This window comes from Eucalyptus grandis, chromosome 11 (genome assembly GCF_016545825.1).
Source record: "Eucalyptus grandis isolate ANBG69807.140 chromosome 11, ASM1654582v1, whole genome shotgun sequence".
Lineage (NCBI taxonomy): Eukaryota > Viridiplantae > Streptophyta > Magnoliopsida > Myrtales > Myrtaceae > Eucalyptus > Eucalyptus grandis.
Genome location: NC_052622.1, coordinates 42,896,051 through 42,963,043, shown reverse-complemented (window position 1 = coordinate 42,963,043; position 66,993 = coordinate 42,896,051). Strand labels below are relative to the sequence as shown.

At 40.8% G+C, this 66,993-nt stretch overlaps 11 protein-coding genes across 12 annotated transcripts in view; 7 read left to right on the top strand and 4 right to left on the bottom strand.

Annotated features, from left to right (window-relative positions):
• The window catches only part of LOC104425906 (flavonol 7-O-beta-glucosyltransferase UGT74F1-like), a 2,707-nt gene extending 23 nt beyond the window's left edge, over window positions 1–2,684 (top strand). Inside the window, exons 1-2 of the mRNA XM_010038777.3 lie at window positions 1–722; window positions 1,718–2,684. The exon at window positions 1–722 is cut by the window's left edge and continues 23 nt beyond it. Coding sequence (XP_010037079.2) covers window positions 72–722; window positions 1,718–2,455 — 1,389 coding nt within the window. The 5' untranslated portion in view covers window positions 1–71 and the 3' untranslated portion in view covers window positions 2,456–2,684. The remainder of the gene's footprint in view (window positions 723–1,717) is intronic.
• Window positions 2,685–7,754: 5,070 nt separating this feature from the next.
• On the top strand, window positions 7,755–9,796 carry LOC104425907 (flavonol 7-O-beta-glucosyltransferase UGT74F1). The gene is made up of 2 exons (XM_010038778.3): window positions 7,755–8,566; window positions 8,939–9,796. The coding sequence occupies exons 1-2, from the start codon at window positions 7,916–7,918 to the stop codon at window positions 9,671–9,673; spliced, it is 1,386 nt and encodes a 461-aa protein (XP_010037080.2). The 5' UTR covers window positions 7,755–7,915; the 3' UTR covers window positions 9,674–9,796.
• A 6,822-nt stretch (window positions 9,797–16,618) lies between these two features.
• On the top strand, window positions 16,619–19,725 carry LOC104425908 (UDP-glycosyltransferase 74F2). The gene is made up of 4 exons (XM_039304827.1): window positions 16,619–16,884; window positions 17,163–17,599; window positions 17,845–17,924; window positions 19,013–19,725. The coding sequence occupies exons 1-4, from the start codon at window positions 16,644–16,646 to the stop codon at window positions 19,659–19,661; spliced, it is 1,407 nt and encodes a 468-aa protein (XP_039160761.1). The 5' UTR covers window positions 16,619–16,643; the 3' UTR covers window positions 19,662–19,725.
• Window positions 19,726–19,946: 221 nt separating this feature from the next.
• Window positions 19,947–23,262, bottom strand: LOC104425909 (probably inactive leucine-rich repeat receptor-like protein kinase At5g48380). Its single transcript, XM_010038780.3, has 3 exons — window positions 22,812–23,262; window positions 21,577–22,525; window positions 19,947–21,387 (listed from the first exon to the last, which is right to left on the bottom strand). The coding sequence occupies exons 2-3, from the start codon at window positions 22,417–22,419 to the stop codon at window positions 20,368–20,370; spliced, it is 1,863 nt and encodes a 620-aa protein (XP_010037082.2). The 5' UTR covers window positions 22,420–22,525; window positions 22,812–23,262; the 3' UTR covers window positions 19,947–20,367.
• Window positions 23,263–27,719: 4,457 nt separating this feature from the next.
• LOC104425910 (FRIGIDA-like protein 3) lies at window positions 27,720–32,330 on the top strand. 2 transcript variants are annotated; one of them, XM_010038782.3, is made up of 4 exons: window positions 27,720–27,881; window positions 29,167–30,220; window positions 30,664–30,836; window positions 31,696–32,330. In XM_010038782.3, the coding sequence occupies exons 2-4, from the start codon at window positions 29,173–29,175 to the stop codon at window positions 32,113–32,115; spliced, it is 1,641 nt and encodes a 546-aa protein (XP_010037084.1). In that variant the 5' UTR covers window positions 27,720–27,881; window positions 29,167–29,172; the 3' UTR covers window positions 32,116–32,330. The 2 variants fall into 2 exon arrangements, with proteins under 2 accessions (XP_010037084.1, XP_010037086.1); XM_010038784.3 differs by having other exon boundaries at window positions 27,721–27,881; window positions 29,170–30,220.
• A 511-nt stretch (window positions 32,331–32,841) lies between these two features.
• Window positions 32,842–35,275, bottom strand: LOC104425913 (rhodanese-like domain-containing protein 4A, chloroplastic). The gene is made up of 4 exons (XM_010038786.3): window positions 34,592–35,275; window positions 34,308–34,410; window positions 33,512–33,751; window positions 32,842–33,197 (listed from the first exon to the last, which is right to left on the bottom strand). Exons 1-4 carry the CDS (start codon window positions 35,257–35,259, stop codon window positions 33,144–33,146), a joined length of 1,065 nt encoding a protein of 354 aa, XP_010037088.3. The 5' UTR covers window positions 35,260–35,275; the 3' UTR covers window positions 32,842–33,143.
• A 66-nt stretch (window positions 35,276–35,341) lies between these two features.
• Window positions 35,342–38,048, top strand: LOC104425912 (ubiquitin-like-conjugating enzyme ATG10). The gene is made up of 6 exons (XM_010038785.3): window positions 35,342–35,554; window positions 35,640–35,690; window positions 35,777–35,857; window positions 36,012–36,111; window positions 37,241–37,338; window positions 37,478–38,048. Exons 1-6 carry the CDS (start codon window positions 35,405–35,407, stop codon window positions 37,682–37,684), a joined length of 687 nt encoding a protein of 228 aa, XP_010037087.2. The 5' UTR covers window positions 35,342–35,404; the 3' UTR covers window positions 37,685–38,048.
• Window positions 38,049–38,163: 115 nt separating this feature from the next.
• LOC104425914 (hemolysin A) lies at window positions 38,164–41,683 on the bottom strand. Its single transcript, XM_010038789.3, has 9 exons — window positions 41,549–41,683; window positions 40,720–40,801; window positions 40,492–40,571; window positions 39,923–40,025; window positions 39,643–39,799; window positions 39,320–39,448; window positions 39,111–39,197; window positions 38,896–38,940; window positions 38,164–38,753 (listed from the first exon to the last, which is right to left on the bottom strand). Exons 1-9 carry the CDS (start codon window positions 41,622–41,624, stop codon window positions 38,604–38,606), a joined length of 909 nt encoding a protein of 302 aa, XP_010037091.2. The 5' UTR covers window positions 41,625–41,683; the 3' UTR covers window positions 38,164–38,603.
• An 814-nt stretch (window positions 41,684–42,497) lies between these two features.
• On the top strand, window positions 42,498–44,156 carry LOC104425915 (photosystem I reaction center subunit XI, chloroplastic). Its single transcript, XM_010038791.2, has 2 exons — window positions 42,498–42,778; window positions 43,495–44,156. Exons 1-2 carry the CDS (start codon window positions 42,611–42,613, stop codon window positions 43,984–43,986), a joined length of 660 nt encoding a protein of 219 aa, XP_010037093.2. The 5' UTR covers window positions 42,498–42,610; the 3' UTR covers window positions 43,987–44,156.
• Window positions 44,157–45,271: 1,115 nt separating this feature from the next.
• LOC104425916 (cis-3-alkyl-4-alkyloxetan-2-one decarboxylase) lies at window positions 45,272–51,209 on the top strand. The gene is made up of 13 exons (XM_010038792.3): window positions 45,272–45,527; window positions 45,636–45,690; window positions 45,829–45,884; window positions 46,218–46,318; window positions 46,491–46,560; window positions 46,875–46,944; window positions 47,739–47,795; window positions 47,916–47,983; window positions 48,064–48,144; window positions 49,287–49,364; window positions 49,451–49,606; window positions 50,662–50,814; window positions 50,903–51,209. Exons 1-13 carry the CDS (start codon window positions 45,339–45,341, stop codon window positions 50,984–50,986), a joined length of 1,218 nt encoding a protein of 405 aa, XP_010037094.1. The 5' UTR covers window positions 45,272–45,338; the 3' UTR covers window positions 50,987–51,209.
• Window positions 51,210–51,910: 701 nt separating this feature from the next.
• Window positions 51,911–55,417, bottom strand: LOC104427672. Its single transcript, XM_039305356.1, has 14 exons — window positions 55,346–55,417; window positions 55,026–55,154; window positions 54,849–54,905; window positions 54,634–54,735; window positions 54,472–54,549; window positions 54,277–54,395; window positions 54,073–54,174; window positions 53,864–53,980; window positions 53,582–53,650; window positions 53,347–53,413; window positions 53,068–53,121; window positions 52,904–52,981; window positions 52,221–52,301; window positions 51,911–52,003 (listed from the first exon to the last, which is right to left on the bottom strand). Exons 1-14 carry the CDS (start codon window positions 55,415–55,417, stop codon window positions 51,911–51,913), a joined length of 1,218 nt encoding a protein of 405 aa, XP_039161290.1.
• Window positions 55,418–66,993: the final 11,576 nt, after the last annotated feature.

Here is a 66,993-nt window from a genome sequence, read left to right as displayed (position 1 = left end):
AGCACGTGGTGACATTATATATGATACTATAAAGAGACACTTCTCTCGAATTGCAAGAGAAACACGAGAGGATGGAGAATTCGAGTGAGCCCCTGCAACCACATTGCCTGGTTCTATCATACCCCGCCCAGGGCCACATGAACCCCATGCTCCAATTCTGCAAGCGTCTGCTCCGCAAAGGAGTCAAAGTCACTCTTGTCACCGCTAAATCCATGTCCAAGACCCTGCATGGATCCTCCTCATGCACCTCAATCGCGCTCGAGGCGATCTCCGATGGCTTCGACGATGGTGGCATCGGGGCTGCAGGTAGCCCCGAAGCCTACATCGAGCGCTTCTGGAAGGTCGGCCCTGAGACCCTCAGCGAGCTGGTCAAGAGGCTAATCTCCAGCGGTCCACCACCAACTTGCATCGTCTACGACTCGTTCTTGCCTTGGGCTCTTGATGTGGCCCGAAATTTTGGACTTGTAGCGGCTGCTTTCTTCACCATGTCTTGTGCTGTGAACAGCGTGTTTTACCACTGCCAAAAGGGATGGCTTGAAGTTCCTGTTAGGAAGCAGGTTTTGCTCCCCGGAGTGCCTCCTCTTGAGCCTCAAGATATGCCATCTCTTGTGTGTGATGTGGGGACATATCCAGCTTTCACTGGCATGCTTGTGAACCAGTTCTCCAATCTTGACAAAGTGGACTGGGTGCTTTGCAACACAGTGTATGAACTTGATCCGGAAGTAAGTACTGTAGAACCTTTGAAACTGAACATTTCTGAGTACACTATTACTATTGTCTCGATTACTTCTTCGTTTTTTTACCTTTTGGGAGGGGCCGCGGGGGTGAGGAGTTGTGAATTGGGTTATAATTGGATGTACAAGGGTACTGACTGTATATAACTCTTGACTGATGTACTATACCATATATGATTCGATCGTCAAGTACTCATCAAATTGTTTGTCGATGGGATTGTCAATGTCGAAGACACAAGGACATGGCTTGGCAGGTTGTCGTATAAAAGTTAGGTTACTCGAAACATCACAATGAAATGAAAGATGCTAGCCTATTGATCACAAACTTGTGATACTTGATTATCTTCCAATCTAATCAGAGATATAGAATGAGATTGTAACCCCATTTCTCTCTTTTAGCTGTCAGTGTCGCCTTTTTGATCCATGAGTTGTCCAACTTGATCTATCAAGCATTTAACAAGTACAGTAGAACCTTTGGAACCGAACCATTTGTGAGAACACTAATACTCGTCTCAATTACCTCTTCTTCGCTTTTTTTTTTCTTTTTTTTTTCTTGGGAGGGGGGAGTGGGGGAGGGGTTGTGAATCGAATTCTAATTGGATGTACAAGGGTACTCACTATATAGAACTCTCTTTTTTGGACTATATATATACTCTTTTGATATCCACTATACCCTATATCATTAGTATGTTAACTGCTCATTAAATTGTTTGACGATGGGATCGTCGATGTCAACGCCACGAGGACATGACTTGGGAAGTTGTTATATTAAATTTAGGTCATTCAAAACGTCATAATGAAATGAAAGATGCTAGTCTATTGATCACAAACATGTGATGCTCAATTATCTTCCAATCTTCAGTCAATTGCATAGAATGAGATTGTATCCCCAAATCTCGCTTTCAGTTCTCATGTCGCCTATTTGATCCATGGGTCGTCCAACTTCATCTATCAAGCTTTTAATAAGAAGTTCTTCTTTGCAGGTTGCGGACTGGTTCATGAAGATCTTGCCATTCAGGACCATAGGACCGACAGTACCATCAGCCTATTTAGACAACAGGCTCGAACAAGATCAAGAATATGGCTTCAGCATCTTCCAACCAGAGCACGACACCACCATGAGATGGCTCGGCACAAAGCCAAAAGGGTCAGTCGTCTATGTCTCCTTTGGGAGCATGGCCGAGCTAAAGATTGACCAAATGCACGAACTGGCAATGGGACTAAAGAGAAGCAACTGCTATTTTCTGTGGGTGGTCAGATCATCAGAAGCAGAGAAACTCCCACAAGACTTTGCAAATGGTAGTGAGACATCCCAAAATGGTCTAATTGTGACATGGTGTCCCCAGCTCAAAGTCCTTGCACACGAGGCACTAGGGCTTTTTGTGACGCACTGCGGTTGGAACTCAACTTTGGAAGCGCTCAGTTTGGGCGTGCCAATGCTGGCAATACCGCAGTGGACCGACCAGGCCACGAACGCCAAGTACATCATGGATGTGTGGAAGATGGGGCTGAGGCCACAAGTTGATGAGGAGAGGGGTGTTGTGACGAGTGATGAGATAGAGCATTGCATTAGGAAGGTAATGGAAGGGGAAACATGGAAGAAAATGAAGGAACATGCAGGAAAATGGAGGAAAATCACCAAAGACGCAGTTGGTGAGGGTGGGAGTTCCGATAGGAACATTGAGGAGTTTGCTGCTAAAATGGGTGTTAAGAAGGGATAAAGGAAAAGAGCAATGATGGATATATGATTAACGATTATAGTAGCAATCCATCTACTTATGCACAGTAATATGCGTGGCATGCATATTTGTTGGGAAAGTATGTACTCAACCGTGTGTCGTGTGGGTCTCATTTGTTAGGAATGTGAATTTTAGACTCGATCGCATCATTTTCTGAACAATTCTCAATTCCGTGCTTCCGTTCTAAATGAAATGTTTGATATATGTTGAATTTTGTCTCAATTAATTGGCTGTTGAAGAATTTCATCAGGTGTACCAAAAGAACGTGATTGCACAAAAAAAAGCTTAAAAAATGATGAAATCACACCAAAAAGAAAAATGCTAGGAGATTAAAGTTTAACTTAATTCAGCGTTCTTTTAACATATTAATTTTTATTTCCATGTAAATATTGACAATGATCACCATAAACTGTGTAATGATAAGACTTTCACCGGGCTGGCCTTTTAACGATTAGAACCGTTCACTTTGTAGCTCTTGATCTATAAACAACGTACCAAAATGTCAGCCAATTCCAACAAATTTTAATCGTCAAATCTTCGCCGGAAGTTGCTGCCTCTTCTACATCGGAGAACCCACACATATCTCTCTCTTTTTCTTTTTCTTGTTCTGCCTTACTCTCCCTTGCCCGTTCAGCTCTCTCCCTCTCTCTCCTCTCTTTTTCTTCTTTCCTTTTTATGATGATGGTGAGCTGGGACCACGAGGCAACCCAGTCCAACGGGTTTTCCTTTTCAAGTACTCCGCTCAGACGAGCCTAATAAGAGGTCGTGATCAACAGGTGTTGTCCTTGACGAATGATGCTTCACGTGAGAGGGTCTGCACGTCCGACACTGAAAAGGCTCTGTTCGACCTAAGTCGCAGCCCAGTCCAACAGGTTCCCTGTTTCATTTACTCCGTTCAGACGAGCCGACGAGAGGTCGTGATCAATAGGTGTTGTCATTGACGAATGATGTTTCACGTGAAAGGGTCAGCTCGTCCGACCTAGTCACGACATCCCACGCTTTTTCGTATCATTCTCATTTAGCCTCGGACACCTGATTCATAGAGCCGTGTTTTAACGAATCTGGAGCTCAAATTGGCATTTTTATATCTTTCATTCTAACGAGTTCTTCTATTTTTTTTTTTTTTTTTATTTTCATGTTTTCCTTTCTTATGTTGAGGTTCGAGGAAATATTCAACTCACGAAATGACCCCTCTAGCACTATCATAGTTTTTTTTTTTCTTGTTGATTTTCCACCAAAAAATTAGCAGACGGGCCTTCATTTTCCCGCCGGTATCATTAATTTGTAAATTAATGAATCCTAGTGATGTAAAATTGCATCATATAGAAATTCTAATTAACATGATGGATCGGCCACTTTTTGCACAATACGCCCCATGTCCTTCGACAATCTTTGCATGTAATCTAAAACATGGAATTATTCGTAGCTGGCCATTGATATTGTACACAGTAAACCATTGCCAGAACAAGAAATACTCGAAAAAACACTTTTTTGCCCTTGTGCTAACAAGGTCAATCAAGCACTTCCTAATGTTGTTACATTACATAAAAGACCATAAGGAGATGCTTCGCTTGAATTGCAAGAGAAACGCGAGATATGGAGGATTTAAGAAAACCCCTGAAGCCACTTAGTTCTATCTTACCCAGCCGAAGGCCACATCAACCCTCTTCTCCAATCCTCCAAGCCTTTGCTTCACAAAGGACTTAAAGTCACTCTTGTCATTACCAAATCCATGGACTAGACCCTGCATGGATCCTCTTCATGCACTTCAATTGCGCTTGACGTGATATCCTACGGCTTTGGCAATGGCAGCACTAGGGCGCCGGTAGACCCAAGCCTAAGTGGAGCAATTCCGGAATGTTGGCCTGGAGACTCTCAGGAGAAAATTGTCCAAAAAGTCTTAAACCTATTGCATTTTTGTCAATTCATTTATAAACCTTTTAACTTTATTAATTTAGTCATAAACATTTTCACTTCTTGCCAATTGAGTCTATTAGGCTAATTTTGGCAAGAAAATGCTAACGTGGACATCAACAGTGCTACATAAGATCTCTCGGCATTGATGTAGACAATTTTCAATAATATTTTATTTTTAAAATTTTATTATTATTTTTTCTGTTTTTTTTTCCCTTTTATTCTTTCTTTTATTTTTTTTTTTGGCTTTCTTCTCTGCCTTTTCTAGTGGTCAATCGGCCACAGCCAGCCCAACTGGCCTCACTTGCCATAGGTGAGGCCTAGCTAGGCGAAGGCGAGCCTCAACGAGGGAAGCCCTTGCCCAAATGCGGCCCAGCAAGGGTTGCCTAGGCGAGGCCGACGTGCACCTAGGCTAGGGTAGCCTTGTCGGGCATCAGCCAAGTGAAGGTGATGTGGACGCCGGGCAAGGCTGCCCTAGCTTGGGCAAGGCCAACACTCACCTGCGCAAGGGCAAGTCTCGGTGAGGGCTCCCCTCACTAGATCTAGCGAGGCCAACCGTCTCCTTAGCCTGGGCGTAGGTTGACCTTGCCTAGGCAACCCTTCCCGGGCTGCACCTAGGCAAGGGCTCCCCTCGCCCAGTTAGGCCTCGCCTATGGCGAGCAAGGCTAGTCGGCTGGCTATGACTAGTGGCTGGTCGTCGCCTGTGACCAGTCGGAAACCAAAGAATGCAACAAAGAGAGCCAAAAAGAAAATAAAGAAAAAAAAAGGAAAAAAAGGGAAAAAATATTAAAAATTCAGAAAAAAAATATTAAAATATTATTAAAAATTATCAATGTCAGTACCGATGGTCCTACATGGCACCATCGGCGTTCACATCAGCATTTTCCAACCAAAATTGGCCGGATGAATTCAATTGACAAAAAATAAAAATGTTTAAAACTGAATTAACAAAGTTAAAAGGTTTATAACTGAATTGGTAAAAAAGTAATATGTTTAGGACTTTTTAGACAATTTTCCCAACTCTTAGCAAGCTGGTCGAGAGGCTAATCTCTAGGGGCCACCACCAACTTGCATCGTCTTTGACTCGTTCTTTCCTTGGGCTCTTAGCAAATTTGATTTATTTATCTTGGGTTTAGGGTTACAGAAATTAAAATAATTACCTTAGAGACTTAGGTTGTTTTTAGCCGGTAATTCAAGAGATTTTCTTTACTGGATTAATCATTTCCAATCAAGTCTGGTGTACGATCTCTTTAGGATTTTTTTGTTAAATTTATGCTGCTTATTATGTCCTTTTGTAAAACAATCTATGAGAGACTCCTCTCAACTTACATTTCTGAGCGTGTTTGCGCTTGTGTGCATGGATGGTGAGCTTTGCTTGGGCTTATCTATCGTTTACGTCGTATCAGTTTATTTATGAAATCACGTGATAAATGTTATGGTGGGAAGGTTAAATGTAGTTATAACTAAAGATGAAAATTGGGAATCGAGTGTAGAAACACGGTATGTCAAATGGGAATTGTTGCATTTTATATTTTCCTTGAGGTGAAATCCTATGGGTTAAACGGGTTCGAAAATTGATTTATTATAAATTCGGGTATACTTGTTACTCAGCAAAATAATATAGATTGTGCAGAAACTTTTTCATCATCATGAGGCTTACACTGCTGGATGAAGATATGTTAACTAGAAATCCACGAGTTATGACGTATTAATAGCTGGTAACAATTACACGACCGTTCCTTTAGCATTTCATAATACTACTTCAATGTAAATGTTGACAGTGACCATCCTAGACCCACACAACGATAAGATCTGAGACGTGATCTTCAGTGGCGAACATAATAATCAGGTAGGGATATGATCTCTCATGGCCATTTAAAGAAGCTCTTTCTCTCTCCACAACGTGTGACACATTTCATTTTGTTTTTCTTTGAGAAACTGACACAAAATCTTAGACTTTCGCCCAATATGCAAATTGATTCTAAATTTTCATTTTTCAAATACGATTCGTAAACTTTACCCTAATGTGTAATGTCATTCTTAAACTATTGCATTATAAAATGTGATTCATGAACTTTCAATACATGTACAATTTAGTCCTTAGATTATATACAATGTCTAATATTATCATTGAACTTGAAAATAATGGAATGACAGCATTAAATATTATCATATAATTTAGGCTTCATTCGTTTCACGGAAAATGTGACATTTCTGGAAAATATTTTCCAGGAAGTCATTTTCCAAGAAAATATAATTATTTTCCGATGTTAAGATGAAACTTGAAAATGAAGTGGAAAATGTTTTTTGTTGTTCGGTAAAATATATATATATATTCCTTCATATACTCTTTTTCATTTATTTTTTAAATGGATTTTTCATTTTTTTAAATTGATTTTTTTTATTTTTTAATTTTAAAATCTATTTTTAATTTTTAATTTTTTTTTCCCATCTCCTTCTTTCTTGGCCGGTCGCCGGCCACGGCGATGGCCTACAATTGGCCACCGGTGAGCCTCGAGCTCACCGTCGAGCACGAGGCTTGCCGCTCCTAGATTGGCGGCGTGAGTGTCAACCTCGAGGCTCGCCGAGATCGACGAGTGCGATCTTAAGATTAACGAGCTCGAGGTTCACTTAGCAACGGCCGACAACTAGCCAAGAAAGAAGAAGATATGAAACAAAGAAAAAAAAAAAAAAAGGAAATTAAAAATAATTCGAATTAAAAAAAAAAAGAAAATAAAAATTAAAAAATAATTCGAATAAAAAAAGAAAAGAAAAATAATAAAGGAGAGGAGGAAGTGAGGATTTGTAAGGGTGTGAGATAAGAAAAATCAAGTAAGGAAAATGTTTTTCACTTTTCAAAAGTGGAAAATATTTTCTCCTAATTTAAAAGACTTTTTTCCTTTCATGAAAAATATTTTTCTCAAAATTCATTTTTCGTTAAACGAACACCGGAAAATCTAGAAAATATTTTTCCAAAAATTATTTTTCACGAAACGAACGCGCCTTTAATACCACATTGAGCAGATTAAAAATTCATGAACAAATTTGAGAGTCACATTGAATAAATTGAAAGTTCATGACCATATTACATATTAAGCTAGAGTTTACGAATTATACATGTCATGTCATCATCTATTTTTCTTTTGGGTTGAATGGTTGGTTTAATCACCTTGTCCTGATTGATTGGAAAGGATCGGACCGCACTTTTAGCCCCATGATCCCATTGTCGGGCTTTTTTTCGTTCTTTCATTTTATTCTCTCCAGAACATGATCCATCGGTCAACTTTTACATGATAAGACCCTGTTCTTCAACAACTTTCACAAAAAGAAATTGTAAAGATGGGACTTTTCCCGGCCACTCATCGAAATGGGAACACAGCAAAACCTTTTGCCTGAACTAAGTGCCGACCGACCGCTTTTTCGTTTATGCCGACGAGGGCCAATCGAGCCACTGCATAGGGTTGGAGACATCCAATATAAGACCATAAGGAGACGCTTCCACTTGAATTGCAAGAGAAACACGAGAGGATGGAGGAATCGAGTATGCCCCTGAAACCACATTGCTTGATTCTATCATACCCATCCCAAGGCCACATCAACCCCATGCTCCAATTCGCCAAGCGTCTCCTCCACAAGGGAGTCAAAGTCACCCTTGTCACCACCAAATCCATCTCCAAGACCCTGCATGGATCCTCCACATGCACCTCGATCCCGCTTGAGGTGATCTCCGATGGCTTCGACAGCGGTGGCATTGGGGCCGCGGGTAGCCCCGAAGCCTACCTCGAGCGCTTCTGGAAGGTCGGACCTGAGACTTTGAGCGAGCTGGTCGAGAGGCTAATCTTCAGAGGCCCACCACCGACTTGCATCGTCTACGACTCTTTCTTGCCTTGGGCTCTTGACGTGGCCCGAAAATTTAAACTTGTAGGGGCCGCTTTCTTCACCATGTCTTGTGCTGTGAACAGTGTGTTTTACCACTGCCAAAAGGGATGGCTTGAAGTTCCAGTTAAGAAGCAGGTTTTGCTGCCTGGAATGTCTCCTCTTGAGCCTCGGGACATGCCATCTTTGGTGTGTGATTTGGGGACATATCCAGGTTTCACCGGCATGCTTGTGAACCAGTTCTCCAATCTTGACAAAGTGGATTGGGTGCTTTGCAATACAGTGTATGAACTTGATCCAGAAGTAAGTACCGACTATGTTTAACCTTTTGTGGTATTTGCTGTATCGTATGTCACGCATAAGTCAAGCACTCATTAAATTATTTGACGATGGGATTGTCAATGTCGACACCTCGACGACATAACTTGGTAGGTTCTGATATTAATTAAAGTCAGGTCACTCAAATGTCTAAATGAAATGAAAAATACCAGTGCATTAATCGCAAACGTGTGATGAAAAGTTATCCTCCAATCCTCAATCAAATAATTAAAATGAGACTTGTATCCTCATTTCTCTCTTCCGGTTGTCATGTCACCTTTTTTATTAAGGAGTCATCCAACTAGATCTTTCAAGCATTCAACGAGAACTTCTTCTTCTGCTTCTTCTTCGTTGTAGGTTGCGGACTGGTTCATGAAGATCTTGCCATTCAGGACCATAGGACCAACAGTACCATCAACCTATTTAGACAGCAGGCTTGAACAAGACAAAGAATATGGCTTCAGCATCTTTGAACCAGACCACGACACCACCATGAGATGGCTCAGCACAAAGCCAAAAGGCTCGGTCGTGTATGTCTCGTTTGGGAGCATGGCCGAGCTAAAGACCGACCAAATGCACGAGCTAGCAATGGGACTGAAGAGAAGCAACTGCTATTTCCTCTGGGTGGTCAGATCATCAGAAGCAGAGAAACTCCCACAGGGCTTTGCAAATTGTACCGAGACATCCCAAAAGGGTCTAATCGTGACATGGTGTCCCCAGCTCGAAGTTCTTGCTCACGAGGCACTAGGGCTTTTCGTGACGCACTGCGGTTGGAACTCGACCCTGGAAGCGCTCAGCTTGGGCGTGCCAATGCTGGCGATCCCGCAATGGACTGACCAGGCCACGAATGCCAAGTACATCATGGATGTCTGGAAGATGGGGCTAAGGCCACTAGTTGATGAGGAGAGAGGTGTTGTGACGAGTGAAGAGATAGAGCATTGCTTAAGGAAGGTAATGGAAGAAGAAACAAGGAAGAAAATGAAGGAAAATGCAGGAAAGTGGAGGAAAATTACCAAAGACGCGGTTGGCGAGGGCGGGAAATCCGATAGGAACATTGAGGAGTTTGTTGCTAAATTGGGTGCTAGGACTTAAAGAAGGGGAAAAGAGGAATGTTCGATATTCGAAGAACGATTGGGGCAGTGATGGATCTACTTATGCTACTCCTCGTGTGATAGGAATGAAATATCTATTTACGTAAAGCGTCATTTTCGTTTATACTTGCGTCACTTAAGTTGTGCAAGATTTATGTTGTGACATTTGAAATTTCCGTATTTATAATTATGTAACATTCGAAAATAATGATACTTAGATTTTGAGCTAAATATTATCAACCTTAGTATTTGGACAAGCATACTAAGACTTTAATTGAATTTGTAAATTTTGTGAGATGCGACCGATAATTTTTGGAACTTAAATCGTCTCGGATTTGACCTGTGAATCAAATTATGTGTGTTAATAATGTGACGGTATTAATTGAATTATTATAGTCTTACTAATAATGGTTGTTATTAATCGCGTCATTTTTAGTTAATTGATAATAATATTGTTGAATAATTTATGTTAATAGCGCTAGAAGAATGAGAGTACGTTCTGCTTACTAAATTTTCCATTACAAAATTGATTAGTTAAAATGACAAGTGCCACATGTCATTGAACAAAGGTTTGTATGGCCATGTGTTCTTAGAACATAATATTCTATGGTTAAATTCTTTTACACTTAAACTAAGTATGGATTATTGCACGATGGCTCATATTCTTCATGCATTTTCTTTGGCCATGTGCAATGGCCTTGATTTGTATTATTACCACATCAAGCTGAAGATTAACATACAATTTTACACTTAGCATTTCAAGAAATTAATTTATCTTAATTAATTTTAACAAAACTCATTTTATCTTGGCAAAGACCCATTTTTGTTCATTCCAAAAGCCTAAACAAAAGCTACATGTGTTATTTTCCACTTTCAATCCAAAAATTTGGAGAGCAAAGCTTCATATTCAAGTGCAATTAAGGTGGTAAAGACAATCGGTAGTTCGTGATTTGCATTCATTCAAGGTAAGTGAAATACTGTACTTCCATCTTGGTTAGTTGGGTGAGAGGTGAAGTCTTGATATGGGCATGGTGATTGTTAAGGTAGCGCATGCAAACGTTTCTTTCTCATGGTTTACGTTCTTTTGTTCCTCGGAACAAAAAAAAAGCAAACTTTGCTAACGCCACATTGTTTTTTTGTTCCGGGAATAAAAACTTAGCCCGGAATGGTTTGGGAACAAAAACAAGAAGCAAAAAAAGTTGCTTCTTGTTCCTAGGAACAACTTCTAGAAATAAGCTGATTTTCTTTTTTTAATTTTCTTTTATTTCCTTTTCTTGCCGCAACCATCGTCAACCGCCCGAGCCGCCCACCGCCGCCGCCACCGCCGCCGGTCGCCGGTCGCCGTCGCCGCCGCCCGGTCGCCGGTCGCCGCCGCCGCCGTCGCCTCCGCCGGCCACCGCCGGTCGCCGCCGCCTCCGCCGGCCGCCGCCCGGTCGCCGCCGCCGCCTCCGCCGGCCGCCGCCGCCGGTCGCCGATCGTCGCCGCCGCCGCCGGTCGCCGGTCGCCGATGGGCTTCTGCGGCGGCCGGCGGTCATGCGGCAACGGCGGCGGCGGGCGGAGCGACGGCGGCCGGCGGCAGGAGGCGGCGGCAATCTGTCGGCAAGATTAAAAAATGAATAAATACAAAAAAGAAATTGTTGCGTTATCAAACGCATTTCTATTCTTTTTCTATTCCAAGAGTAGAAATTTTGTGCCGTTATCAAACGGGTTCTTTTACTCGAAATTGTTCCCGAGCAAAAATAGAAAAGAACCATTTCTGAAAAAAAACTCTTCCCCGGAACGAAGCGTTTGCATGCGCTACCTAAGTGGCTTGATAATTTCTTGCAAGTTTGTTCTACTTTGCTTTAGTTTGTTCTAGTTCATTCTGTATGATTTTGGGTAATCGAATGTGCTCACTTTGCTATATTTGTCTTGATAACTCATTGTATATTTGTTCTACTTTTTTCTGCTTCATTATGGGTAGTTATAATCTGATCATTACGCTGTATTTGCCTTGATAATTCATTACATGTTCGTCATGCCTTTTTCTACCTCATTCCAAATAGTTAGAATTTAACTGTTTTGCCATCCTTGCCTTGATAACTCATTGTAGGTTCGTTCTATTTATTTCTACCTTATTCTGGGTAATTAGAATCTAGTCACTCTGCCATTTTTGTCTTGATGACTTATTACATGTTCGTTATACTTCTTTTTGCCTTAATCTCGGTAGTTAGAACATGGTCATTTTGCTATATTTGTCTTGGTAACTTATTGCATATTTATTTCGCTTCTTTTTATTTCATTCGGGGTAGTTAGAATCTGGCAATCCTGTCATTTTTGTCTTAATAACTTATTACATGTTCATTCTACTTCTTTTTGCCTTAATTTGGATAGTTAGAACCTCGTCATTTTGCTATTTTTGTCTTGGTAACTTATTGCATATTTGTTTTGCTTCTTTGTATCTCATTTTGAGTAGTTAGAATTTGGCAATCATGCCATTTTTGTCTTGATGACTTATTACATGTTTGTTCTGCATTTTTTTTTACCTCATTCTCGGTATTTAGAATCTGGTCATTCTGTCATCTTTATCTTGATAACCCATTGCATGTTCGTTCTCGCTTCTTTACGCTTCATTTTGGGTAATTAGAACCTGATCATTTTGTCATTTTTGTCTTGATGACTTATTGCATGATTCATTCTGCTTCTTTCTACCTCATTTTGGGTAGTTAGAATCTGGCCATTTTGCCATTTTTGTCTTGATAACCCATTGTATGTCCGTTCTACTTCTTTCTGTCTCATCCTAGGTAGTTAGAATCTAGCCATTCTGCCATCTTTGTCTTGATAACTCATTGCATATTTGTTATGCTTCTTTCTGTCTCATTCTGGGTAGTTATAATCTGGCTATTCTGCCATATTTGTCTTAATGACTTATTGCATGTTCGTTCTACTTCTTTCTACTTTATTCTGAGTAGTTGAAATATGGTCGTTCTGCCATCTTTATCTCGATGACCCATTGCATGTTTGTTCTGCTGGAATTCTACCAATTAGAATCTTTTTTTTTTTTCACTTGTTTCTATTGAAATTTCCTAAGATAGAATCTATCCATTTGTAAGTCTGCTCGAAATTGTTTATTTGTGAGTTTGGTCACTTGTTGAATCTACCAATTTGTGAATCTGTTCGTTTAATAGTCTGTTTATTGGTTCATGCAGAGTTTACTGAATATGAATCTACTTTTCATTGAATCCGTTCATCCGTTGATTTTGTCCATTGCTAAATCTGTCCATTTATAAGTCTGTTCATTGTTTGATTCGTTCTTTTGTTCTATAAGCTTTTATCAAGCTGGAATCTGCCCGTTTTGATTATTCAGACCTTTTTCTCCATGATATACCTTTTCATTCAAATTCAAAATATACCCATTTGATTTACCAAATTTTGATGTCCAGAACATACTCGATATCCAAACTCAGAATGTACTCATTTGACTATCCAAACTTTAACAATCAAAATATGTCGTGTTATTTCACATGTGGTTATTTAACAAATATATTAAATTGAGTTGAGATATATGTGTTATACTTGAGAGTATACATATATCATGACTTGAATGAGATTAATGTGATTCTATCACTCGTATAGCGGTTAGTGATGATACCCCATGTGTCGGGATGATGAAGTATTAATGAATAAAATGCATTATTTAAAGTAGAACCAAATCATTGTGTGAAATATGGTGTGCACATGCATAAGTCTAAATGGACGATCTGTTAGTTAATAATTTATGTGGTAGATGAACATGAAAGGTGAAATCTGTTTATATTTGTATCATACTTATCGGAGGAAAAGTACTAAAAAGTCATAAATAAAAAAGTCATAAATCTATTACATTAGTACCAATTTAGTCAAACTTTTCAATTGGACCATTTTAGTCCTAAACTTTTTACATCGGTACCAATTCAGTCCATTCGGCCAATTTTAGTCGACCGGCGCCGATGTGAACACCGATCGGTGACCAAACACGACGTGACAAATTTTTTTATTATTTATTTTTTTGAATTTTTTTCTTTCTTTTTCCTTTCTTTTTCCTTTTCTTTTCTCCCTTCTTCCTCCTTGGACTATTCCAGTGGTGGCCGACGAGCCTTCGGTGAGGTTCGTTGGCCACCGGGCGAGGCCCGCGAGGCCCTCGCCCTACCGCCAACGAGGGTCGCGACCCTCACCCGACCTCTCCCGGGGCCGGCTGGCAAGGTGGCTTCGCCCAGATTTAGGCAAGGCCAGCCTCACCCTAGCCTTGCCACGGGTGAAGGTGGCCTCGCCCGCAGCCCAGCAAGGCCATAGCAGCCATCGCCAGGGTAGAGGCAAGGACTTTCAGGTCGGAGGCTTGTCGGCCATTGGGTGAGGGCCACTAAGCTCTTGCCATCAGCCGGCAAGGGTCACGGCCCTCGTTCGGCCTCACCCGGGGTGGAGGCGAGGACTTTGAGCCGGAGGCTTGCCGGCCATTGGGTGAGGGCCACTAAGCCCTCGCCATCCGTCGGCAAGGGTCGCGGCCCTCGTTCGACCTCACCTAGGGCTGCGGGTGAAGGCAGCTGGCGATGGCCACCTTCACCCATAGCAAGGCCTAGCAAGAGCTGTGTTGGCCTCGCTGGCAACCTTAGAAGAGGCCGGGTGAAGACCGCGACCCTTGTTGGCCACCACCAAAACAGTCAAAGGAGGAAGAAGGGAGAAAGAAAAAGGAAAAAATAAAAAAATATAAAATATAAAAATATATATGTTTAAAATTGCCACGTCGAAGATCCACCACTGGTCAAAGGCATCCACGTCAACGCCGGCCAGCCAAAATTGGCCGGATGAACTGAATCGATACCAATATAAAAATGTTTAGGACTGAATTGATACCAATGCAATAAGTTTATAACTTTTTGTACTTTTCCCACTTATCGGATGATTATGCCTTCATTTTATGTATACCAAGTGAAGTGGTAAAATGAATTTTCTAACTTAAAATTAGAGATTTCATTTATTGGGCTTCGGCTCATCCCTTTTATTTTTCAGATGTGTACAATGGATACCCCTCAACCCTTGCACTATGGTGTCCTTGCGTATGAGAAAACTTTTTATGAAAGTGTGCTTGAACTAGAGTCTAGAATAATATATACCAAGTATAATTCTAAGATATGGGTTGATGTATGAGGCTTCACAAAGTAGGTTCTTTTCCGGTTCGTTGCTTGGTACTTGGATTTTGATGGAGAGTTTGTCGGTCCATTGAGTAGCTTCGATCTAAACGTTGGAGACACAGTCGAATGAGAGGTTTTCAATCTGTGACTCAGTGATCGTTTGTATAGTCAAACTTTTGAAAGCATAGTATAGTCTGGAGATAGGTCTCCTTACCTCTACTCAGACTTTTGTCTTTTGCTTGAAATGCAATGAAATTGTGAACTCACATGTGGTATAAATAAAAAAAGTAGAAGTATGTTCGTTATAATTATGAGACTTTAATCATTCAAAGAATATTCATAATTGCTTGTTTTCGCTTTCGCATGTTAAAAGATAGTAATAATATGAGATACGCTGTGGAGTGCCGTCCTAGGAAGTCACATATGTGAATCCGTGAATTTTTGTATTTGCTATTTTGTTATGGAAGAACTTCATGAACCGTGCCAAGCAAAACGAATTTGGAAAAAGCTTGAAATCGCCCAAAAGAGAAGTGTAAAATTGATTTGATGAGGAGAATCGGATGCACCTTCCAACTTAGGACGAAATCATTGTTTGAGAGTGTTGTCCACTCTATCGGCGAACCATCTCACGTGCATTTGATTTGATGTCCATGGTTTTCTTTTTCTTTCAAATGTTATTTCAGCTGATCCGAACTAACAAAAGGCTGGTGAATAATTAAATAGGGAAAAAGTACAACATTCTATTAAAATCTAATGATTATTATGTTTCAGGTCGATGATGGCGTTCTCCCGTGACTAAAATTCTAAATTTTGTTTTGTTAATCCGAACTAACAGAAGGCCAGTGAATAATTAAATAGGGAAAAAGTACAATATTCTATCAAATACTAGTAATTATTAAGTTTCAAGTCAATGTTGGCGTTCTCCCATAATTAAAATTTTAAATTTTTGTTTTGTTAATCCGAACTAAAAGAAGGCCATTGAATAATTAAATAGGGAAAAAGTACAATATTCTATCAAATACTAGTAATTATTATGTTTCAAGTTAATGTTGGCGTTCTCCCGTAATTAAAATTTTAAATTTTGTTTTGTTAATCTAAATTAAGTTGAGTTATATCCCAATTTCAAAAATTCGGGAAATTATCTAATCAGTCTTAAATCTATTATATGTACGTCAGTTCAATTCTAAACTTTTCAATATTGTTAATTTAATACTAAGCTTTTGCACGAAATTCTAATATAGTCTTTTTGGTCAATTTTTATTAGATATCACTAACAGGACGATGTGACATGTAAAATTGTTGACAATGATTGAATAACTATGTTAGCGATTTATGATAAAAATTAACAGAAGTTGCTACATTGGAATTTCACACAAAATTTAGGGCCAAATGGTTAAAATTGAAAAGTTGCCTAAACTACATTAATGTAATAAAGTCAGAACTTGAGTGGGGTTATTTTTTCTTAGTAGTCATCGATTGACACAATTCCTATTTCCCTTGTCACGAAAGCAACACCCACTGACCAGAAAATACAAAGACGCGGAGTAATTTTGGCCAAATATCGCCTCCGCCAGTACATGTCAAAATAAGCATAATTATCCATCCATTCCCTCTTTTCGAGAAAAATCTTTTCTGGTGCGACACGAAAAATGCATTACAATTGGACCCTTTTCCGACATGTTTTTTGTTTTTCTGGTGGTGCTTGTAAAAAAATGCAACAATTGTATATAACTATATTTCACCATGAAATAGCAGCTATTTGGAAGATAAGTACCGACCGATATTGGTATTAGAGATTAGCAACTTCCACCGAATCGTCTTACCATGCACAGTCTAGAGTCAGTCATGGAGGAGGAGAAGATGAAGAGACCCTGCAAAGCTCATGTTCTGGTCCTCCCTTATCCTGCACAAGGACACATCAGCCCGATGCTCCAGTTCGCCAAGCGCTTAGTCTCCAAGGGTGTCCGAGTGACTCTCGCCACCACCGTCTTCGTCGCCAAATCCATGCACGCCGCCCTGAACGACTCCATCGGCATCGAGACTATCTCAGACGGATTCGACGAAGGTGAGAGAGTATTAGCCAGTTGCCTAGAGTGAGCTCCGGATTGTGCTATTCTCAGGGGTTTGTGGCAATCTGTGGATTATGATTAGTAGAGTCGATCATATGAACAGACACGGTGAAGAAGTAATTTGTCCAATCAACAACTTTCATGTCATGACGAAGCTTCATTGGTTTGATTTATCTTGTCATATTTGTCCTAACAAGAATCATGTCGAGCTCACATTAGAGTTCATGAACATTTTGTAATGAGCCTAACTTACATATTATTTTCTGCTCTAAAGGTGGATCTGCACAGGCAGAGAGCATTGAGGCATACTTGAGGAGCCTCCAAGCTGTTGGATCGAGAACCCTGGCGGCGCTAATCAAGAAGCTCGACAATTCGGGTGACGCCATCGATGCCATCATCTACGACGGCTTCCTTTCTTGGGCACTCGATGTGGCAAAGCAGTTTGGGAAGTCAGGAGTGGCGTTTTATACCCAAGCTTGTGCCGTGAACAACGTGTATTACCACGCATACCAAGGTCTCCTTCCTCTTCCGCTGTCAGGGACAACAATTTCGCTTCCCGGGTTGCCGCCTCTTGAGCCGGCAGAGACACCATCGTTCCTGTATGTCCTGGGGTCGTACCCGGCTTTCTTCAACTTGATCGTGAATCAATTCTCGAACATCGATGGAGCGGATCTTGTGCTGTATAACTCATTCTATGAGTTGGAGAAGGAGGTAATTTATGTTTGCTGTCTCGCTAAAATCATATCACCTTGTGCTTGTATTGATGGTCTAGTCTAGAAATCTAGCAGTTGAAGCAATCGAGTGAACTTCGATAGCATTAATCAGAAGGAAGTGAGGTGGAAGATCAGCGTGTTTACTCTTAGACATGGCCATCTCCTTTATTTTGCAATTCTAACCCATTATTTGATCTTTAATCTTGGGAAAGTTCATGTTCTACTTGTCCAATTGTTGATAAGGTGGTAGACTACATGGCCAAGCTCTGGCCACTGAAGACGGTTGGCCCGGCAATTCCATCGATCTACTTAGACAAGAGACTGCAAGGGCCTGTTTGGCAACTTGCCCAACAGCCGCGATTCCGATTTTTTGTTCCCTAAGAATCGGTTTGGGACGAGAATCGCGTTTGGTAAATTTTTTTGTTCCGGAACAAATTTGTTCCCGGGAACAATTTTGGACAAGATTTGAGAATAAAAAAAAATTTGATTCTCGTCCGAGAATCACAAAAAAGAATCAAAACGGTAAAACCTTGTTCTTCTCTTTTATCATCTCGGTTGCCATTCGCCATCGCCGCCGCCGTCCGCCGCCGCCGCCCGCCGCCCGCCGCCGCCGCCGGTCGCCGGTCCGCCGCCGCCGCCGGTCGGCGAGATCGCCGGAGGCTCGCCGGGCAGGGCGAGGTCGGAGCTCGCCGGAGGCAAGCCCGCCACCGGCGGGCTCGGCCTCGCCAGGATCACTGCGAGGCCCGGCCTCGCCGGTGGCTTGAGCCGGCCTCGCCCGGACCGGCGAGGCCGACTGCCACCAACGGCGGGTCAAGCCTCGCCGGTGGCCCGAGCCTCGCCCGGCAGTGGCGAGGCTCGGCCTCGCCGGATCGGGCGAGGTCGAGCCTCGCCGGTGGGCGGGCGAGCCTCGCCCAGTGCCGGTGAGGCTCGCTGGCCATCGGCGAGGCTCGCCCGGCCCGCCGGTGGCCAAGGGCCTCGCCGAGGCCGGGCGAGGCCCGGCCCCGGCCACTTGGCGAGGCTCGGCCTCGCCCGGATCCGGGCGAGCCGACCTCGCCGAGGGTGGCGGCGCTCCGGTGGCGTCGCCGACCCTCGTCTGGCCGTCGCCGGTCCCGGCGACCGGCCAAATGAAGAAGAAGAAGAATAGGAAAAAGGGAAAAAAAGAAAAAGAAAAAGAAAAAAAGGAAAAAAAGTAAAAAAGTAAAGAAATTATTTAAAATTTATTTAAAAATCAAAAGAAATTAATTTGGAACGAGAATCAATTAATACGGTACAAACGCAATTCTATTCCGGAATAAAAAATTTTGAACGATTCTGCAAACACGTGTTTTTACTCGGAATCGGTTCCTAACGAAATCAAAAAGAATCGGTTCTTGCTCGAATCGGCCCCCTACGTAATCGTTCTAAACGCGCCCCAAGACGACAAGGACTACGGCATCAACCTCTTCAGGCCCGACACAGAGAGTTGCCTAAGCTGGCTCAATGACAAGCCCATCAACTCCGTCATCTACGTATCGTTCGGAAGCATGGCTGAGCTAGAAACATCCCAAATGGAGGAGCTCGCATGGGGCTTGAGAAACTCCAACAGACACTTCCTGTGGGTGGTCAGGGAGTCGGAGACGGCGAAGCTCCCTCCCGGGTTTGCGGAGCAGACCCGCTCTGGGATGGGGCTCCTCGTGCCCTGGGGACCACAGCTGGAGATCTTGGCCCACAGGTCGACCGGATGCTTCGTCACGCACTGTGGATGGAACTCGACCCTCGAGGCTCTGAGCCTTAGGGTGCCCATGGTGGCGATGCCACAATGGACGGACCAGGGCACAAATGCGAAGTTCGTGGAGGACGTTTGGGGAGTGGGGGTTAGGGCTTCCAAGGACAAAGACGGGATCATCGTGAGAGGGGAGATAGAGAGATGCATAAGGGAAGTGATGGAGGGAGGAAAGGGTAAAGAGATCAAGAGAAACGCAGAGAAATGGAGGGAGTTGGCCAAAGAAACAGTTGACGAAGGTGGGAGCTCGGACAGGAACATCGATGACTTTGTGCGTAAATTAGTTAGCTTGACCTAAGGTTCTATCTTATATTAGACTTGACAGTTCTCAGGAGAACAAGTTCTGCTGATATTCAAAATCATCGAATGATCCGATTTCTGAATTCTAAGAGAAAACAATTTTGCGCATGAGTCCGGCAGCAGATGTCAGCTGCTTAAACTTAAACATCGTTCGACACTTACACTTGATCTAGGCCAGTCTCAAGAGCAATTCAAAACGACAAACTAATACAAAATTGATGCAACAATGCCTACTGATGTCATGGGTATGGAGCTCGAAAGAGCACATAGCGAATAAAATAGGTTGCTGATGAGCATACCAATCCAGCCAAACCTTCTGTCAAACCGAAAAAATACCACCAGTGCTCCAAAATAGGAAAGGCGGGCAACATACTGCGAACTTCCGAAGTACATACAACAAAAGCTTCAGTGCATAGAAGCAAGATAATCACTATTGTCATTTACTGCTAACGCACATCCACACGCCTTGTCGCGAGTCAGGTTTTCAGAAGTAATGGCTCAAATCGGGAGAAAATAGGTATTGCTATCTATAGAAATATGGAGAGGATATCCACCTCTTCGAACAGCATGACAAGAAGCAGTGTGCCTAGACATACAAAGCTACGGGGTAATATCTATTTAAACATTTACCACACATACTAGTTACATCTAGCATAGGAGGCATGTAGAGTCGACTGTCACTCACCCAAAGGAGCTCGACTGTGCTATTCTGTGGTTGCTTCTCGAGCAACAATAAGTTCTTCCAAGCAATCCGAGTCGCCGCTGTCTATGGGCATCATAAGTTCATTTTCGGTCGAGAAATGGTACCGATCCCCAATGGCCCTTAGGAACTGATAGACTTCGAACATAGTGGGCCTCTCCTTCGGAGCTGGCAACACACAACTGCATGCCACCTTAAGGACTTTAAAGACTTCATCGTCAATTCCCTTTCCAACCAAATGTCTGTCTATCGCATCGTGGAGTTTCGAGCTGCTTGAGAGCTCCGAGATCCACTCCACCAGATTACCCTTAAAAGTTTCAGGTGCTTTAAGAACTTGAGTGGGCCTCTCACCAGTTACCAGTTCAAGAAGCACGACTCCAAAGCTGTACACATCTCCCTTTGGGGTGGCCATGAGGGTTCGTGCATACTCCGGTGCCACATATCCCAGATCACCGAATTCCCCGTTCACAAAAGTACTCAAATGCGTGTCGATTGGGTTCATGAGCCTAGCCAGACCAAAATCAGATATCTGAGGCTCAAAGTCCGCATCAAGAAGGATGCACTTGGAGCTTATGTTGCGGTGGATAATACGAGGAGTGCAGTTATGGTGAAGCCATGCCAGTCCTCGTGCTGCTCCAATCCCAATTTTGAGCCTCAAAGTCCACTCCAAAGCTTTGCTGGGATCATCCAGAGACAGAGAATGTAGTTGATCATGGAGTATACCATTGGGCATGTACTTGTAGACCAGAAGCCTTTCCTTTTTGGCCATGCAAAAACCCAAAAGTGGAACCAAGTTGCGGTGCTTAACCCTTCCTAGTGTAGCCATCTCAGACATCACTTCTTTCTCGGAGTGTTGAGAATCCTGTAACCTCTTGACCATGAGTAGAGTATTATCCTCGAGCACGGCCTTATATGTCGTCCCTGTCCTTCCTAATCCAATTATACAGTGTTTGCTGAAATTGTTTGTAGCCTTCATCAGGTCACTTAGTTTCATCTTGGAAACTGACTTCTCAAACATGGAAACCTAGAGAACATCAACAATACTTAGTCCTGCTCAAAAACAGTTCTGTAGATGCATACAAATTCGTTCGCAGTCAAAGTGGGCACGCGCACATGTACACGGGAAGGGAGAGAGGGAGGGAGATGGTATTTATGATGCAGGCAAAAGAAATTCTTGCAACAAATTCAGAAGCAGTGCATTCAGTAATCTTACCTTGACACCTTTGCTTTTCTTTAAGGCTTTCGCCCACTTATTGCCTAAAGGATCCTCGTCTTTCTTCTTCTTCACAGACATTCTACGCATATAAAAGAACATGCCGACCGCAATACCTATGGCTGTGAGAGTTACGCTACCAGCCGCTGCTCCAACAATTATTTTAGCGTTGGAGGCCTTCTTTATCATGCACGGAGAGAGAGGAGTACCACAAAGTCCTGGATTATTTGCATAATCATCTTTAGTGATTGTAACGTTCTCGCCAAATACGGGGACTTGGCCCGTCAGAAGGTTGTTGGCCACGCTAAAGGATTTGAGTCGACCGAGTAGTCTGAGTTCACCCGGAATCTGACCGGAAAACTGGTTGTGGTCGAGCCTAAGGGTATTTAAGTACTTACAATCTGAAAGGTTGGCCGGGATTTGTCCGGAAAAACTATTGGACGACAGGTCAAGAGATGTCACGTACTGAATTATACCCGATATATTTTCCGGAATTGGTCCAGAGAACTCATTGCTCGAGAGATCCAATCCTGTCAAGCTTTGGCATTGCTCGATGCCACGAGGAAACTGGCCCTTGAGTCCCATATCAGAAAGCTTAAGATTAAGAACCCGGTTCTCATCAGGATGCCAGCACTCCACTCCGGTGAATCGACAAATGAAGCCTTCAGTGGAGTTGTCGAAATTCCAAGTATAGTTCAAGTAATTCAGAGGATCTTGAACCGATGCTTTTATGGTCTTCAGGCAGTTAATATCGGTCTCGAGGCAGTCGATCACACAACAGCCAAGCAAGGCCCAGAGAAATCCGGCGGCTACAAGTCTCGAAACCCGATTCCACAACTCCATCCCACGCGAAGAAGCCTTTCGAATTCCACAGACAGACACCACCACCCTCCTCAATTCGCTACCGCCACATGCTCAAATCGCTCAAATCGCGCGACACTTCTCCCAACTAAGAAAACAGCCCATTAAAGGACAGAAGAAAAAGAAGCCAGAAAACGAATCAAAAGAAGCAGAAACATCCGACCCAAATTCATGGTTTCTCGATACAAAGCACCTACAGGACACATGTCCGAACCATCGGGACCGCAAACCGATCAGCACGCAGACACAGGAACAGGAACAGCAACCTCAACCCCTCGCGCGGACGGCCCAAACGGCCGCCGCGACCCAAAGTCAAGCTAAAACAGAGCAAAGCAAAGCAACAGAGGCGGGGAAGGACGGACAGGGACACGTACCGGAGAGCTCGTCGATCGCGATCGGTTCTTGCACAGGCGAAACGGCAAGAAAGCATCAAGAACCGGGGGGGCCCTCCCGCCGGCGGAAACGGGTGGAGCGGCCAAGAGGGTTCCGAGCTGCGAGGGAGGCGGAGGCAGTAGCGGATGCACGTCTGCAGAGGGAGCTGAAAAGACCAAGATATAAGCGAGACCGAGACACAGAGACAGAGAAAGAGAGAGAGAGCGTGAGGCGAGGGGCGAGACGAGTGTGGGGTTCGGGTGTGAAAGGAGCTTGGAGGGCCTTTTTCTCTCTCTTCCCCTTAGTTGGTTTTCGCGTGGAAGAAGATGAGGAAGAGAGGGGACGCTGATCAGGGGAGGAAGAAGAGGGGATGGAGTGGGGAGGGGACGGCCATTTTTGTCAAGGTTTTGCGAAGACTGTTGACTTGGCGAAGTCCCACAACGCCCCCCTCCCTCCCCCGCTCTGAGGGTAAAAAATAAAAAACAAAATAAATAAAGGTGGTGGAAGGACTCCACCGGTTGCTTGACCCGCTTGGCATTTGACAACGACAGTTGATTTTAATAATAATAATAATTATTATAACAAGTTATAACAATAATAATAATAATAATAATATAATCAATAATAAGAAGAAAGACGAGGATAGAGAGTCGTCGCCCCCGTTCGTCAAACATAGGTATTCTGGGGCGGCTTCGGGAATGGTGAGGCATGTTTGTTTCCCTATTCAAATTGCACCCAAAATGTACTCTCTCCTTCTCTCTCTCCCCTTTCCTTTCCTGTTGAAGTTTAAAATATGCTGGAATTTCAGAATGCAATGAGGAAATTATAAGTGATTGACGAGATATCCGGGTGTAAGATATTGCTGCAAATGTTGGTGTCAGCGTGAATTTCGCAAGACCAACAAGCTCATTTATTGCAATATAATAACAAAATAAGTTTTCGCATGAATCGAATTCTTCGCTGGTGCTTTACATAGAGTTTTATTCAAAATGTTTTTGAAACCTCACTGTGCAGGTTTATTCTCCTATTTAAATCAAACATGAAAAGTACAATGGCAATACTTTTTGAATAATTATATAAGTACACACAATATTTTCCAAACAGTTAAATAATAAAAACCAATAAGCAAATTCCCAAATCTAGATGGCTTTTCTCTATTTTGTCAAATTCTTCACCTCCATGTAGAGTTATCTTAAACGAATACTGTGTGTACAATATCATTTATGAAATTTTAATTTGTGCAACATGATTTTTCAATATATGGCCCGATAGATAATATTTTTAAACTTTTAGTTTATTTAATGTAGTTTTTAAACTATTGATAAATATTTAATGTAATCCTTAAACTATATGACAATGTTTAAAAGTTCAATGACCATTTGAACAAATTAAAAGTTCAGACGACATTGCTTATTAGACCAAAGTTTGAGAATTATAATAAAAAAATTAAAAGTTAAAAAATGACAATAAATATTTGACTAGAGTTCATTGACTATTTGTGTCATTTGCACTATCTTAAACTATGCTATAAACTATACTTTTGTTTGCAACCATAAAAATATATGTTGAAGTAGAAATATTAATCAAACAAGAAAAAACAATTGAGAATATAAACAAAACCACTATAACACCAATATTAGTTTACTAGGTAAAGTTCGTTTGTGAGCATACCACATGACTCAATCTCAATTGAGTTTTATGGACTTTCATATGAATGTGTGGAGCTTTTGGGTTTAGGAAAAAAATCGTGAGTCCTAAAAATTAAGGTTTATTAAAAATCAACTACCATTCTAGATATTCCCCTGTGCTCGATAAAAAGCCAGCGTTGCTCAGTTTGCATTCACGGTGGATATTTCAACAATTAGCACAATTCAAAAATGAAAAAGGGCGATTTTTTTTCTTCTTCTTTTTTCGAAAAAGTGGAAAGAGGAGTGATGGAGACGTTGTTTGACTGTGGACTGACGGATATTTCGGGGACTTCCCCAAACTCAAACGCGTGAAATAAAAAATAAAAAAATAAAAAAGCAGTTTGGAACTGTAGTCCTACCAGTGGGTGTTTGGTGGCTTTTTCTGCTTTCTGTCTCGTAAAGTTTCAGATTCACTGACTAATACAAGATAGAGATATAATAATAATGAGATATTATTATTATTATTATTATTATTATTATTATAGTTATTGTTATTATTATATTACTACCGCAATAATTATTGCAATCTCCGATCTTCAAAAGTAGAAGAGAGGAGGGTTCTACGGTACCTAACCCCACTCTTCATTATTTATCCCCTTTTACCATATAATTTGTAGTTAATTTTCCTTTCCTCCGTTTTAACTTTTCAAAATCCAACTTTTCTTTACTTTTGTTTTCACTTTCCACTCGCAGAATTATAGTATAAAGGCAACTTCAAACAAATCCAAGTAATTTTGCTCTGTACATGGGGCGTCATAATTACCATTCCACACCGTTCATTTCTTTAAATTTTACTTACTAACACAGTAATACATATCCATAGAAACATAATATTTTCCTAGAGAATATTTATTTAATGACGCCCAAGCAATGATTAGAATTCGATGACCAGATTTTCCACAATTTCATAAAAACGTAATATTTTTTTAAAGAAAAGGAGGAACAAAGATTCAAAAGTGGGGGGTTCAGATAGTAAATGCGCCCACGAACTTTCCTCGCGGGTCTCCGGGTTCGTGCGTCCCCATCGCGCACTTCGTCGTCGTTGACCCGGTCAACGCAAGCCCTCCTCCATCCTTTCCGCTTTGCCGAAAATCGGGCAATACATTATGTTTTGCTTGCAGTCAAATCTGTCCAATTTTTTTTTTTTTTACCATGTTATTTCCACGTCGTTTTAATTAATTATTTAAAATCAAACTAAAACAAAAGCTAGAAAAACAAAAGAGAAAAGAAGATAAAAGTAGGAACCGTCGCTGTTCTTTCCTTTAGATTAAAGCGAGGAGGAGGAGGAGGAGGGGGGGAGAATCTTCCTGTCCGCTTTGAATTCCACGAACCATGTTTCACGTTAGCGTCGTGTCCGTGACTAAATTTTCCTCGTCACCCCCGCGCCCCCCCTTCTTTTCACACGCGAAAGGGATGGGGAAAGTTGGAGATTTAGGGCCGATGATGTTCCAACGCGACGGTTCAAAGAGGATGCCTTGGCATTTGGTTTGTACCCGCTAGACATAAATATGATGACTGATCAAAGTTACTTTTTTTTTTTTTTTTCTTTTTTAAATAAATTTTGTTTCTAGAGCAATTGTTCACGTCAGTGATCTCTCCACGTGGCGATTTGTCCTCGATTTGCTAAAGCATCAACTTCAAAAGTTGAAACTGTCAAAATGAAAGTGTAGTTTAATATTTAAATGTTTTATCATTTCTTTTCACGTTTAGTCCGGTCTTCTTTGCCTAATATTAGGCATAGACATTTAATTGACGAGCAAATAAATTATAGAAAATTTGAACTCAAGACTTTATGTTATGATACCGTGTGAGATTTTTATGGAATCATTCTTAACTGTTCTAAAAATTTAAACTATCAGACAAAGCGTGATTCGATATTTACTTATTTTTTCATCTAAAACAGCTTAAGTTTTTTGAATGTGAATGGTGGCTCAACAAAATCCCACATGATATCATAGCAGGTTTAAATCTCCGTCTCTCTCTCAATGTAATATTTTCACACTAGGCTCAGGCCAAAGTCCTAATAGCTCAATGTAAGTATTTTCTTTCATATTATTTTAGTTGATGCTTTCTTCTAAAAGCTCAATTCTTATGTACATGTGATTCATGTTATTTACCTTTAAGATTGAGCTTTGTTAGTGGACTTTCTAACAAATCATATCAGAGTATTTTATTGACCATACATTTCTTGCCTATTCAACATCATGGTTTGTTACGGCTCACGTCAAATATGGCATTTCTAAAAAGTCATTTACAATATCTTTATGGAAAGGGACAACTTCTAACAACTCGCCGTTCCACTACCTCATGGAAACACAATTCTTTAAAGATATCTATACTTTTTATGACGTTTTTGCTATTAATGTTCTGTTCGCTTGGGCGTAACCATTTACAACAGCTCCTGCTCTAGAAAGTATAACAACCCTAATTATGACTTGGTAGTGAAAAAATCGCACCGAGGCACACTTGTTGTCTCCCTACTTTTCGAAAAATTGAGCGAAACGAGAGAGACACATTCTCAAGTAGAATCGAAAGCCTAGTCTCAAGATCAATCCTTCACCGCCATGGTTCTCAAGTCATACATTAGAAACACTGCACATTGAATTTATCATAATCAGTTCTATTATATTCATACTCTACATTCGGCCTCTGGACTTTTGCCTCGCCTTGCGGGCGTGAGCCGAAATCCTCTCTTGAAATTTACGCGTCCCCACCCCATCCTCCCCGGTAAGGTGGAGATGTGAACCCCTCACCTGCTCCTTCCATGATAAGAAACTTATAAAATTGACAACATCAATCGCCAGAGATATTTCCTTGGACTCGAGTCCGAATCGAGTGCCTCGCAACGGTTGATTTTATGGGCCGTCATGGAGAGTCCGCTTGGAGGCCCGTAAAAATCAACGGCTGCGATGCATCTATTTCGGTGGACCCTGGTGCGGAGAACAAATCCCCCGGGCGATGCTTGCCAACTCCATCTCTTCCGGCCTAACGAGCAAAAAGGGGGTTCCACGCCATCTCATTGGCCGGCTCACGAGCCACCCTATCATGGCCACTCACGTGGCATTGCTTCGCGCGCTCCTGGTTTTACCAACCGCACTCCGGCCCGCGAAGGCCACTCCTCGAGCGGGGCGGGCGCGCGGATAGCAAAAACGGGAGCGCCCCGAAAAAAGCGAAAAAGCAAAGGAGGTCAGTAGTGATAAAAACATTCCCTTTCCCTTTCTCTCTCTTCCTCTCTCTCTCTCTTCCTCTTCTAGGGATTGCGGAGTCGCTCTCGCAGCCGAAAATCCGCCATTCCCGCTGCGCTCCGGAATGGATCGATCGCCGCTCCGCCGCAGCTAGTCGTCGCACTCCCGCCGTAGGTGTGTTCCCCACTTCGTCGACGAGGTGAGCGCGAGCTCTTTCCCTCACTGTCCTTGCTCTGCTTGTTCGGTGATTGCTTCCTCTTTGGGGAAGATATCTCGGTTTCTGCGGAGATTTCGCGATGCCTTGTTCACTGGACCTCAGTGCCTCGCTTGAGCGAGTATTTCGGGGAAAGTTTGGATTTTGGAAGTGGGTTTGTGTTCTTCTTGCGGCTGGAGGTGGTTTTGGGTGTCTTTCTCTGCTGTTCGAGCTCAATTTAGGGTTTCGCGAGCTGGTTTGAGAGTCTTTTCTTTAGGGTTTTTGAAGTCCCGTCTCCCTGGCCCTTGGATCTCTCGTTTGGGGGCTACTGTGTGTGCCGATTAAGTAGATTGCATGACCAGCTCCCTGTGCTCGGCACAGTGACCCCTTATAGCATGCGCGAGCCTGTGCTTACCTTGGGGGAAACATATTTTGCCCTTGTGCATCTTGAAGCTTGTGAGGGAGAAGATGGGAGTAGAAGTGGTAAGGGGCAATAGCTGGTGATTGGAACTAAAATGCTGCTTGTATTGTGTTAGTGTTTGGAGTCAGTTGTAATAGTTACCTGGAGTGTTGTGAGATCTTACAAATTAGCGTGCAAATAGCCATTCGGCTGCAGAAGGCTGTGAATTTCAGACCCCTACCTCCTCTGAGTTCTCTTTTAGTTCTTGCTCTACCACGTGAATCTCTCTTTCACGGTTCATACACATGAGAAATTTTTACTCTTTGTGCTTCTATGATTACTTGAATTTCCCATATAAAGTTGCTCTTGAGCAGTTTGTAGCTTTAAGTTTTGTAATTTACTTCCTCATGGATGACTGGGTAGCACATTGGTTGGGTAAGTGGTATTCTGCATTATGTTCACTGGATACATTGCTTTGAATCATATCAAGTACTGCGTTGTTTTAGATCCTTCAGCTGGTGTCAAAACCACATTATTTGGTGCTTTCAAATATTTTCTTGCATTTGCTTGATAGTCCTTAGAACGTTCTGCCACCGTATCAACTTTTTTTGGTAGCACTGTCACATTAGCCAAAGAAAATGTCAGGAAATTCCTAATTTCTTATTTTTCCTATGCCATTGACACCGGCCAGACTTTGCAACATGCCATTGGGACTGTTCCCTTTATGACCATTTGACTATCATTTCCAGCTGATTTGTGAAGGGGAATTCGTTTTGAGAGGTGTAATTTATATATAGTCTAGCCACTCATTGTAGTCTACGTTCGTTTTTGCTGCAGAAAGCTGGAATTTCTATTTCAAAAATTTGAATATTTGTCCTATTACTTGTGCAGAAGACCATGGAGGATACCAACTCAGTTGCCAAACTGATCGATTCTACCAATTGTAAGATCCAGCAGCTTCAGAAGGCTTTTGCTGAACTTGAAAGTCACCGGGCAGTAACTCTTAACTTGAAATGGAAAGAACTGGAAGAGCATTTTCATGGACTTGAAAGATCATTGAAGAGGCGGTTTCATGAACTTGAAGGTCAAGAAAAGGAACTTGAAACAAAAGCTTCAAAGGCCAGAGAGTTGCTGGAGAAACGTGAAGCTGATGTCTTGGCCAAGGAACAAGCTTCGTTGGAGAAGCTCCAGGTGAACAGAGATGCAGCTGCCATAGCAATTTCCAATGCTCTGAAGAAGCACCGTAGGGCGTCATCTGTGGAGCTTGCTGTTGGTACTGGAGAGGATGATGCTGGAGGGGCTATCTCAGAAGAGAATTCTTCCAGTGTTGTGACTACTGAGAGTTACTCGGAAGACACAGAAGATAATTCTGAGGTCTGCTCTGCAGAGGTGACATCCTATCCTCTCTTGGATAGATTGTGTAAAGACATGGATTCTGAAGGGCTCCACAGATTCATCTCGGACAACCGTAAGAACCTTGCTATGATCAGAGAGGAAATTCCTTTTGCTCTGAAAGCTGCCCCAAGCCCTGCTGGTTTGGTCTTGAGATCTCTTGAAGATTTTTACAGCATGGATCTGCCAAATGTAGATGGGAAGAAAGACTCAAACCTGCTGGGTCTCCGGCGGACCTGCATCATGCTTATGGAATGCCTTATGGTTATGCTTGGAAATGATGGTATCTCTGCTTCTGATATCATCCCAGAAGATGTTAAGCAGCAGGCCAAAGTGATTGCTGAAGAGTGGAAACCAAAACTTGATGCTCTTGACATGAATGCAAGCAATGGGAATTCCTTGGAGGCTCATGCATTTTTACAACTTCTGGCAACTTTTGGAATTGCTTCTGACTTTGAGGGGGAGTATTTATCAAGGTTAATACCAATGGTTTCACGTCGCCGCCAAACTGCTGAACTTTGTCGCTCCCTTGGTTTGACCTCAAAAATGCCAGGTTTGACTCCCAAGGTCTTGCATCTTGAATGTTGGCTTTGCAAAATTGACCCCAATAGCCAAAACATGCATTGCCATTTCACTATAATAAGATTGATTTTGGAAATAGAACAGCTAAGTGCTTTTACTGATGCCAGTTTGTTTAAAAAGTTGAAACTATGATCTTCTGCTGTTTTATTTTGCCAGTATGGTTTCACTTGGACAAAATTATTTGAAGAGGTCATGATTGTTGAGATATTTATGCTACTCCTTTTGTGGTAAACTTTTTGCAGAAACAAACTACGCAAGTTCTTTAAAACTGATGCATTCAAACAGGCTGTTTCATGTACTAGTCACTGTAGCAAGGCTCACTTGTGCTGACTTTCCCGTTGACCCTGCACATGCATAAATTAAATTGCCTGTCGCATGCTTTAACGTGTAATTTGTCTCTCTTGTATTTCACAGGTGTAATCGAACTTTTGGCTAATAGTGGTAGGCAAATAGATGCTGTTAATTTGGCATTTGCATTTGAGCTAACAAACCAGTTCTCTCCTGTGCCTTTGCTGAAATCTTACCTGAAAGATGTCAAAAAATTCTCCTCGCCTGTCAAACCTGGAAACAGCTCTCCTTCAGGACAGGTTTGTTGTGTGCTTAACTGTACTCATTTTGTAGCATTCAGTGATGATGCCCCTTCATTTGTTGGTTTTTGGTCACCCATGAATGGGTGGCATTTAGCTTTATGATTACCATTCTCTTAGTTACTCAATGATATTGAGGGATGGGGCAAGCCATTTCAGTTGCAAGTTCCTCTGCAAGTTGTTTTGAGACGACTAATTGAAATATTTATCGGATAAATACACCCTGTTACAGTGGAATGACTTTTAAATGACAAATGCATGCGGAACAGAGGTACAACATCACTATTTAAGCCGTTGTAGCTTGTCCTATGACACTACCATGAAGCACAGTGAGTTGCGAAATGTCTGAGATAGTTGATCTGTCAAAGCTCTGGAGAAGATGGATGGCTCTAAGTTGAAGTGGCTTATGAACTGATGAGAGCCTCGGTGTGTGGACAATGGTGGTGTGGCCACGACATACTTGTTCACTGTTTTTTGGATGTCAGATACTGTCTTTGATGTCGCATTAAGGTTGCTTATATTCTGACTTCTTATGTTTGAAGGCAGTGGGTCCTTTCTCAGATTTCAATTTAACACGGTACCAATCATCATGTTTTAGAACTATAGGTAACCTTGAATGAAAAACAAAATTCTACAATGAGCCTGTTTAGTGCGCACTATCTTTTTCTCTTAGACAATAGGCACTTTGACCACATTCTTAGAAAATTTTTGCTTAATGTCCCCAAGTGGTGATCACTGAGACATCTGTAATTCTCATGCTTTAAATTTGAGACAATGTTTTCTCACCTGGTTTTGGTGTGTTTCATGATGCCTTTAAGAAGGCATGAAAACAATGTTTAACAAACTTATGGTTCTGTAGATTGAAGTGAATGAGAAGGAGCTCTCTGCTCTTAAGGCTGTGATAAAGTGCATTGAAGAACATAAGCTAGAGGAGCAGTTTCCTGTTGATCCGCTTCAGAAGCTGGTCCTCCAGATGGAGAAGGCTAAGGCCGACAAGAAAAGTGCAGCTGAAGTTGCGAAGCCTCAACCCAAGAGACCCCGTGCTGGTGGGGTTGCTAATGGCCATCATGTTGTTACCTTTGCTGCTGCCAACAAGACTTTCTACCCGAATGTAGCCGATGGGTACCCGCAGTACGTATATGACAGACCTTATGTTTACCCTGCACCCACTGACAATCGTGGTCAGCCAATCTTGGCTGCCGCAGCATACAACCTACCACCAAGTCATGGCAACTTCTATGGGAACGCCTACCACTACCACGCCCCCTTTCTTCATTAGTTAGGAGAAGGCAACCTCTTTTAACTGCTAGTTTTAACCCCTTGAATGTTGTACTGCAATGTATGGTGACTAGTAACTAGGAACTGCATAAATCCATGTTAATCTTGTCATGTTCAAGCGGATCTTTTAATTTCTAATCTATGTACTGTACTGTACTTTTAACTTTGTGAAACTTATCAGCAGTTCTGTATTTCCATCATCTTTGTCCTCGTGCTTATTGCTTGGAGTACTTATTACGCATTAGTTAAAAGACTTGCTTAGTGCTATGGTGAACTTTCACTGTTGTAACTGAGTATTGGTTTCTCTGTTCATCACTTGCTGACGATTGCAAAAGCTGTTTTTTCTTCTGTGTGCGTATGGTTTTGCGCATCTGTCACTTTTCAAGGAATAGGGCAATGTCCACAGATCAGAATGGGACTTGAGGTTGGGCTGAATGCGAGGCATGGCTATGGGAAGTGCCATACCATTAATTCCCGATTTGAACCATTCTTGTTTTGTGGCAAGATGTGTGATTTCTAATCTTTGAATCCGAAATTATAAGAAGTGGTCAATGACAATCATTTGGCCACCCGCGGCTCTATAAAACGTTGTGATTGATTGTCATGCTACTTATGCTGAGCAGAGATTTGTTAGTCTTGGTGGAATTCGAGAACGGGTACTTTCAGATAAGTGATTTTTGAGAATAAATATGAGAACAAGGCACCTGGATTAGCCCCGTAGAAAGAGTCAAAGAAAGTCCATGTCTTATTTTGTGCCGATCACCTTATTGACTCCTCCCCTTCCTTGCGTAAAGTGAAAAACGTCACAATTTGTTCATGGCTTAGCAAAGGAGTGAAGAAAGTAGATGTTGGAAGCGGAAAGAACACCCTCACCAAAAGCATCCTCTTTCTTTCTTACTCGACAAAATTAAGACCAAAACTGTAGTTTGAACAACAAATCTCGAGCTACGCACAAGGATTCCTGATTGTTTCAACTGAGAAGAGAGAGAGAGAGAGAGAGAGAGAGAGAGAGGAGGAAGGCCTCCGATGTCAACTCCGTGGCTTCGAAGGAGTAGGGGAGGCTGGCGGTTTCATATCTGGGTACTGCATGAGAAACATTGAATGTCAAACTAAAAACCAGGAACATGAGTCACCTAGCTTGCAGTAAAATTCCATCCAGACTTGTTCCTAGACATATGATGTGTTGGCTACAGATATTAGTTCTTGCACATGCAATGCACGTATACTTTTGCAAGGACCATGCAATTTCTTTAGAATAGAAATATGAAAAACAGAGCAGATCCCTTTGGCATGAATGCTTCTTCATAAAAGTTTAATTTTTTCCAGCAAATTCAGGAAAAAATTAGATTTTTGCTCCACAAAGGCAGGATTATGCATGTGAGAGCAAGAGATCATACATTTGGATATGGTGAGGATGATCTAGAAACAGTTCTCTCTGATGGTGTAGGCACTGCCATTGCATCCTGATTTCCATGGTCCAGAACTTGGTTCTCTCCCTCAGCAACACTTGGAGAAGATGAACCTTCAGCTTTATTGCCATTTTTCTGGCTAACCGCGCCATTCATACCAAACTCTCGTTTGGCCTTCTTCTTGGGAGACATATGCACAGAAGGTGGCAAAAGGGATTCTTGTATGGCCTGCACAATAACACAGAAAACCCAAATAACCATCATCAGATAGTCTAATTCCAGCACGATGCTTAGATCCAAGTAATGCGGCTGAAAGATGCAGAAGACGGAAGGTCAATCAGCTAAAGACTACACTTTAACACCAAAACAGCCATCCAATTCGAAACTGGACAGGAGATTCGCGAACAGTACAGGCAAAGACCATGGATTAGACTACATTTGATACTTGGTCTTTTGTTCCATGTCTATTTGACTCGAGATGGAACAATCAGTAAATGGATTCTGGAAGTACGGTATACACTTCCTTTTCTGCACCTATGTCTAGAAAGAGAAGACTTCTGCTGACTACACCTAAATCTGCAAGCAATGGAAAACAGTAACAGGAAAATCGTGATCCAGCCAGATCAAGCAACAGTTCTCCATTCTCATTCATTTGGTCCTTCCGGGAGAACGTGCGATCCATTTGACATACCCGAATAAACAAATTCCCAATAGAAACGACAGAGAGGCAAAAACGAGCATCGATGGGAAAGGAGTTGCTTAAGATAAACAACACTGAACATACCAACCACCCTTTCTCGCCTCGAACCCCTCCTTTGATTGCATACGCCTCCTTGAAGCCATTCTTGAACAGTAGTTCCGCAACTTTCATCGAATTGCCATCGAAACTACCTTCCACACAGAAGAAAAAAGTGACCAAAGTCCCAATTTCATCAGCTTTGGCAGGCAGGCATACAAATCCCAAAGATAAGACAAATTCAACCGATGCTCCAACCATAGATCACATGCATAATCTACTATTTTATCTCAAAACAACACAGAACTGAAGCAAACTGGTGCTGCACATACTTGTCCAGAATACAGAGGACAGTATCTGCAGGGTCCTCGAAGCTCGCCAGAACAGCCTTCGCGAACTCATCCTCACGCCCCTCGTCGAACGGAACGTGAACCGCCGCCTTGCTCACGTACATCAGATCAGGAGACGCCATGGCCGCCACGCTCTTCCGGTCCCTGATATCCAGGAGCTGCGCGCTCGGGTCGTCCCTCAGCTTCCTGAACGCATCGATCGCGGACACGTACTTGTACTTCCTCAAGTAGTACTCCGCCACGGGAACGACCACAAGCCAAACGAAGGTGCACCCGGCGACGAAGAATGGGTTCCGGTTGAAGAAGTCATCGATGGAGACGAGAACCGACTCCAGGTTGATCCTGTCCGAGACCTGGCCAGCGGCAGGGGAGACAGCACCCTCGGAGGCGAGGCAAGGGAGCGAATTGAAGAGGTGAAATAGTGGAAAGCAGAGAGGGGCTCTGGTGAAGTGCAGAGGAAAGGAACGGCCTTTGAGGAGGAGGAAGTGGGGATTCTCCGGGGTCGAAATGGAGGGCATAGGGAGAGAAATGGGTCTGGAAGAGGAGGTGGGTTTGAGGGCTTTGGGGTGGTTTAGGAAGGGAAGGGAGGAAGATGAGGAGAGGATGATGGAGAGAGACTCCATTGATGACTGTGAAAGGTGAGGTGACATGGTGGGAGGAAGAAGATGATAAGAGCGTTTCATTGGGCTTTCCGCGGCCCATGTTATTGGGCCTCAAGGCCCATTAGTTCTCTGTCGATTCCGCTCCGGCGCCTGCCGAACGAGAGCAGCCGCGAGGGGTCGGAATTGGGGAAGGATGAGCGGCGTCGCCGGCGACGGAACCCTAGCGCCGAGCGATTTCCGGGTCGCCGCTGTCGCTTTCGCGGAGCGATGGAAGAGCGCGGTGTCCGCTCTCCCGCCGTGGTCGTGGATTCCTCGTCCGAAGCATCCTTGGCTCTCGAACGAGGTAAAAATCCCTCCTTTTTCGATCGCGTCCGATCGGTTCGGTCCGAAGCTCGATGCGCTTTAACCGTTGCTCGCTTGTGTCTCAGGTTGATGGATACTTGGCGCTCGAAAACGCGTGTCTTCTCGGCTCTAGTGAGGTTTCTGTCGCATGAATTGGAATTGTAGCGCCGGTTCTCAGATAGTTTGGCCGTTGTAGTTAGCTAAAGTTGCATGCTTTTCGCAGGAAAATCGTGTCGGATGTTGCGGTGGTTCGGAAGAGCCGAATTGTTCCGGCGATGACGAGCCCGTCGACGATGCCACGTTGGTATGCTTGATTGTATGGGAATTGCTGTGGTTCCAATCATATTTTGATGGAAAAATGAGTAATCTGTGATTTAGCCTACTGTTTTAAATGACAGGGTCGGATACTGGTTCCCGTTGCATTGGTATTCTGATTCTGATATTGTTGCTTTCGCCAGGTTCAGAGCAGTAGAGATGATGTTCATTACTATGACTTCCACATCATTTACGACTCTTCGTATAGGGTTCCGGTGCTATATTTCCGTGCATATTGTGGAGGTATGATGAGGTTATGATATGAGATCATGTGAGGGTAGAAGCTAGTTCACACTAGCAAACTCAATATGAGTTTGAACTTTCAATTGCTCGTTTGCAGCCGTTTGCTGTGTGTTCCCTGGATTGCGATATGACTTTATGTGATTAGTCATTGTGCCGTCTATTTTTCCACAACACTAAGCATACTGAATGCACCACTAGTAATGCAGCAAATAGTTGTTTAAGCGTTGGGGGGAGGGTCCCCATCTATCTTTCAAATGTAGTAAAAATGGATCGAATATCAAATTCCATAAAGGAGAAGATGAAAACCGAAGTAAAACATGATCCTGTCGTCTTTTTACAGAAGGACGATTGGGATTTATCTTGTTCTCGTCCCTTTCTGCTCTAGATCTTCTGATGTTGTTTCCCTAGTCTTCTGCTAATATTGGATGCAAGTAAAGCCTAGAGTTGCATTTGTGGAAGGAAGGTGTCAACTGTGGAATATGATGATGGTTTTGATGGTTGCTAGCTAGGATCAAAATCCTCCTCGAGGTGACATCTTGAAGAATGTTGAGAGTTCAATAATCCAATTCTAGGATATGCTTACATAGTTTGGTTGAACTAATTCGCAGTGCAAAATGACCAAATGGGAGAGAAACATTTGTCACTTGGAGTTAAAAGTGGCGAAACTTGGGAGTTAGTGGAGATATTTTTAGTGAAGTGAGAACAAACCAGAGAAGATAACAGGAAGAGCTTCCTGTTTCCTTGATTAGGGCATCCACGCAGTCCTTGAAACTTGAAAGGCCTTGTTTTTGCCCGAAAATTAGCAAACACAACATTAATTTTAGGCTGACCAACCGGCTGCTTTGAAGTAGTTCCTTAGTGGAATAACTTAAATAATGTTTGAGTGAAAATGTAGGACTAGAGTCAAGCTCAAAGTGCAAAGGCTAACTGGGGAGTTAGTGGCAAAATTGATTGAGTTGGGAAGATTAATGGTCTTTTTCTATACAAAAAAAATCTTATGATTCATCTGGGTAAGTCATAAGCTGAAAACTGGTCGCAAGTGCTGGGGTAATCTTGTTATTACCACTGTAAACCTAATGTATTTGTTCTTTAAACCTATTATAAACCTTTCTTATTGCTATCTCATCAGATGGACGGACTTTACTTTTAAATGAATTTGAAGGAGACCTTCCAGCCGACTCTTCAGAGGCACTAGTGAAATCAAAGTGGACATTTATAACTCAGGAGGTAAGCGTCCTTGTCCGATATATTATTCTTTCGTTACAATTTTCTTGAATCATAATGTTTCTGCTCGATTTCTTCGTCGTTTCCGATGATTGTTGTGTTGATGTGCTGGAATAACAAGACTTTCTACCATGGACTGCAGGAGCATCCATACTTGAACCGGCCATGGTACAAATTACATCCATGTGGTACCAGTGAATGTATAAAATTGCTCTTCCAGAGTGACGCCTCGATCAGAACAACATCGGGCGCAGCTGAGCTATATTTGCTATCTTGGTTCTCCGTTGTTGGACGGATGGTGGGTCTTGGCATCCCTTACGAAATGATGAAATATGAGAACAATACGTAGCTCAGTATGTATGGCCTCTTGTGAAATCGTTGACTTATTACTCGGCCATACGCTATGACTACATCAAATGGACAGTGGAACAATTTGGGAATTAGCCACCAAGGCAAGCCATTCTAGCCTCGACGGGCGCTTTTCTTCATACTTGCACTTAGCGGTCAAGAGCTTCAGTTGACATGCGGAGGATGTTAGTTGTCACTTCAGGTGTCAGTTGTTTTGTTTCCACCTTTGAACATTGCAGGTGCCACGGCAGTGCTGTAGTGTCTCATCGTTAACCATTTATGTAGCTTTCAAACATAATGAGTGCGCATCAAATTGATACGCAATTCGAAGTGAGTGATCATATCAGAATTGGTTTCCAGGCAAAGATGCGTCACCCCATTTGCAATCTGTCTCGGGATTGGTTTCAATGCAAAGGGGCGTTGCCCAATTATCAATCATTCTCACCATCGATTTCTTATTCTCTTAAGGACGACCGGTAATTCAATAAGCACGAATAGGATAGATGATTTGCATATGTAGATGTCCTTGTCCGATACATTTGCATTTCATCTGCTTTCAATATGACACGGGCGAGGAGAGAGAAGATTATTGTCCGGGTCCGACCAACTAAACCTTTTTCTCTCAACAGTCAATTGCATCTACAGTTCATGTTATCACAACAAGAAATGTTACATTTCCATGGAACAAGGAAAATCCCCTGGACACCACTTAACCAATATATTTAACTCTTTAACAAGATCAAAATTTTGGTTTGAACCACTCTTTCTGCCTCGAACGAACGAACGATGTGTATCTTGCCAGAGCCAGTAGCCAGCTTTATGAGAGGAACCCATCTCTGTCTCTGCTGATGTTCATCTATCTGATCTTGCCCATCGTAACGACTGAGATTTCACGTAACAGGCAAATGCATAAAAGATTTCTAAGTGGAGTCAGTTTCTTTTTTCTCGGCTGTTCGGTTAAAGCAGACTAAGAACTCCTTATTGCCCTCAGCACCCTTTAAAGGAGATTCGATCCAATCTTTCTTCTGGAACCCGAAATTTTCCACACCATTGATAATTTTTTCAAGAACCTGCTCAACATAAAAAGTGACAAAAACACATGGTTATTTACCTATTTGATTTGCGAAAGCCAAGGCGGAACAGACGGAGCTGACCAAATCAAAGATGTGAGGCCAAAAACATCAATTGGCAAAAAGTCAGTTGAATGCCTACCTCTTGATGAACAAGGGGATCTCTTACGATACCGCCACCTCCGACCTGCCAAAAGATTAAGAAGAAAAAATTAACTACAACCAAAGCATTTTCATTTATCGCTAAACAAACACATCCTTCCTTCACTGTTTTGTGACCAGAATGTAGATGCATGCGGATTGCTTACATCCACACAATTTTATAGAGAATACAACAGAATTAACTGAAACTTTTACTTGTGATCTGCGGGCCTCAAATTGAGGCTTGACCAGGGTGACCAACATGGCCTCTTCCTTCATCACATTTACAACAGCTGGCATGACCTACAAGAACAGACCATGACAACAGTCACCAATTGGCGACAAGTAATAAACTACTATTAGAGAAATCAGAGATGACACACAAGGCTTGTAGTAAAACCTCTTTATAAAGCTTTCACACTTACCAATAGAATTGAGATGAATGATAGGTCTAGAGTCACCAAATCAACCTTTTGGGGGAGCCCGGGAAGGTATCTCAAATTCGTCCGTTCTATTATGGAGACACTTTCATCTCGACGAATCTTGTCTGCTACCTAACAAGACGAAGGCACCAATAAAATGGTTCAGAAGAATAATCACAATTGTGCAAAACCAACATGCAATTGAATATGCTTTTATTGTTCTCTCCAATATTATTGAAATGGAATGAATACGTAAAAGGAAGTACCAAGTGCTTCTTTGAACACTACCATCAAGTGCACAAGTAAATATATATTAGCGAACTTACCTGTCCATAACCAACATCAACTCCGTAAACAAATGATGCACCATACTGGAGTAAGCAATCTGTAAATCCTCCTGTGGACAGTCCTGAATCGAGAGCTACTTTTCCTTCCACATCAACACCCAATTGTTCAATGGCTGCTTCCAACTTGTATCCTGCTCTGTATTACATAATCATAGGAAAGCAAAATCTAGCTAAGCGTCATTCTTCACAATGACTCCAAACTGTTCCCTTGGCAAGGGAAAATGAAAAGATGCAAAGAGTTTCTCTGTGGAATAATCACCTACATACATATTTTGGAATTTCAGCTATTATCTCTACATTTGCTTGATCCGACACAGGTGCTCCTGCTTTATTGACTACTTTCCCATTCACAAAAACTTTTCCTGAGACATAGAGAAATGAACTCAACTGCCAGAGCATCTGCTTAGCAGTTACAGTCACAATGCCAAGGACATATGGCAAATATCTTTGATTACAAATAGATGACAGAAGAGTTCTCATCAAACCAGAAAGGAAAATTTGCCAGATCAGATGTAATTCTCGATAACAAAAGCAATGTTTCACTGGATTTCAGGTTCTTAGATGGATCAATATCATGTAAAACAAATATAAATGTGAATGAGGCATAATGTACAAACAATACAGCCCTACCCATTATCCGGAAACCCAACAATGATGATTCAGTTAATCCAGTGGATTTCTAAGTTCCATCATCACATGATCAACAATGCGAACAAATATTTCATTTAGATTGAACCCTGTACAGAGTTCCCCTGATTATTACCGATCAACATTTGTCAATACAAAAGCTCGACCATTTTTGTTGCATGATGCCTCAAAAGTGTGTACCTTGGAGAATCCATGACTGTATAATGTTTCGACTGTATTGCTGATACCTTTCAAGACACACTTCATCAAGTCTCTTTTTCCTAAAGATGCCAAAGATAAAAGCAGATTCCTTAATAAGCAATACTAAAGGCAAATCAAAAGAAAGTGAAAAGCATGAAATATCTTCCAGTGGTCGTGTGAAGGACTTCATTTGACAGGCTAGTTGGGATTAAGAAATAGAGAGCTTACTTCTTCTGTGGCTGAAGCTTTTGCGACTTGACAGCAGCGAAACTTCTCAGCGGACAAAATAAATGGCTTCTGATCCATTTGACTGCATTACAAATAACCAAAGCACCTAAGTCAGACTCCCCCTTGAAGGCTAAAATATCATGGAAACATATACACAAAGGCAATGGCACCATAAACCGACATTCTCAGACACTGGGAACATCTACAGTGCTACCGGAAAATAAGAACACATCAAATATGGTAGCTGCATTCTTCGCGTTGGTAAATCAATGTAAAAGTATCAATAATTAATTTCCCACAATTGACATATTTTTAAAAACATAAGAACATGTTTACCTCATTTTAAGTGGGTGTGCCACCCGGGGCGGTGTGACGGCAAAATGTATAAGGAAAAATCGACTCAAACATCACTACTACTTGGTGCTTGCAATACTAGATGATACAAAAGATTGACAAAAAAATAAAAAAAAAATGAAATTGAAGAGAGACTATCGTCACAATTCTCTCTGTTTTCAAGAATTTTTCCTCCCAAAGTCGAGGGGGAAAAAGATTTGAGAGCTTTACAAATCTTGGAACAGCCTGCAAGAACGCAAGCAAGCAAGAAACTTTTCGAGGACTGGCGAATCTCAATACAAAGCATTGAAGACCCTTCTTTCTGCTGGAAATCTCCAACTTCTCTTATACGAAAAAACTCGAAATTCTTACGAAACAGATAGAATCGAACCAACCACAAGCATGTTGCCCCAACCAAAACAAACGACAAAAGCTAACCACAAGCACCAGTACAAAGTGCATGAATTACCGGGACAGTATGGAAGTAAGAGAGTACCATGAGAAGCGCAAGGCAAGCTCGACGCAGAACCGCGCGAGAGGAGAAGCGGGAGATGGAGACAGCGAAGTGCCATCTCCTTCGTCTGGTTTCGCTTCGATTCAACTCGAAGCTCAACTCAGCTCCGCCCGAGTCGATGCGTCCCCGCTCGCCAGCACCCATCTTTTTCTTGAATCCAACAAGTTCGGGTTTCGGGCCGGAAATCGGGCCTCCGCCGGCTGAGTAGACCAATTTTGCTATGAGGCCGGGAGACGTGGGTAATGGGCTGGGCCCCCGGCTTTGCCCTGATTGGATTTTTCTAACCGGTCGAACTTTCTCCAGTTGAGAAATCAAGGGCCATGATTGAGTCTAGTTAAGATCAATGGATACAGAGCGACAGCTGAGACGCTCTGAACAATGATGAAATACACGATCTTAAGCAATCATATATACGTGTATACTATCACGAATAATGTAAACATAAAGATATAATCTTCATTGAAAATGAGCATGTGCCCACTCAAGAGTTTTTTCACTTTGTCCGCTTGGAATCCACAATAATCTGTCATTTTAGCGTTGTAGGATTGTTTAATTGGGTAATTTTGGTTCAGTTAACGATCATGATTGATCGTGAAGTGTTAAAAAGAAAATTAATGCAAGATTGCCCATTAATCGCCTGATCTCTGAAACAAACTCTTGATCAAAACTTCTATCTTCCCATTTGTTTTCCAAACATTGTGGATGTTTTCCCCCAACGCAATGGCAGTTCAAAACATGACGTGAAAGTGGGTAAAAGTCGTGATTTCTGACTGATGCATTATTGGGTGTCTTGGCTTGGCCATGAGGGCCTTTTGCCGAGTGGATAAGATGGGATAAGGTCACGGCCACCATCCAACCAATCAAGCCCCTCCAACCTTACACTTCACTCCTCTCCGACCACGAGATTTCGTGCAATAGATCCTCTCACCCTCTTCCCAAAGTCTAACTCAACCCTCTTCTCCGTTATATACCTGCACGCTTTTTTCCTCCCGAAGAATCTTCTCCTCTTTTTGAGTTGTCAGGAGAGGAGCTGCAGAAGGGAAAATGGCTGCCGCGACCGCATCTCCCATGGCCAGTCAGCTCAAGAGCAGCTTTGCATCATCATCATCCAGGAGCCTGATTGCTCCCAAGGGCCTCTCTGGTTCCTCCTTCAGAGCCTCGCCCACCAGGAGGACTCGCTCCTTCACTGTCAAGGCTATCCAATCCGAGAAGGTGAGTCTTCTCGCGTCCATCCTGCTTTGTGTATCACGAGTCACGATTCGATCGAACGTGCTTGTGCCGCGTAAAATAAAGGAATTGGTCTTTCAGACATCTTTATGTTATTCTCTAGTCAACTGACTTGTTTAGCTAGTCTTGGAAGAAGAAAATGAGACTTGAAGATAATGAGTGGACGTTCTTCTCTTCCACCATTCAGTCTAGTTTCTCATTCTTGGTTCACCCTTCTTAGTCTTTTGGATCTGTGTATATAGAAGAATAATTTCACATGGCATAGGGTTGCAAGAAGCTGGTCTTTTTGTATTTGAACTGATTGAGCTAATCTGAGAGTAAAGGTCACCGTGATTGGATTTCTGCTGTGTGATTTTTTCTGTCGGCGGTAATTTTTTGTAGCTTGTTAAAAGAGCCAACTAAGAGATTATAGCTTCTAATATGGAAGAGGGGTGAGGGTTCGAATCCCCACTTCTTTATCGATGGGAACGATTTAGTTTCAAATATAAGTTTTGACTCTCATGCCCTTGCAAGAAAGCGGGACAAAAGTCTGAGAGTGAATTAGAGTAGGAGTAGAGTAGGATCGACAAAAAACAAAAAGAAAAACTAAGAGATTATAGCATGCTATCATTCATTTGCAAATACATATTCTCTGAGTGACTTCATTCACTCATTACATTAGTTGATGGGTTTCAATTTCTGCATCTACCTTTTGCATGCAGCCAACCTTCCAAGTGGTTCAACCCCTCAATGGTGACCCTTTCATTGGAAGCCTCGAGACTCCGGTCACATCCAGCCCGCTCATTGCATGGTACCTCTCCAACCTCCCCGCCTACAGGACTGCCGTGAACCCGCTCCTCCGAGGCGTCGAGGTGGGCCTCGCCCACGGATTCCTCTTGGTGGGCCCCTTCGTCAAGGCCGGCCCTTTGAGGAACACGGAGTATGCAGGAGCAGCAGGATCATTGGCCGCCGGAGGCCTGGTTGTGATCCTGAGCATCTGCTTGACAATGTATGGGATCGCCTCATTCAATGAAGGAGAGCCCTCGACAGCACCGTCGCTAACCTTGACCGGGAGGAAGAAGGAGCCTGATCAGTTGCAGACTGCAAATGGATGGGCCAAGTTCACCGGCGGGTTCTTCTTCGGCGGGATCTCCGGGGTCACATGGGCCTACTTTCTCCTCTATGTGCTCAACCTTCCTTACTTTGTGAAGTAAATTCATACAGAAGAGAGAGATGAAGTTGAAGAGTCATGTCTGTATATCTGAACCGTTTGGGAAGGAATGGGATTGAGGAAATTTCATGTCATTTAGCTCTGTATAAGCCGGAATTTCCCTGGACTTTTTGTCAAAGAATGTGCATTCGTAGAATGTTCTGATTGCGCTCACTTGCGTCGATGTTATCATCAGCAACAGATAAAGTGTTTCCTTAGGCAAAACTGGATCGTAAGGATCACATAAGCATGATGAAAATTTCGATGACGAATCGATATTTGTATGTCAAGCAAGGTTAAGAACAGATTATGCGCTTATTCCATGGCAAATGCGGTTACAGCCATTCGACAAATATACTCCATGCGCTCCTGTTGATTGCCATGACTTATATTTAATGGCGGTTTATCATGCTATTGACTTTTGACAATACTGATTTAAGATAAAATAGTGAAACAGAGCGAGTCATTAGCTCTGTAATTCAGAAGCTGTCAAAAGGGAGTGCTGTGATGGTTTCAGTCATTTGAGGATTTGATTCGACGACAATGTCTGTTCTACTGAATTTTTGTTGCTCTGCGGAGTGCTTTTGTCCATTGTTTTCACCTATCAACATTTAAGAATGCGTTAGTAAATCAAATGTGTTATTAGTAGAAGACTGGTGATTAAAAGGTTGGTATAATCGCTGTGATAGTGGGTCATGCTTTCTATAAATACTGCATTCTTTATATATGGAAGCTAATCTAATAGGAAAAAGAAATCCCCATTTTCTCAAATTCCTAATTTATTATCAGAGTCAGCACTTGCACTCCATGCGCACTGGTGCATTTCTCACGCTACATGATGTTCAACTTGATCCTAACGCGACTATAAAAAGGTGTCTTTGATTAATTTTTTTTTTATAATTAATATGATTAATCACTCATACCACATCAATCGTGTGACTGATATGTAACATACATTTTTCTAGCTAAATGATGTCCATTCAGTGGACTTTCTATCTACGCGACGTGGCTCCTCATGTTAGTAGCTCACTGAAAAGATTATCGATCAAATTAAAAAGAAAATAGATACCTTGGGTGATTGAAAATAAGGATCGGCTATTGGATGGTAACAATTCACTACAGTCCTGTGGTCACTGACCTTCATTTTTTTACATATATGAGAAAGAGACATCTTAAAAGAAAATATAAAGGAGTATTTAGCAAAAGAAAAAAAAAAAAAAAAAGAAAGAAAATCAAGAGAGAGCGAATGCTATTTGACAACTAACGACAACCAGACACATCCTATCCTTTGAAGAAACGGTTAACATTAACGGTCACTTGGCTTCTTTTCCTCTTTCTTCCCGCGACAACACAGCCATGGCGATCCAAGCAAGCCAAGCTATGATCCCTTTTCTTCACGCACGCCAACTCGAATACCTCGTCCGAAGCCACAAGTCCTCTCTATCCTCTCGGTTTGGTGATCGACCCAAATCAGCAGCTCAGCTCATTAGCCGCAGAGATTCTAACAAACTCGCTTGCAAGGCCAGCGTTGACGACAGTGATGAGGTACTTGATTTTGGCAAATTTAGCGACTTGTTGATTAATTCTTAGTTGTGCCGATTGATTCTTTGAAAAGATCATTGGTTGGTTTCATATGCCTATATGTGTGGACAGGATTATCTGATAGATGCTCCTGTGTCAGCTGGAGATGGCTTCTCATTCTCTGGAGGTCTTGTTCTTGTTCCTCTCACCCTTTCTCCCTCCTTAAAGTGACGAGATATTAATTTCTGGACGCACGAATATCACTATACAGAAGTTTGTTTATGAACAAAAATCTGAACTACAACTGTGGGTTGGTTCTTGCCAGGTAAATATTCCGATGGGCCGAGCCAGTCTGATGAATGGTTTAAGCAAGGAAATATGGTGAGTAATTGTGCCCTATTTTATCTTTTAAACATCAGCTTTCGTTATTGAAAATTTTCTGCTGTTTGTTCAGAACTTGTTCATACATTGGCACAATACTCTGTATAGATTTTAACTGCATTTCAATAACACATGTTGTTTGAACAGTGAGAGTATCCTTTTTGATACATAAGAAAAATGGAATGCATGTACTACCTGCATTGTAGATTTGGGGGGAGTCTTGCCAACGCTAAAGCTCGGTTATATTGATCAATGCACCAAGGCTGGTTTTTCTAGTTGAGTCAATTTTATACTGCCGCTGTACAAATTAGTCTTTACCCTCATATTTATCAGGTGAAAGCTTTTCCTGTTCTCGGTTCTGGAGAGAAGGCCAAAGACCCTATTTTTGGACTAACAATGGGTTCTGGTTCCCAGTCTCCAGCAGATGTTTTCAGGTACTGTTAACTACTAGAAAGCAGCTGGTACCTGAACTGGCTTAATTTGTAGAATGTCAATCAACCAAATTGAGCTATCCATTCATATGATACTCCATGCGTGCACAAATTGAGATTGGATTATTTGCAGGACTACCGATTGAAACATGCTATAAATGATTTTGTCCCCTAGATGGTTCTGCGTCGAAAGTGGAATTGCTGATAATCCTCCAGTTTTGTTAGTTCACGGCTTTCCTTCTCAGGTCAGTCTAATCTAGTTTTTACTAGCAATGTGTCTTTGCAATTATGCTTGGCAGAAATATGTCTCTGCTAGTGATGGCGTATGCGGATGATCGTGTTTGGATTAGTCTTCTGCATCTTAATTTATCTCTTATTTCCCCCAGTGGCAGATGTCAGATGCCCCATTGGGTTTATTAAAGTTCCATACTCGTTCTTATATAGGAAAGTCAGCTGTAGACTGCTGCTTATGCCATTTTCGCTGAGGAAGATAATGTCAGCATTCCAGTATCTGTTTAGTGCTTACTTTGAATGACAAAATATTTTGCTTGAGATACAGGCTTATTCATACCGCAAAATTCTTCCAATTCTCTCGAAGGACTACCATGCAATTGCTTTTGACTGGATAGGTAAGATCATTCGCTTAAAATTGCCTTGAATCTTTCAAAATACTCCAGCCCTCTCTCATTCTTGCAAAAACTTGAATGAGTACCTACTGTGAACTGATGTTGAATTCTCAGCTATTTTAGTGTTCCTAAACATGGGCCATACTTGATATATGAGCTTGAGGGGTTTATCCCTGCTATAAGTAATTGCTATCAACTTAAAAAACTCCCTCTTGTAAGAACTTGGCCAGTTGGGGTTTGAAACTATAGTCTGATCCAAATTGATTCTTGTAGATAACTAGATGATTTCTATCAAGATTTTGCACGAATTGGTGCTCAATGAATATGCATTTTGCACAATATCCTAAGGGGAAAAGATGATCAGTAATAAGATTTGTGAGGCGCATGCAAAGAACCAGGTATCATGTGTTATGCTTATACAGAATCCAAATTCTGAGCACCAGGGGAAATACAAGGGTTCTTCTGGCCTTATTGGAGGAAAAAGCATGGTACTCGATCTAATCATAAGATGGTTCAGACCATAATCTGAACCCACTTCATGGAGAAATGCAGTTCAACAGTCCAAAGTTCACCCTAATCGATTTGTCCTGCAATTTATAACATGGGCACTACTTGCACCCTGTGCCAATGACACTTATGCAGACAGCCTAAATTTAGTTCTTTCATTGCTCTTCTCTCTCCTACTCTGCAAGAGAAGTATCCATATCATTAATTAATCTGATTGCTGTGATGACTAGCTTTCTCAATTGTCAATACTGACCCAGGAAATTCTTTTGTTTTCCCCTTACCCCGTCCAGGCTTTGGATTTTCGGATAAACCCCAACCTGGATATGGATTTAACTACACATTGAATGGTACTCTTCAATATGAATAAAAGCCTACTGTATACTTTACATGGTGGTTGCTTTAGACCCTTTCTAGGCGTGATGTTACCAATGGAGTTTGCAATGGATAATTCTGCTTCTGGATTGCAGAATATGTATCATCCTTGGAGTCTCTTATAAACAGTCTTGGCATTGATAAAGTTTCTCTAGTTGTCCAGGTACGTTAAATGCAGTATTAATTTCTATAGAGATGATGGGATGTATTTCTGCAGCAATAGATATCTGATGTGATGTGCAGGGATACTTTTCACCGGTTGTTGTTAAATATGCCAGCAAGCATCAGGAGAAGCTAAATCATTTGATCCTCTTAAACCCACCTGTAAGATTTCTTGAAACCTTATCGTGCCAGTCATGTCATTCTTTTTTGTAATCTACCTTGTTACTGGCTGAGCGAATTGAGTTCATCAAATGGCAACAGTTGTCGCCATGAATACAGGGGGTTGGAATCGTTTTATAAACGCTTCTTTTCAAGGTTTCTCTGTTGGATTTTCATGTTCATCTTTAGCAAGCTGGTGCCTAGTGTATGGTCTTTGGTTTCCTATCGACCAGAAAAATCTAGATCATAAAGAACAGTCATGTCTAGTGCTTTTAGTCCAAATAGAACACAGAAATTTTATCTATGGGAGGTTCTTTTACACAAAGCGAAGGAAATAACTGAAAGAATTTTTACTTTGTTCAACCATTCAGCAGTGTTTGCAAGTTGGGGCTAATTAACACACAAAGGCAAATGGCATTATCTACGAATGCTTATTTTGTCTGGAAATGAACCATTAGAATATGTCTTGAGTAGGTCACACTGACCGACTTATAAATCCGGTATCCAATTTATTTTCTTAATTTTGGTTTAGCATTGTATTTGATTGCGTGAACACTGAAAATGGGATTTGTGAGAAAAGAAGAAGATTGAATTTGGCCAAAAAGAACCGCTTCTGAGGACTTTTCTCACAGCAAAATAAAAAATTCAACTTCAAACTTGATGGTAATGCTCCAATTCTCGAAGGATGAGTTTTCCTTATTCTAAAGAATATTTGTATGGATCATAAGAGAGATAGGAACCTACTAATATTTGAAACGAATCCCAATCACACTAGGAGTGGATCGATGTCAATCACATTCAGTGAAAAATTATCAAGTCTCAGATTTCGTCACCTGATCAACTTGTACATGACTGATATATGTGTTCTTTTCCCATCTGAACGTTTCGTGAAAGGCATACACATGGTTGTTTGTCAGTCTTCATTTTGTGGTGACAAAGGCTGTTGCCAATACCTTCATCTGTCCATTCCTTTTCCATACGAAACCACACTATTGAAATACTTGTATCTATCTTCAGTATGTTTTAAGTGGATTGTAATTTGCTTGACTTTGAACCTAGATCATAATCCATTTTCATGTGGCAAGACATGACTATAACGGAATGATATTCACTCTTAAGCTTTTTCCTCTTGTTTTTGCTCTAAGCTGACAAGCAAACATGCTAACCTTCCATCAAGTCTGTCCATATTCAGCAACTTCTTGCTTGGTGAGATTTTCTCTCAGGTTTGGACTCTCTTTCCTTTCGTTCTTAAGTGATTCCCATGTTCTGAGGACTTAATGATCATAGATCAGTTCCTCTTTCCAAATAGGATCCGCTTAGGGCCAGTGATAAGGCCCTGACGAGTTGTGGTCCATACAAAATGAAAGAGGATGATGCTATGGTTTATCGGAGACCTTACCTCACATCTGGCTCCTCTGGCTTTGCATTGAATGCAATTAGCAGGGCGATGAGGAAAGAGCTCAAGGTAACTCACTTTATCCTTATTGCATATCATTGCTGATTATTACTTTTAGCAGGACAAAGGTCTATTTTCGCATGATTTTGCTGAAACTTGAGCTGCTATATGATGCGGCTATCACATCATAATATTATCACCTGCAAAGGACTTGTTTTAATTGGACAGCCATGAGCTTGTTTATAACTTATTTGGATAAAAGTTGGATAAAAGAATCCGTACATTTAATGGGTTGGTAAGTAAGGCAAATAAAAGTTCGTAATGAATAAAAAGTTGGTAGATTCTAATAAAAACCAAGAGGCAACTCAAACAAGACTTGGTCAATCAAAACTAGAGAGTAACCTAATGGGAGAAAAACTAAGGTTGATGAGCTTCTGAAAGAATTGATAAATCTAAGGCGTTAGCAAGAGAGCAAGATAAAAGCTGGCAAAACATACCAAAAGTTGAAAAAATCAGAAAAAAGAAAATTAACATTTGCAAGTAACCCGAATGGGGGTCAGTAACCAAAAACTAGAAGATAAGAAAAAGTTGATAATTTGTAAACTATCGAAATGATATAGTAACGTGATGAAAATGTTGGTAGTTACATCGGGTGTTTGGTAACCTTTTTTACCAATAGTTTTTTCTTTTTTCTTTTTCATGCTTGTCAGCTTTTTTAGAAATCTACCGGCACAGAGAGAACCCTGTATATTTGGGAGTGGAATAGCATATTCAAATAGGAATGGTGGATTTTGGGCACATTGCTATAATTTTTTTTTAATTGATCTCAACTACGACAAGTTGTTGCAGAGGTACTAGTATGTTGTTCTTACAATTGCATTAATCACAATCTATGAAGCTTTACTTTTTTCTCTGGCCTACCAGTAACTGGTATTGCTTCAGAGTCAGGATGGGAAAATATGGAGCTAGCTTTTAACATTTACTATAACTTCCGGAATCTTTTAGATATTGATATTTTACCATGAAGAATAGCTAATAATGCTGTAATATTTTGGTGAGAGATGAATTGAGCCATTCGATCGTTGCATATTTCTTATGCTTACTGCATCTGTTGCACGTGATAGAACTATGTAGAAGAAACAAGGACGATACTCAAGGATGAAAACTGGAAAGTCAAAACTACGATATGCTGGGGTCAAAGAGACCGTTGGCTCAGCTATGATGGGGTTGAAGAATTCTGCAAGGACTCAAAACTCAAGATGGTTGAGCTTCCTATGGTACAAGAAAAATGCAATTATGATCCCTTCGTTTTGTTGAGTCTTTTTTTATCTGTTAAGGCATTAAAGGGGTTAGTGTGTTTTCCAGGCGGGGCATCACGTGCAGGAGGATTCAGGGGAAGAACTTGGAAAACTGATTGCGGAGATTGTTGGCAGAAGAGTTCAGCAATGATGGTACAGGAATAAAAGATCCTTTCCACATGTATGAATGGAAAAGAAATCGACTTTGCGAGAGTTCACATTTGTTACACTAGCTTTCAGGTTTTGGGTTGCGATTCTGGCAAATGTCTACCAAGGAACTGAACCTGTTTGTAACGATCATTGCACATTGCAATATTCTTTCTGTTATGTTTCGTTACTTTGCAAATAGATATGAGATACTACGACTTAGTGAAGGGTAACAGAAACCAGTGCTTTTCACTAGATTAAGGTGTCCGCTCTACCCAGTTTTAGTCTTATCCGATTGCCCTCCCATTCAAGACAACTTCCCGAGGCAAACCTCATAAAACCCTTTTTATCTATACGAGCCTGCACGTATCTATTTGCTGATCTTGAACTATGGAGCTTTGACTACAATCTGGGAAGACAAGGAAAAAGGCAAAAGATGCAGACTGTTCTGTCCCCTCAAACTAAATGTAACATTTCAGCATTTAACAAAGTTTGAATTGCAAAGAGTCAAAGTTATAACCCACGGGTTTAGTTTACAGCCCATTGTCTTCTTAGAAAGTTCCTTTCCCGTATTTTTTTCCGGTAATAAGCGTCACAATCATAACAGTCAGTCAATAAAATAGTGAGGTTCCAGGGTTCTCTTCAATGTATAACCACGGTTAAAATGTCGTTGAACTCAAGAGTCAGAAGACCCAAGGATCTGATTTTCCATTTACAAAACTTTGTGAAAAGAATGGCTTGAGTAGCTCCTCTTTTCTCAGCACCAAGAAACACGTGCTGTATGCTAGTACTGTTGAAGAGAGATGAATGGCGTGAATTACCACCTTTTGTTACTAATGAGGCAATACCTCAATAGATTTTCCAAAAATGTTGTGGTTCATCTCTGCAAGGGGGCTAAAAATGCTTTCATGTAGCCTTTTTATCCTGCTTAATATGGATCAGTCCAACAGTGATCCTCCTCAATTGATTTTCTCCATCTGTGCAGGAAGATCCTCCACTGAGCAAAGGACTCATTTCTAATCTGCACAAAACAAATGTTTAAGCAATGACTAGATTGATGCCATAATAGATAATGGTTTTATAAAACTGTTCTGCTAACTATCAAGACAGTATCCATCTAGTCATGGTCTGTTAGCCTTTCTTTTTCTTTTGGTGGCACCTCTACAGATTGACATTTCGAAGAAATGTATCTGAGCCCGCAGAGAAATGTCATGCATATGCTGCCTTAGAGCACTTACCAAACTTCTAGTATCGGGTTGATCAGGTACTGATTGATGTGAGGTGGATTGTACAGTTTTACCCATTGCTTCATGATTTGCCTGCACCAGTGACTATTGATTACCACATACTATTCAACAGATACAACTACTTGCTGCAACAGACTTACACTTGGCTGTTCATCCAGGCATAAACTTGAGGTTCTACTATATAAGATAACTGAATTATGCAGGTTACATGAAAAATGGAGAAAGTAAGATATTTTTCTGTTTGTTAAAGGATCCAAAGTTTGGCAAGAGAAGAACCTGAGAGGCAACAACAAGATGAAGAACATCCACGAATATTTGCTAAGATGCATAAGATCATGTGGATCACATGCAAACACATAAAGAAAGGATATGGTTTCCCTCCTGAAAATTTCTTAACCTTGTTAGTTAGAAATTTTAGAGCGCAACGTTGCAATGAGGGCAGAAGAGTTGATATAATGATTTATTTTGCAGTTAACATGCATGAATCCTCAAGATAGGAATGTCTAAGTGCCAGACATGGCACTGATGTGCTTTTTCAGTCAGAAGAAATACATGAAAGCAAATGAACTAAATCCAGAAAAAAAGTAGGATTTATCAAGCTGAGCTCAGGATGAAAATGACCTTAAGGCAATCGATAGCAGGACATAGTTAAAGGTTCTTACATTTTTCCATACCACACTCCCCAGTGTAACAGAGCCAGAATGAACTATGTACTCAGAATCCACAACCCCAATTTTTTTCATTCGATCACCCTGTTGAAAGAGCCTTTGGGAGATTAGTTGTACGGGGAGAAAAAAACATTCTATCTTTGATTAATTTTTTGCTACAAGAAAAATGCCTGAGCACAGTAGCCGAGCTGATAATCCAATCCCCACGCATGAGTTAAGTCATTCTGCAAAAGAAGAGAAGATATAAGAAAGAGATGGATACGATAGAACCGTAGACTCCAACAACAGAGAATGAAAAACTGTACAAAGTTTTTAAGGTCAATCTTTTTTCATAGAAGTTCCTCCTGAAGCATAAACGGGCTTCAATTGTGCTCCACAATCAATTGACTGAATTTATGACCATGCCTTTGGTATGCCTTTTCGTAATATTGTAAAAAACTGCACAATACCTGAATCATATGCCACACACAGCGCCATGATGCTCGTGAGAAAACAGGTGCCATAATTTCCACCCACCTACATTGCAGTTTATAAAACCTTTTTTCCTTTAGCTACCCAAACAATCATGTAAGAGCATTTCATCGTCACAGTACATTGAAATTTCAGACTAGAAGGATGCTGATGTAAACTGAGATACTCATAAAAATCATGGTAAATCTGACAATAGCGTGTGCAGACTTTTACCCTGTGCATGGAGGGCTTGTACTGTTTTCATTGCACGTAAATCCCCCACCCATCTCTCTGAAGATCCTCCTGTTACAACCATGTCACCAGAACTATAATGATTACAATGATGAAAATGCATTATCTTAGATATTAAGAGTAGAAAAAAACGATTTATGATCTGCCAGAAATTGAACACAAGATTTCCATCAGCTGTTGTGACTCATTGCAAATTCAAAAACAGTCACTGTGACTGTAGATTTTTTATTCTTCTCGATCATAATATTGACAGAAACAGCAGACCTGTGTACTTTCGATTTTCTATCTCGTTCAGTGATTTGATGATGGATCTCTGATTTATTCGGGTCAAGTGCTGGTTGCGATATTTCAAGCCCTTCTTCTTTGACAATTGAAAGATATCTGCATTGAGCTTTCATAAAATGTCAACTACCAGCCAAAAAGGAAAACTCACACTCATCCAATTTTTCACTAGTAAAGCAGAAAACTATTACCTTCCAACATGGAAATTTTCCACTCCAAGATCCTCATCCCAAAGGAAGATGTAAGCGTATTCAGAAACAATGTCTGGATGTAGAAAGCGCTTTGCGAACCACCTAGGATATCAAAATGGAAGAACTTTATTGCAAGTTAGGAAGAAATTGATGAAGTTGTAGATGACACTTAGAGAACTAGCTTCAGTAGCTATCTACTATTACCACTTGGTTTGGTTGATAGCAGACACATGAATAGCATGATCACTCCATTCGGTGTCCCTCCATCCGTCCACATTCCCATCATAATGAAAAAGCATCACGAGGAAATCACTTGATAGAAACTGCAACGATGTGAGATCAAAATCAACTACATGACAAGAAGGTGATCAGGCATAAAGTGGCGGACTAAGCGATCACCTTTTTGACGATCTTGTCTACATTATCTTTTTGCCGTATTCCTACTGGAATGGCGAGTAAGTTCGTTGAGTTTGAGCTCTGAACAAAAAGATGAACAAACTTCATGACGTAAGAGTTGATAGAAGCCAAGAAAATGCCACTTAAAGAACGACCGAATTGCACCTTTGTATTATGTGAGTCCCATAAAGGTCGCAATTTTAGATCCGAAGTGCTTGAAACAATGCCTCTGGGTAGCGTCTCACTGCCACGAGGTTTGCACGGTGTCTGTTGATTGGACAGTTTAACCAAAAGATGAAAACAGAATCCTCGATTTCAAGTTAAGAACAAAGACAGAAAATGCACGCAATTGCAACAAAAGTTGTGTTGCATAGCCGAACCTCGCACTGGGATGTCACATTGTGCTGACTGTTTACAGTATGCAATCCGAGAATTTTCTGCGAAAGAAAAGCCTTGGTTTAATGCCACAATGCCATTGGCGTATATAACAAGCTAATTCACAAAATTGAACGAGGAAACTTTTCATTAGAAATTAGAGGACTCTTGAGGGGGCATGCCGGAGAATAAGTTCTTCGGAATGAAGAAAGCTGTGGATAATCATTTGTGACAAACGCTCCACCAATGAGGAAAGCAGCGGACAGCAAGAGCACAAAGTTGCAGAGAGATAATCCTTTCCTCTTCAGTGCCTGCAGAAAACATATCTAAAAATTATAGGACACAACAAAATCAGGCACAGAAAGTTGAACTACAATGTAACAATGGATAATAAGTGAGGTAAAAGATTTTGCGGATTGAAACTTCTGAAGTAGATTTCCTGAAAATCTTTGAAGCAATTTCATCGAAACCAGAGAGACGGTGTCTGTCCTATAGGACATACCGATAACAGAATCTCTTCATTCTTCCGAATTGACAAAAAGTGAGGATAGATATGAACAGCTTTTATATTCATCAGCGACTGAAATATCATGCATTATCTGTTGCGCCCATTGTAAAAAGTTTCCCTTTCCATGGCAATAAAATCTCATTTGAAGTACATGTCAGGACAATCGCATGGATTTGGCACAGAAAGATTTCATGGATTATATGTCTCAGAAAACTATGCATAAGTTCCCATGCTAAATCACAAAAACGATGTACAATTAAGTCCGCAAATCCAAATGAGCAACACCAGATTGCACGAAAGGAGAGATGACACATCAGGAGCCGGCATGAGAGGGAGACTTACAACAGCTGGCAGTTTCATCTTCCAGATTGAGACAACAAAATCCTAGAAAAAACACAGAATGAATACACGGTTCTTAGGAAATGCATAGAGGGATACTAAAACGAACAATAATTCCTCGCGTCCCCCATGGATGTCTAGATACAGCAGCATAGGCGTGCATGATTTTGCCATTCATATTTTTTCCCAGCCGGTGTATTTCTGGACACTACTTCATTACCTTGGCTGGCGAATTGAAACAACTTGCCAAGTTAGTGCGGAGAGATGTCAGCTGTCTCCTGAGTGATCACTATAAATGCACCGGGCCGGAAATGGAAGGCGTTCATATACCATATGTGGAACACAGAGAATTGAGCAAAGAAAGATGACGGTGAATATCACTCGAGTCCTTGTGCTCAGAGGAGAAGCACTAGACCAAATTAAGCTGTAACAAAAGGCATGGGGCGTTATATAAGTTTTTGCTGAATGCAATTGGCCAGCCTGATCTTAGTCAAATCTCCTACAGCTTCACATTGGAGGGTGTGGCGTAGGAAGGAAAGGACTGCATGTGCACTACAGAAGAAATATAAGATGCTTGGAACTGCTAAAAGTTGGAGAGACACGACCCTCAATTCGCATTAAATGATTCAGATCACAACAAGATATCAAGTTGATGAAATGAACTGATCCAAAGCATCCGCCCTTTTCTTTTTTCATTTTTCTCTTTGCTTGCCACGGAATGATGATAATCCAAGTCAACCTCAAGACGGAGGCCACGAGCGAGCGTGTAAACAAGCTCAACAGGGGAATTCAAATAGATGGTTTTTAGCACCTGTATTGATTTTGCTCCTATACAGGACCCACGTTTGCACCTTCTTTTTGGCAGGATTGCTTGTGGTTGAAGAGGACGACGTTGGCCACCAAAAGTCTCAGTTTTGACTTTCTTGGAGGAAACCATTTTGAAAAAGTCTTCAATTCATAATCGGGGTTGCAACTCAAGATCCAATGAAGGGGAAATATATAGAAGAAAAATCTTAAGAGGACTATCCCTATTTTAAGAACTTTCCTCGTTTTATTCGATGCCATATCAAGGTCATTCATAAATTCCCTTATATGGTCAACCCATTTAGTATGGATACCAAGATATGAATTAAAGGGTATGCACAAGGTTTGGTTCAACCTTGGAACCGGACCGAAATTGGCTTGGATAGACCAATTCAAGGCCATTTTAGGAAGAACCGATTCGGGTTCCCATTTTTGTGAATCTAGACTTGGTCTAGGTTCAAAGACCAAAACCGCTAGATTTACCCAAGAACAAGTTCAAATATAATCAACCAAACCATTTCTTGGGCAGTTTTAAACCACCACTCGAGAATCGGACCATGTCGTCTATACGAAGAAATAAAAGATACCCACTAGACCACCATATGCATTGTTGTCAAATAATGCAACTTCTATATGTTATTATGAAAATTAAATATTCTACTTAGGAATCAAAAATCGATCCCCTCAATTTGCTTTGTGTCATATAGAGGCCCTCTATTATTTTTGGTTATAACTGTAAGCGCGTCTAATTATGCTAATCTTCATTCTAATTCTCAAGTGAATTCATCTTAATCTAACTTAAAAACACGAAAACGTCGTCATGCGTCACCTAGGCACTTGGCAAGAGGACTCAAGTATAAAGTGATCTGTCTACTAATGAGGAAGCCTAGGAGAAGAACTCTAAGGAAGGGATACAATGCATGGCCCAAAAAGAAGAATGAAGGGACAAAGTGGACCAAATCGTACGGCCCATCAAAGTAAAGCCGAGCCCAAATTGGACCCGTGCGTTTTTTTTGTTTTCCTCTATAAGTAAAAGTCAGAACCAAGCCCAATATTCCGAGTCGAGTGAGAGTTTTCATTTGAGAATTTTTTGAAATACACCCCACATCATACTTCCCGCGCAATGATCGATTTGCGCGGATGAAAATACTGCGTAATAGTAGTACGGCCATTTGATTATCTATCGTCGAATAGTTCCCTAGATAAAAAAAAATCAGAAAAGCTTGAATTCTCTCCTAAGATATTGGCGCATAATTATCGTTAAGGGTTCGTCGGTCTTTCGTGATCTTTCGCGAGATCACGAGTTCAATTCGTGTTATAAATATATTTCTAAATTAACTTATGGCCAATCTCGTGTGAGGAGATTTTGGACCTTTAATGCCCATCCCAGTTTTTTATCAGATGAAAAAAAAAGGAGGCATGGTCAGTGGTTGGTACAAATGGCACTTAAGTGGAAGTCATGAGGTAATTATGCACTCAGATTCTTTGACCATTAAGATTTGATTGATCAAATCAGCGAACCACTCAAATCAAATGGCATAAAAAAATTAGGCAAATAACATTTTTTTCTCAAGGTCATTACAATAATTTATTAGAATTTAGACAATGTCATTGTCGAAATATTATTCCACATTGCTCTACAATAGTCTAATGTAATATTTATATATATATATGGTTTCCTCCACCTATCAGTTTTGGGTTGTCCTTTCTATCATTCACATCAATCCATTATTTTTTATTATCGTTACTTATGATAACTCAGTTGATTTGGGGTCATAAGTCCTAGCATTTTAGGTTTTAGGAACCGAAAAAATCCAATTTCGGTTGTAGTGTAGATGGCTTTATTTTGATAAATGGTTCAGACGACATTGAGATTATCAAACAGAATCACTTCGTTCATGTAGATTGAAGTGATGTAATTGGTTCGATGGTGTAAATATGATTGTGTCGAACTCTTCTTCTCATATCAGCTTACTCTTTCATTGTCACTTTATTAACAAAGTAATCGAAAAATGAAGCAACATTTCAGTAAGTTGATATTTGGATATGCTTTAGAATTTTTTGGGGATTGATATGGTTGATGTACGTAAAAATGACATGTAGCATCCTGTTGACATGAGAACAACATCCCACGCAAATATAAATGGCGTAGTTCTAAGTTGTACATAATTTGCTCGTACTTATTTATATTGGAGCTTGGGCGATAATATATGTATAGCCCCGGTCACATTAGGAAATCTAACTTTACTTGCTAATTGCAGAATTTTATGAGTCAACTAGCAAAACGCACATGCCTGTCCGATATAACTATAATGGCTATTGAGATATTGTAATTAGGGGTGTCACTGGTTTAATTTGATTCAAATTTTCAAGAAACCCGAACTAAACCATTTGAATGTGCATTAATTTTGAACTGAACCATGCCTCGAGCTGAATTTAACTTGAACTGGAGACTAGATTTGGTGTTAAGTTTTCTTTATATATATATATAATTAATGGAAAATGAGAGAAATTATGTAAATTATAATATTAAGAAAATCAGTTTTTGTCTAGCAAAACTATCCAAACTAGAATATAAAAATGGCTAGTTTTTCATTATCCAAACCGAATTGAAAATGCAAGAAAATTTAGTTTGGTTCATATCGATTTCATTTTCAGTTCGTTTTTCCGGTTTGGTTCTAATGCCCTCAGTTGTAATGCGTGGATTTGATAATATATGCTTTAACATTGGCTGTGGCAGCTTGTTGTAAGCTATTGCAACTATGAATGGAAATGAAAATTTCACCATGACATTTCACAACTAGAGATGATGTGTACAAATGTGTTGTATAGGCTCCGAGTGTCTCTTGATACTAGCAAATGGTAATTGGTTCTAGAGTGACTTAGTCGTCTATCTAGAACTAGCAACAGATCTTATGGACTCTAGTTTATAAAAATTGGAATTGAGAATCAAATTGGTTTTGGAACTGACTGTTGCTCCTAAATCAGTCAAGTTTGCTATTGCTTTCTAGGGAGCCTATGTTAAGTTTTGGCTAAAAAGTCATATTCTTATTATAAAAACAAAAGATTAGCACCATTTCATTGCAAAAAAAGCTGTTGGATAAATAGTTTAATTGCTGTTTGTTCGTACTTTAAGACTAGACTTCAAAATTGACTTGGGCTGAGCTAGCGATCTCTACCTTGGAATTAGGAATGGAATCAATTTTCAATGCTCGCCCTTAATAGTACCTTTGTTTTTCGTCCACCACGATGTTTTCTCAGATGCGTTGATAGGTAACCGATAAAGTTCATGCCAGGGTTAAATGGAACCACCTTGAAAACAGCAGACCCATTTGATTTTTCTTTTCTATAAAAAAGGTGAGGCGAGGCCCTAGGAAATCGCAAATTTTTGCGGGAACAGGGTACTGTCCCATAAAATTGGAATTTTACTATTTGAGAGGAACAAGGACGAGTAGTGGAGGGCCCGAACAACGCCCTGTCCTTGTTGGCAAATAGAATAAAACGAATAACTAGGACTCATAAAACATGTTTTCTCTCTCTCTCTCTCTTTAGTCAAAAATACGTAATTACTGTTCACTAAAAAAATTGATGAGTACATATCAAGAGTTTCGAAGCAAATTAAATCTAAAAGGGCTTGGAGAGGGTACAAAACCCAAATAAAAAAAGTTTATTAGTCTTTCGAATCTTGACAACTCAGTAATCTACTTTACTTATGTCCTTATTGTAAAGGGTTAAAGAGAGATATGAAAATTGGGAAAGCTCAGGATAGTTGTTGAATAAGTGATTGAAAAATGTCGTGTTTCAATGCATTAATTATTCTCAGTTGCATATAATTATTATTTTAATAATAATCAATATAAATTTATTAAAAGCTCAACATATTCATTAGCAGAAATAGTTCATAATTTTGGTCCAATATATAATATCATCCTTTGACGTCTAAATTGCTCAATGTAATACTTGAATTATTAACAAATGTTCATTCTAGTAGTCTCTATATATAAAAAATATTCAACATTGTCCTTATGTTTATTCAAGTTAATAGAATTTACTAGTGTGGCTTCAAATCCGTTAAATTTGAATGGTGGACAACAAAAAAAGTTACCCGTTGATTATCCAAGGAAGTTATTAATTTACAATTATGATATAATTATTCACATCATAAGATAACGATGGACACATTAATGCCCAATGTCTTTTTTCTTTTACTTTTCTTTGGTAGAAGAACAGGAAGATCGACGAGTTGAATTCAGCATCCAATAATCTACATTATCAAATAACATTATATAGTGAGCACTTACGTATGGTATGGTGATCAATTAAGGGAAACCATTGTGAACAGTTATTTTTTTCCTTCCGAGGGAGATCAGTTAAGAGTGGACGGGTCATGGCATTGGCAATTCGAGACGGTACGGCGCGGACCCAATCCGACAGCTGACGGGTCGAGTCCGTGTCATCGTGGCGGCGACGCGCTGTGCGGCCGCGCGTGGGGGGGACGGAGCACCCCCTAATAAGGCAATTTTGCAGGCACACGGTCGGTACCTTCTCAGATCAGCTCCGGTCGATGCGGGCCGTCGACCCATCGCTCTCGCCGCGGCTCGCTGTACACGTGGACGGCCGGGATCGCCAGGGGCGACGCATCCTCCCCCTCAGGATGCGGTCGCCCCCATCCCCCCGGTGGGCCACCCCACCCGGCAAAGAAAAAGAGGAGGATCTGGAAGTTGTACCGTTTTTTCCTAATTTTTTCCGAATTTCTTTTGATTTCCGAAGTTGTTGGCTTTCGTAATCACGCTTGCTGCCCGATCTTCTCGCTCTAAAGCTCGTGGAACAGTCGAGATCTCTCTCTCTCTCTAGGACCAGGGAAAGCGCAAGTTGTCTACTTGTTTTCGATCCTTATCTCCTCGCATGCTAGAGATCACTCATTGGTTGTGGGGTTTTCAAGAATCGTTCCCACCATGTTTCATCTCCTATCATCTTCCATCTTCATCCTCTTCTTCTTCTTCTCTGTTTCATTGGTCTCCTCGGCGGAGATCTGGAGTTGCCTCTTGCGTTTCGGCTTTGTCCGGTGTGATTCGATGGGCATTTTCCTTCGGGTTCCGCAAGGAAAGTGCTCTCTCTTTGTGACCTTCTACACGGGCGACTCTTTTTACTTTTTTCCGCGAGCGTTGAATCAGACTGGGTTTTCTTGGGAGCGGGAAGTTGGTGCCGTTTGACTCTCCCTAGGGTTTTGCTTTGCTCGCCGTTGCGAAATGCGAAATTTTTTGGATGCGAAACCGGGATGGATTTTTTCTTCTTTTCTTCAGTATAGTGATAGGGTTCGGCAGTTCTTGATCTGGAGATCGTTAAGAGTTTGCTCTCGCGGACACATTTCATTTTCTGTTTGCTTGTGCTTGCTTTGTTTTGTGGAGGTTTTATGTTCGGATTAAGCTTGTTTCCAGTTTGTCGCTACTTATTGAGGGAAAGGGAATTTTCTTTTCTATGAGTTTATTTGAGTTTTGTTGAACTTACTCATGCTTTACTGGATTCACATGCTTACTGCCCTAGCTAGCACGAGCACCTACTTATTTTTTAAATGTTCTCCCTTTTGGATCTTTAGGCTCGCAGTTTTTCGATGTAGTCTCACCGGTTTTGGATACTTTTCTTTGGTTAATGGTGGTTCCTATAAGGTGGCTCCCCATGCTGTTCTCACTAGATGTGGGTGCGTCATGATTGAGTCATAAATGTCACTTGGGTTTTGGTTTTGTGCCCTCTTTTTCGATAATAATTTATGGGCATGCAATATATTCTTTCCTTTCCTTTTGATTATTTCTTTTGAAGATCTTGAGTTGCGAGATTTCGGTGCTGTTTATGCTCTTCTAACTCACGTCCGTGCTGATCCCTCTGAAACATATGCCTAGTAAGCTTCAACCTTTGAAGCTGTTCGTCTCTTGCTGTGTTTAAGTCAGTATGGGGACATTTTTGTTGGCTTACAGCGATCTGCGCTTCTGGAGATTTTGGTTGAGACCCCTTTATTGACCCCTTTATTGATAAGGCAAACTATTTTCTATGCCTATTGCATGTTTATATGTTCCAAAATATTGCTTGTATCCTTCTAATTTGAATTGGAGAATACTATAACAATCATCCAATACAGTACTCTTGTTGGTGAGGATTGGATTGGCTATTGAATTTCAGTCAAGTAATGTGTAATGATCCATAGATTATGGTAAAAGATTTATACTTTCATGTCATAAGTAGAGTTCACCTCTGTGCTTTTCCTTATGCAGATTTGGGCCTCTAGGTGATATTGTTGCTTGACAACGAGAGAGAGCACGCTAGTTAGCATTCATAAAAGGGACATGGCTGTGTACAAGCGTGCTCTCTATCGTTGTCATACGATCTGCATTTGAGGTCCCAATCTTTGGAATAAGTGAATGGTGACTTTGAATTATTTGCCTTGAGTGTAATATTTTAATGCATGGCATTGATGAGTTGTGAAGTCTTGTGTTATGCATGTATGATGCAAGGGGCTTGAGTCTCTTTTTTCAAATAGCTGGGAGGTAATTTGAATTTACTTTTTCTCCTTAATGCCTGATATTAATGATTGTGTACTTTGTGTGATGCATTAATATAGTGCAATTCTAGATGGTCTTCCAATAGTTTGGTGCATGCTTCTAGAATTTGCATGTGTCTTTGTTTATGTTTGGTTGTTGCGTAGATGTGATGTGATGGAGCATGTACTAGATACTTAAATAATTAAGACGTATTTTCCTGACCTAGCTGTTAGCATTTGCAATATTATCTGCGACATTGATGTGTCTATTGAGATTTGTACATTTTATTGGTTGATTTAAAGTATGTCACTATTCATGATACTGATCAATGATTCCGGAGTTGCATTGCTCAATAATAATGAATTAGTGTAATGCATGATTTTGGAGTCTAGATACCATATTGTTTATTATTTTGCTTGAAGTACATATTTCATTTGGTGTTTGGATGAGGTTATGGGACATTGTCCTTGTCGACTAATGCAGCATAATTTAAAATATACTCGAATTAGTAGTTGCTGAGTTAGATATTGACTAAAATATATTGTTTTATGGAATTATGAAATATGACATGCACTCCAGCATAATAGCTTAATTCAGGAAAGAAAAGGATGCTCCTGTTGGCTGAATATTCAGGTCTAAATTGAGGAACTTGCATGCCAAAATTTGTCTTCTGCATATTAAAGACCCAACTTTGGTCAGTGCTAATGATAATGAGGTTGCACATGCCACTGAAGTAAGTTTTCAGTGAGTTTGTAACGCAATATTAAATTTAATCCAATGATGTGTTTCTTCTGATGCACATCAATTGTTCTAATTTGATAGCTTGTTATAGTTGATTAACCCTTCCTTAAAATATGATACCATGCTTTGTCAATGCTTGCTTTATTAAAAATGGCAGTCATGTTTTGGAGGAATCGTTCCACATATCATTTAATTGAGCTTGAACCTTTCAATTGTTGCACTAAAGTCCTATAGAAATTAAAAAGTGTAATTAAGTCTTAAACTTTAAGTTCGTGTAGTCAAGTCATGAAACTTTTCTGCAAAGTGCATTAAGGTCCTAAATCTATATTGACGAGTGCAATTTGAAGGGTGTCAATAAGCTCTGAGTGCTATCTGGGCAAGTATCAGCATTGTCCATTGAAAAGACTTGATTTTACTTTTTGCAGAGGTCACCAGTAAAAATAATTAGGGCTTAATTGCATTCTGCGCAAAGGTTTGTGAATAAGTGAATATTTAACTTGGGTATAGGTTTTGCGGTTGAATTATAAATAAGGCATTGTACTTGACTTTTATATATATATATATATATATATATTTCAATTTGACATGAACCATAACTCTCTTGGTGTCTTTTTTCTCACATGCAGTGTTCTTTTGGACTGCAACTGTAGGGGCTGTCTAGTTCGAGAAGTGTTTTTAGTTTCCAATTCCATAGGAAATGAAATGAAAACAATTTTCTGCTTTCATTTCCTTTTTATTTTTCAAGATTTTTGGTAAACTAAAATGAGAATTTTTGGTGGAAATGACAATTTTGAAAATATGTTTTGTGCTTCACTAAGAGATTTTTTTTTTCCTTTCTATTTTGGTGAAAAGGTTATGGTTTTTCTTTCAGAAAAGGAATTTGAGAAAGTTTCAGAGAAGGTGTATGTTCTTTACCAATTCATTGTGTGGGTAAAGTTTCTGGAACTCACTTTTTTCCTCTCCTCAATGCCTTTCAGCTTTGCAGTGAAGCTTTGGAGCGCCTGCCCCCTTTGGGGGGGGGGTGTTTGCTTGGATACAGTCTTTGAAGAAGACATCATGAAAAGAATGTCCTTCACCATGATACTTTGTTCTCATTGTGGAGTGAGAAACACCAATGTGTTTTCAGTCCATGATACTGTTTTCACTTTTGTGCCTAATAAACTAGAAGAAGCTTACTGCGTTTTCATTTGAAAAATTTTCCATGATTCTGCCAAACAAAGTTGCTAGTAGCCTTTTCATTCTCAATGAAATGAAAGTGGAAATTCAAAAGTGCCTATCAAGCGAACAAGCCCTGAAATGCTGCCATTTTCTTTTCTTTTGTAGTTTTCTTTTGCTAGGATTGGTGATTTGTAGTGGTGACTAAAATCATTGAAGAGTTTTATGCTAGAAGGTGTAGTTCTTCCTCTTTGGAGCCTTTTTTGGTCCACTCCTTGTAACTATATCATGTAGAGAGTGAAATTATACTATATGTAAAAATTGTAAACCTGATGCATTGAAGCAAAATACTTCTTTCTACAATAAGGACTATGGTCTTTTTAGTTTTTATGGAGTGTGGGATATTCCAAAAATAGTGCGACACAATTTGGGTGTGGAGGGATTCCATTTTGATTCTTGTGTTGGAAGGAAGAAATAGACTATATAATTCCTCTCCTTGTGTTTTGGCTCATCCAGAAAGAAAGGAACAAGGAGCAGTTGTCCTCTGGGGATTCTATTAGGGATAATTTGTCATGGAGACTTCACTTTGGGTAACATGGGAAAGGTTAATTTCATGATTATCATTCACTGCAAATTGGCTCCTCAAAGATGGTCGTTGGGGAGATCCTAGATAATTAATTATCACCTGGCCTTTTACTTGATTTCGACCCAGTCTGGTGTTGAGGAATCTCATTGCTGATAATTGAGAGAAGCTTGAAGAAGATAATGGCAAAGGATCATAGGAGGTAGCTAATGGATCATTCCATGTGTTATGAGTTCTGTATTCTCAGATCTTTCTTTGAAGTTCCTCTTTGTGAGATCTTTTACTTGTATCTTCAAGAGAAGCTTGTTGTTGTGTAAGTAATTGATGTTTCTTGTGGCCTTTGTTTGTCTGCTAGAGAATGATGACGCACAACTCTAGTGGACAGCAGTCTCATTCCAGGAAGACATCATTTATGTCCATTATATTAGTGGCCAAACCATATTGAGTTCGTAATTGAGTTTACATGTATTTCATTTTTCTTCTGTCAGTATTGGATTCTATTTTTTTATATGAATTTGATAACATGTATGAATCACTTCTCTTGTATAAAAATTTCATTGATTAAATCACACCTATAATTTTTCAAGGGCATTACCTTTTCTGACTTATCGGGAAGTCATAAGAAGGCAAAAATCTTATATGACTTCTGCTTCAAACTCGATTTTCTTATAGCCTCACCTTCCTCATTTATTAGCATTCTTGGGAACTCATAACATGGAAGAAGAATGAGATTGATGTGGAACAAACTCATCCATTTTTGGGGCAAATAGATGATAGCTTATAGTTAAACCTTGATATAACCTTATTGCTAGCTGTTAGAAATGTCATACACTATCTTGTGTAACCTTATGCATTCCTTTTGTGGCTGAAATAAATTGTTCTATGTATCCTTTGTTTCTGAGTCTTGCATTATGTCACCTAATAATAAGATGCCATCTTCGTTGTTGCGTCTTTGGTTAGATCTTATGCTCATTCAATTCACTAAGCAGAATTCTTGATCTTTGCTGTGGAAATAATCAAATTGATTTTGGGGCTTTACCATGCCTGCCATTTATAGCTTCGGTCATACCGTCTGCAACAATTTCTCCACCATTTAAGAATCCTCATTTGTTGCTGAATAGAAGTTCGATAATATGCTTTGGAGTCTTTATTTTTTCCTAGATAGATCTTGGTTCATTGACTTCTTTAATAGTTCCTATACTATCAAATGGATATCTGAAACACTAGTCCTTAAACTCATTAGAATTTGAAGATGAGGTCTATGATTTTATCTTTGACAGAGATGATTCTGGATTTGCCTTATCTTGCTATTGTGCGTATGTGCACTTATAGATGTGGATGCTTCTTGTGCAATATATGTTTTGCTGGGTATGTGAATATTCATGCATTATATTTGATTTTAGTCAATGTTGGCACTGAAAGTGCAAAGGTAGGTCATAGTCTTCACCTCGGCATGAAATTGATTATGTAGTTGACCGAACTTGCAT

What these genes read in the sequence shown, in the direction of transcription:
- LOC104427672 (XM_039305356.1), bottom strand. Translation starts at nt 55,417, where the DNA reads ATGAATATAAAAGCTGTTCATATCTATCCTCACTTTTTGTCAATTCGG. An exon ending in TAGACAAGATCGTCAAAAAG is followed by an intron (nt 54,396 to 54,471) that starts GTGATCGCTTAG and finishes ACATCGTTGCAG; the next exon opens with TTTCTATCAAGTGATTTCCT. An exon ending in AGCTCGGCTACTGTGCTCAG is followed by an intron (nt 52,982 to 53,067) that starts GCATTTTTCTTG and finishes CTCTTTCAACAG; the next exon opens with GGTGATCGAATGAAAAAAAT.
- LOC104425913 (XM_010038786.3), bottom strand. Translation starts at nt 35,259, where the DNA reads ATGTCACCTCACCTTTCACAGTCATCAATGGAGTCTCTCTCCATCATC. An exon ending in GTCCTCTGTATTCTGGACAA is followed by an intron (nt 34,411 to 34,591) that starts GTATGTGCAGCA and finishes TGTGGAAGGTAG; the next exon opens with TTTCGATGGCAATTCGATGA. An exon ending in GAGGCGAGAAAGGGTGGTTG is followed by an intron (nt 33,752 to 34,307) that starts GTATGTTCAGTG and finishes GTTATTGTGCAG; the next exon opens with GCCATACAAGAATCCCTTTT.
- LOC104425908 (XM_039304827.1), top strand. Translation starts at nt 16,644, where the DNA reads ATGCACAGTCTAGAGTCAGTCATGGAGGAGGAGAAGATGAAGAGACCC. An exon ending in TCTATGAGTTGGAGAAGGAG is followed by an intron (nt 17,600 to 17,844) that starts GTAATTTATGTT and finishes ATTGTTGATAAG; the next exon opens with GTGGTAGACTACATGGCCAA. An exon ending in ATCTACTTAGACAAGAGACT is followed by an intron (nt 17,925 to 19,012) that starts GCAAGGGCCTGT and finishes TCTAAACGCGCC; the next exon opens with CCAAGACGACAAGGACTACG.
- LOC104425910 (XM_010038782.3), top strand. Translation starts at nt 29,173, where the DNA reads ATGGAGGATACCAACTCAGTTGCCAAACTGATCGATTCTACCAATTGT. An exon ending in TTTGACCTCAAAAATGCCAG is followed by an intron (nt 30,221 to 30,663) that starts GTTTGACTCCCA and finishes TGTATTTCACAG; the next exon opens with GTGTAATCGAACTTTTGGCT. An exon ending in ACAGCTCTCCTTCAGGACAG is followed by an intron (nt 30,837 to 31,695) that starts GTTTGTTGTGTG and finishes ATGGTTCTGTAG; the next exon opens with ATTGAAGTGAATGAGAAGGA.
- LOC104425915 (XM_010038791.2), top strand. Translation starts at nt 42,611, where the DNA reads ATGGCTGCCGCGACCGCATCTCCCATGGCCAGTCAGCTCAAGAGCAGC. An exon ending in AGGCTATCCAATCCGAGAAG is followed by an intron (nt 42,779 to 43,494) that starts GTGAGTCTTCTC and finishes TTTTGCATGCAG; the next exon opens with CCAACCTTCCAAGTGGTTCA.
- LOC104425907 (XM_010038778.3), top strand. Translation starts at nt 7,916, where the DNA reads ATGGAGGAATCGAGTATGCCCCTGAAACCACATTGCTTGATTCTATCA. An exon ending in TGTATGAACTTGATCCAGAA is followed by an intron (nt 8,567 to 8,938) that starts GTAAGTACCGAC and finishes TCTTCGTTGTAG; the next exon opens with GTTGCGGACTGGTTCATGAA.
- LOC104425916 (XM_010038792.3), top strand. Translation starts at nt 45,339, where the DNA reads ATGGCGATCCAAGCAAGCCAAGCTATGATCCCTTTTCTTCACGCACGC. An exon ending in TTGGTGAGATTTTCTCTCAG is followed by an intron (nt 49,365 to 49,450) that starts GTTTGGACTCTC and finishes CTTTCCAAATAG; the next exon opens with GATCCGCTTAGGGCCAGTGA. An exon ending in CGATGAGGAAAGAGCTCAAG is followed by an intron (nt 49,607 to 50,661) that starts GTAACTCACTTT and finishes TGCACGTGATAG; the next exon opens with AACTATGTAGAAGAAACAAG.
- LOC104425909 (XM_010038780.3), bottom strand. Translation starts at nt 22,419, where the DNA reads ATGGAGTTGTGGAATCGGGTTTCGAGACTTGTAGCCGCCGGATTTCTC. An exon ending in AGAAAAGCAAAGGTGTCAAG is followed by an intron (nt 21,388 to 21,576) that starts GTAAGATTACTG and finishes GATGTTCTCTAG; the next exon opens with GTTTCCATGTTTGAGAAGTC.
- LOC104425912 (XM_010038785.3), top strand. Translation starts at nt 35,405, where the DNA reads ATGAGCGGCGTCGCCGGCGACGGAACCCTAGCGCCGAGCGATTTCCGG. An exon ending in ATCCTTGGCTCTCGAACGAG is followed by an intron (nt 35,555 to 35,639) that starts GTAAAAATCCCT and finishes CTTGTGTCTCAG; the next exon opens with GTTGATGGATACTTGGCGCT. An exon ending in GTCTTCTCGGCTCTAGTGAG is followed by an intron (nt 35,691 to 35,776) that starts GTTTCTGTCGCA and finishes TGCTTTTCGCAG; the next exon opens with GAAAATCGTGTCGGATGTTG.
- LOC104425914 (XM_010038789.3), bottom strand. Translation starts at nt 41,624, where the DNA reads ATGGCACTTCGCTGTCTCCATCTCCCGCTTCTCCTCTCGCGCGGTTCT. An exon ending in ACAGTCATGGATTCTCCAAG is followed by an intron (nt 40,026 to 40,491) that starts GTACACACTTTT and finishes TCTATGTCTCAG; the next exon opens with GAAAAGTTTTTGTGAATGGG. An exon ending in TTGATGTTGGTTATGGACAG is followed by an intron (nt 39,449 to 39,642) that starts GTAAGTTCGCTA and finishes TCGTCTTGTTAG; the next exon opens with GTAGCAGACAAGATTCGTCG.